General features: G+C 37.7%; 5 protein-coding genes across 11 annotated transcripts; 2 read left to right on the top strand and 3 right to left on the bottom strand.

Annotated features, from left to right (window-relative positions):
* Positions 1-5,460: 5,460 nt before the first annotated feature.
* Positions 5,461-23,779, bottom strand: smyd5 (SMYD family member 5). Its single transcript, XM_046859844.1, has 13 exons — positions 23,639-23,779; positions 23,190-23,298; positions 21,405-21,544; positions 18,299-18,420; positions 17,473-17,542; positions 17,165-17,269; positions 17,012-17,074; positions 15,452-15,522; positions 13,846-13,952; positions 13,547-13,603; positions 12,261-12,355; positions 8,492-8,562; positions 5,461-6,676 (listed from the first exon to the last, which is right to left on the bottom strand). The coding sequence occupies exons 1-13, from the start codon at positions 23,729-23,731 to the stop codon at positions 6,538-6,540; spliced, it is 1,242 nt and encodes a 413-aa protein (XP_046715800.1). The 5' UTR covers positions 23,732-23,779; the 3' UTR covers positions 5,461-6,537.
* Positions 23,780-24,016: 237 nt separating this feature from the next.
* si:ch211-107m4.1 (heterogeneous nuclear ribonucleoprotein U-like protein 2) lies at positions 24,017-33,039 on the top strand. The gene is made up of 14 exons (XM_046859876.1): positions 24,017-24,641; positions 26,470-26,596; positions 26,686-26,762; positions 27,045-27,184; positions 27,595-27,691; positions 27,839-27,951; positions 29,877-30,143; positions 30,265-30,387; positions 30,613-30,720; positions 30,970-31,138; positions 31,591-31,773; positions 31,954-32,015; positions 32,108-32,197; positions 32,677-33,039. The coding sequence occupies exons 1-14, from the start codon at positions 24,155-24,157 to the stop codon at positions 32,749-32,751; spliced, it is 2,118 nt and encodes a 705-aa protein (XP_046715832.1). The 5' UTR covers positions 24,017-24,154; the 3' UTR covers positions 32,752-33,039.
* A 6-nt stretch (positions 33,040-33,045) lies between these two features.
* Positions 33,046-37,280, bottom strand: nudt22 (nudix (nucleoside diphosphate linked moiety X)-type motif 22). 7 transcript variants are annotated; one of them, XM_046859879.1, is made up of 8 exons: positions 37,155-37,280; positions 36,881-36,997; positions 36,148-36,787; positions 35,398-35,511; positions 34,994-35,091; positions 33,946-34,039; positions 33,507-33,590; positions 33,046-33,346 (listed from the first exon to the last, which is right to left on the bottom strand). In XM_046859879.1, the coding sequence occupies exons 2-8, from the start codon at positions 36,964-36,966 to the stop codon at positions 33,308-33,310; spliced, it is 1,155 nt and encodes a 384-aa protein (XP_046715835.1). In that variant the 5' UTR covers positions 36,967-36,997; positions 37,155-37,280; the 3' UTR covers positions 33,046-33,307. The 7 variants fall into 7 exon arrangements, 6 of the variants coding, with proteins under 6 accessions (XP_046715835.1, XP_046715834.1, XP_046715833.1 ...); XM_046859878.1 differs by having other exon boundaries at positions 36,881-37,015; positions 37,155-37,266; XM_046859877.1 differs by lacking the exon at positions 37,155-37,280 and having other exon boundaries at positions 36,881-37,148.
* A 1,927-nt stretch (positions 37,281-39,207) lies between these two features.
* LOC124391905 (exosome complex component RRP40-like) lies at positions 39,208-43,972 on the top strand. Its single transcript, XM_046858581.1, has 4 exons — positions 39,208-39,522; positions 40,804-40,953; positions 41,055-41,206; positions 42,630-43,972. The coding sequence occupies exons 1-4, from the start codon at positions 39,292-39,294 to the stop codon at positions 42,835-42,837; spliced, it is 741 nt and encodes a 246-aa protein (XP_046714537.1). The 5' UTR covers positions 39,208-39,291; the 3' UTR covers positions 42,838-43,972.
* Positions 43,973-54,774: 10,802 nt separating this feature from the next.
* cdx1a (caudal type homeobox 1a) lies at positions 54,775-61,476 on the bottom strand. Its single transcript, XM_046858710.1, has 3 exons — positions 60,962-61,476; positions 56,231-56,379; positions 54,775-55,394 (listed from the first exon to the last, which is right to left on the bottom strand). The coding sequence occupies exons 1-3, from the start codon at positions 61,377-61,379 to the stop codon at positions 55,197-55,199; spliced, it is 765 nt and encodes a 254-aa protein (XP_046714666.1). The 5' UTR covers positions 61,380-61,476; the 3' UTR covers positions 54,775-55,196.
* Positions 61,477-62,071: the final 595 nt, after the last annotated feature.

The following is a 62,071-nucleotide window of genomic DNA, read 5'->3' as shown; positions in this document are numbered from 1 at the left end:
ATGGAATACCAATGTTCACAATCAGCTGGAGTCTGCATTCAACAGTGGTAGTGATTATGTTTTAGATCCAACATTTTTAGGCAAACAACACGATTAATAAGTTGTTCATTAGAGGGTGACATCTATTAAATTGGTCATTTGTGTCATTTCAGGCTGAGAGCTAAGCTGTGAAATGGCTGCTATGCATGGATGAAATCTCTGTTCTGTCACATTGTGGCATCATGTTCATTCGGCGGTATTCACAAAATATTTCTCAAATAACTTCTTCATGAATATGACCTTTTGTCTAAAGTGCAGCTATCAAAAAGTTCGCCCTCTGGATGTGAAACAACCTCTTGCGAATTGGGGGGGAAAAAATGCCTATCTTGGCAGAATATCTTGCCAGACATCTAAGCATTCTGACTGCCGGCATTGGTAAAACATAATTGCACATTGTTCCTTCTTTTGTCCTAGCCATTTTAAAATGCCAAGCTGGGGTGTAAGAACAGCTTCTTCTTCTTCCTAAAAATGGATGTGCAAAAAAGAATTAGAGAAGCAGATAAGCAAACAGAAGCCTGAATGACCGGTATGTTTCTGTCATCTTTATTTAAGATTCATGGTACAGGGCTACAGCTTTGGCCTGGTCTGCAGGGCTGCAATCACCTCTGTAGGCACATGCAGTTTTCTTCATAGAGCCGAGCGTGGCTTTATTTTGATTGTCTGAGCCTCAGAATTGGATAGGGTTGGCCAAGTTTAGCAAATGTCAACATATCCCAGTGGTCTTAAGGCATTTGTGAGTGGACAGAATAATTAGGAAGGAACTGAAAATCCATTTGGGATGCTGAAAACATGCAGTACAATTGCAGAAAACATGCAGTACAATTGCTACTGGAAACAAATAGCACATAGAACCGCACGTGTGGATTAGTTTGTTATATGTGCATTAAAAAAATTTAGATACATGTCTGGAATTGTAAAACAGGGTGAGAATCTTTGTGCAGAGGGAGCTCCAGAGATGCACATGGGTCTTTTTCTTGTAAGGACCAGTTTGACAAATGTCCACCATTTCACTTGCACTAAGGGAAATGGTTTGTTGAACTTTCCAGAAAATTAGACCGTTCCATCTGAACGTGAAACGGTGTTGCTGAACTGCAGGACATTTATACTGGAATTATAGCGTCGCAGACTTAGTGTTTATTTCGACTGGGTTCTGGGGAAAATGGAGCAAACGATCTCTCCATCAGGCCACCTGGGCAGGAGCAGTCCATCATACAGGTTTATAGCTTCAGCTCGAGGGCTTTCGAGCAACTCATCTGGATGGCTTAATGTTGACTGCTTCCACATGTTGTGCATTTCAACTCGAGAAAACTTTCCCAACGAACCAGGTCCCTCATTTGTTATACATACAAATGTGGCGACTGTGGTATACAAATAAAACAAATAAAGCTTACATCACTATGTGTCAGGAGGTTAAAACCACAGCGCGCTTACACTCCATTTATGCATTTAATTACAGAGCTCATGCTACTTGAAGTAATTTTAGGGCTTAGTGTTTCATAACAGAACTGAGGAGACCCATATTATCCTGCACTTTCTACCATATTTTCAAAAATGGCAGTTGGCTAAAACATGAACCCACTGACTTGGGTTTTTTTTGTTCATTTTCCATGAACTTTCATAGACAAATTTAGAGAAAACAAAACATTCCATAAAACAGGAAGGAATTTGGGAACATTTAGAATTTTCAAATCTTAATTGAAATAAAGGACTGACTTCCACTAATACTAATCTAATAAAAACCTGACGACCTGGGATTTGTAAAGTCATTAAAATGGTTATATCATTGCCATTATTTTTAATCTGTCTACCTGTTTTGGAAATAATGTGAATTCTATATAGCTGTTTATTGTCTTACACATTATACGGTATAAAAAGGTTCTGTCTATTTATCTTGTCAGCTAGCTTTAGAAAAAGGTCCTCCACGGGGGACTGCAGGATTTCATGAGGTATTATGACCTATTTTTGTCCAAGCAGGGTACACAAAAAAGAAGAATACAACAACAAAAAAATGGGAGAAAAAAATCATTTCAAAACAATGAAATGCCCTGAAGGAATGGTACGTCATGTCACGACAGAGAACAGCACACCGCTGAGCGAAGGAATTTTGCACTTGTCTTTATTGGTGTTGTTTCAGTGGAACATGGGCTGAATGACAGAAGTTAATGTAGTAATAAGTAATCGCAAAAAATGCAAACATGCTGTGTGCAAGTCAACTGGAGCGCTCAAATGAGAGCTATTAACATTGTGACAAACTGTAAACAACCAAACGTTAAACTAGAATTGCTTTCTGTTATAAATGCAGGCAAGTTTCACCTCTGAATGTCAAATATGCTTAAAAAAGATCCAACCATTATTTTTTTTTAAATCACAAGATGCAAATTGGACTCTCATCTCCCCTGTGTGAGTTTGCAATGATCCTAATGTGGCTTGCTTTCATTGCCCTTATTTTAAACTCAAAGCTCATTTACGAATGTAAATGCGGATTCCTTGTGGCCTTGATTTGGGGCAACTCTGTTGGCCTTCTTCCTCTCATGGCAGACACTTTGACCCCTCTCTTGCGGCCATGTGGCAATGTTGAAGGGACACAGTTGTATGGCTGGAATGACAGCATGCCATTTTGCCAGCACAATGCTGTTGGCCTGAGCTCAGAGGTTTTTTCTCTTAGACACGGCCCCAGGTGTCTATACTTCCTCCTTCATCTCTCATCGGATTTTGTCCACTTACAGGATGTTGGGCTCACATTACACCCCCATTCGCCAAAAATAACTATCAGTGGCTTTCGGCCAAGATGTTGTTTGAAAATGCAGCATGTCTAAACACATGGAGTTCCAAAACTTTTCCACATTTTGTAACAGTGACTTGGGGGTTTAAAGGTAAAAATCACTACACATACCAATGACCCACATTTATAAATTGTCATTTTCACAGTTTCTGTTCATTAACTGCTGATGACTGTGGAACTTGACCAATTAGACATATTTATCAATTATTCAAAAAACCTCCTGTAAAAGTTTGGGTAACCAAAATCAAGCCAAAAATAAATCTTTTATCTAAGCTTACATGACACATCTGCAAACCGGTCAAAACATCTAACATAAGCCTGTTAAAATATTCTGCTGGCTTGTTTCTACAGATAACAACTCCCACATCATTTCATTGCATTACAACAACATAGTTCCAAACCAAAGTCAGTCTAGAGGCTATCACACTTGACTTGTGCTACAGACTACTATCTATTGATTTTTCTTTTTTTAATAACTGAGAAATAAGCAGTAGCGAGTTGGCGACATACATTCTTGAATTCAACATGCGCTCTAGCAGCTTGTTTTCAGTGAATTTCTATGTACCTTCATTCAACTGTGTTGAATACAGCAGGTATGTTTCCTGTCATCATTAATCAGCCTTGCAATGTTTCAGAAATGTTCCTGCCCAGCTACATCTCAAAAGCCATACAAAATGTTTTTCTTTTTTCTTTCTCAGCTTTTAGATTGTAAAAAGGTAACTATTGTGCACAACCATTGTTTATGGACATTATCCACTTATTAATCCATCTTTCCTACCACCAAATTTTTACAACCTATCTTACATTATACAGCACTTTGGTCTGGTCCACTAATTTGGTCAAGTAGCATTCCAAAAGTCCTGTATTCCCTATAACCACAATGGGATGTTTCACTGTTTGCCAAAATATCACTTAAGTAAATCAGCACAGCCGGGATTGCAAATCACAGTCATGCTAATGTTCAGAATATGAACCATACTCTTGCCTGTGTAACATTGCTTTAATAGAAATGTATAACCGAGACACTGTGTGCAGGATTTTTTGCTGTATATATCTTGGCTACAACAGAACAATTTTATACTAATTCGGATTTTTAAACAAAAAACCTGCCAACAGTGTGGTACTCCCCTGTCCATTGTTCCTCCCTTACTGAAAATGTCCATAGACTGAGTATGGGGCAGAGTGATTTCTTCCCCAATGGGTGTTTCAGTGTTTGTTGTAGTTCTCAATCTTGACTACCAGGTGGAAAGCTTGACATCCCAAGATTGTAACGTCTTCAAAAGGCAAATAGGTAAGAAGTTATTTACTGTACTTCAAAGCGTATGGATTTACGACTTTAAGAGGATCAACATTTGTTTTATAACACATCCAATTAATCTTAGCACCCTAGTTTAACAAATTATGTCAACAACTAAACAACAGGCGGATGCCTTCTATAAGTGCAAGTTTGTTACTTGAAACTTATGTAGCTATGCAGCACAAATCTTTGTCCTTATGTTACCATCCTGAACTTCTTAGAGATTTGTGTCCATAGAAACAGTGTTCATTGTGCTAGCTAAAGCAAAACTTGATTGTAGTCCAGAACTCAGGCTCTGAGAAGTTATCTGCTCAAACCCTGATAGCAGAACAAATAGAAAGTGTGTGTGTGTGTGTGTGTGTGTGTGTGTGTATAAATATCAAGGAGGCGGATGTTGCACTAATGAATGCTAATCTACTCATTATTTGGTCTGTGGTTTCAGCAAGATAAAAAGCACCGACGCGCCGAAATTATTCAAGAAACGTTTCATTTCGTGTACCGATCACGCTTAAACTGTCACATGATTATTATTGCATTTCAGAGATATCCAGTTATGGTAATTCAGCATCTGCCGCCTTCGATGTTGAATTGTTCTGGCATGATGTTGATGAAACTGACAGGATTTGTCAAGAACACTATGCATGCAAGGAAAAAAGTGCGAATGTTCCAATGCGAGTTTCATAAACACACGATGACTCTATTAAGTGCTGGGGGATTATGACAAGTGGTGGAAAAAGCAATCGACTGCTTTTTCCTACCTCCTGCGACACCAGGGTGAGTCCTTGCTCAACATCAAAAACAGAATCCTGAGGCAAAATGCATCTGCATGGCAACTGATGTAGTGAAACTAATGCTGAACACCTGAAACATAACTTTAGATCAGCTAAGACCTGCTGTGAACTACAGACTCATCCAGAATATCAACCCTGGCAGACCTGCAGTTTGTTTACTGTGATGTCTAAATGATAAACTCCTTAATGTCTCAGCTTACTGTTCAGGTCTTCATCTTAATGTGTACTATTCACTTACATTTACGGCATTCAGCCGAAAATCTAGATAGTAAATTGTCATTCAAAAACTACCGTGAACGAACAGCAAATATGCAATGAGCTCCGTAATTATTGGCATCCCCTATTTAAAAAAAGCCTACAACGAATACATTAAAAAGCATGTACAATAAGTACATTAAAATAGTGCATTTATCTCTTTAAAACTTTGGTTGCGCACCCATACAATTAATATTCTGTGACTCCTGCCCTAAAGAGAATACCAACACTGAGTCGCTTCCTAACAAGCCTGCAAACACGGCGAGAATGACATTAGGAAGGGTTTTTTTTTTTTCCTCGCAACAGGAAACACTTTGAAATTGACAAGCACAAAAATAAATGAAGCTGTGCAATTCTGAAACTGTGATCTTCAGGCATTTTTCTCTTTGCTTCACCATCCTCATCAATTTGCGGAGAGACGATGCGTGCATGGGTCCAATTCCTGGATAATTCTAAACACTTTCAGACACTTTTTTGTATTGCTTTAATTCCACTCAATTGCATTTCCCAATTTTATGGGTTTTTTACAATTGTGTGTTCTTTGTGCAACACAGTATTTATACCCTAGGGAAACAATACATGGTTAAAGGCAACAGCAGAGTTCCTGGGGGAAATGAGGAAAGAGGAAAAATGAAGAAAAAAAAAAAAAATGAAGAATGCTAAATGGTTTGCATTTCTTACTGTCAGAAAAAAAGATAAATATTTCCATTTATTGTACAAATGGAAATTTTGAATTACTCTGTGCAAGGTTCTTTTTTTTTTTTTTAACTATTTCAGCTCATTTTTTATGAAGGGTGCCAATAATACTGGACTGGGCACTGTAGTTATGAGATATAGAAGGCTGGAGCAGCTGACAGATCTGGAAAGTTTAAGTGGTTAATAAAAGCCTACTTGTTCCAAGCAAATGTTTTAAGCAAACTAACATACTGGAGGACATCACATGGCTGGTTGTTGTGTCTACAGTCCAGCAAGGCTGATGAAACGTGAATTAGTTTGTCTTTGAAAGGTTTCATGCTGTCTCAGAGCATCCATAATGTATCAAAAAATGTCAGTGCATAGATGAAATATGTTCATATTTGATCCTTTTTTTTTTTTTTTTAAATCAAGGTGAAACAGATCAGTCTGAGAGAATGGAAATGGAAGCATTCTTGGCACCACTAATGTGATGGTAATTAAAGGTGTAAAAGTGAGACAAAACACTTTGCATAGCCCAGAGCGCACTCTCCTATTGCATGAACGGACCTGCAGGTTCGTTATAGTGACCCGAGTGTTTTTCTTTATGATGATATGAAAGTGTAAACGTTCACAAAAAAAAAAAAAATAGATGGGTATGAAATGGGTAGGAAATGATGAAACCGGAAACCAGAACATCATCACACGTCCGTCATCTCGTCCTCCATTTCGTCCCCTTCTGTCTCTCCTTCCGCTTCGTCCTCGTCCTCCGAGGTCACGTCAGCGTCATCTATCTGGGCCATGCACTTCTGACACGAGCACACGAACAGGTAGTTTTCTCTGAAAGAGTGACATGAGAAAAGACTAAACGTGTGGAATGTTCACGTGTTCTAGGTCCCCAAGTATGAAAAAGCTCTCCTAACAACGTAGACATAAGGAACTTTAGAATTCGTTGGAAAAATTACAAGCTTAATTAGAAGCTAAATTATCTAATATTAATTATCAGCATCAGTTGACTATTGCCCTGAAAACATTGGATTCATATTTGGCATTTTCTTTTTTTCTCCCAAATAATTTATGACCTCTTTTCCTATTTATGCAAAGTTGAGTGGCTAGGATTATTATTTCTATTTTCTTGTTCACCATTAGCTGAAAAAAAAAAAAAAAAAAAAAAGGCAAATTGTGTGTCCTCGTACTTTCTCTCTCTCTCACACACACTGACAATTTTTACAACCACCCTCTCCCCTTTGTATAATTGTTAGCCATTTTTAAACCAGTTTTCGTCATTGTGAATTCCTAACCACTAGCTAGTGCTTCTCTACTGTACGACAGCTACCCTACCAAGCAGGGTAAGGACTAGGACACTGTCACTGCAGCACTGTCTTCACATCATCTCAAACTGCTGGTCATGTACAGTCACAGCTCAGCCAACAACCCCCCCTCCATATACATGACAGAAGCCAACGATGACTCGTGTTACTCTAATTGACAAGAGGAAAAATAAATCGCTATTCCTCCCACAACAAAGAGCAGAGGCAGTCATATCACTAGCCTTGATAAAAACTAGATTTAAAAAAAAAAAAAAACTTCCTTTTTCAAGGACATGAGGGAAAACAGTAATGGATACATCAAATCAGTAGTCTGGGCACTTGTTCATTTTATAATTCATAGTTGCATGAAAAGAGAAAGAGGTTAAACCAAATTCCCGATTGACTTTCATAATAAACGTCTCATTTTGCACACAATGTGGCCAAAATGTATGTGGACACCTGACCATTACATCCTTATGTAGCTGGGACAGACAGCTGTTTAGAATATCTTTATATGCTGTAGCATTACAATGTCCCATCACTGGAACAAAGAGATGACATCCGCTCTTCTGGGAAGTCTAAGGCCGGAAGAAAATGTTTAAAAAGCACATCCGAGTGTGATGTAAGGTGCCCACAATCTAAAGCACTTTCTCAACTCAACTGCTGCACAAAACATGGCTTGTAGATGGTTGTAGATTTAAAGAAAATAAGAAATTGCAATATAACTCTGCTGCTGTAACTAACAGTCACCTCATAGTTAGACATCTCTCAAGAGAAAAGTATGAAGCTTGCCATACACTGATCTCTTTTATTAGAACAATACTAATGAATGTATGCCTTGTCGATCCCTAGAGACATTGGTTACACTCATTTAAAGCACTAAATGAGCTCATACTTAAGTGAAATGATGCTTTTAGTATCCAGTTCTACAGTTTGTTCGATTGAGAATCATCACACGAACAAGAATGCATTTCTAATTTAGTGCAACTTCAGACTTTCTGAAGGTCTCACCGAATCTGCAAACACACGAAGCATCAGTAATAAAGCAGGCAGCTTTCGCTCGAGCCCCACAGCTGGAGACGTCGACAACAGTGTTTGAAGTCGAAGTGAGACGGCGCGCAGGTGGGGAAAACTGAATGTGCCTTAAATAAAATGCCATTTCCGAGTGAACATGTTTTATTTCTTCCTAAATCACAAATCAGTAAATAGGTAGGCGATCAATATAAAGCAAAGGTCCAGCACTAATCCCCGTCCCTGTGCTCTCACTAGCATAAAGCCGTTGCGCTTGAATTGATCATTTTTGGAGGGACGTATAAATTCTTAAACAAGCTGAAGCATTCATTACCTCAGGATCTTGTGCCGGCTATGGCGACTCCTGTCTCGCTGGCAACAGTCCAAATAGCTGATGCAGATTTCCTACAGAGAGCGCCGAAAAGAAAGACTTTAATGAGAACAGAGTTACAGTCAATTAGCAACTAGCATCAGAAGTCAAAGTTAACTCAGGTGTTGAGTAGCTGTAAAGAGATTTCCACAGCCTTCCGCTTTCAGTTACAGCTCAGTTATAAGCCAAGAACACAGATGCATTTATTTGGCTCTGATCTGATCTGACTCGCACTGAATGAATGGTTTTAATCATGTAAGGTGGCGGATGCAACAAGGGGGAAAAATAAACATCACAGCACATCTGTGACATGCCACATCTATTCAGGACAAAAAAAAAATCAGTGTACAGTATTCCAAATTTAGAGACTGAAAAATGTAACGGTATACAAATACAGTGGAACCCGGTTATGTCGCCGGCCTAGGGGATGCCAAAAAGAGTTGAGATAACTGATGATCGAGATAAACGAAAACCAATATGGTGGCAATATAATAACGTGCTTAAAATTTCTTTATGTACATGATGTTAATAAATGAGAATGTGCATGACATGTTTTTAGAGGTTTTTTTACACAACAGCGTTGCCGCGATTTGTTTGATTTGTCATGCGGATCGAGATAACCTGTAATGCGGATAAGGAGGCGGAAGCCGAAGTAAACGCAAACAAAGTTTATTGAGAATACTCAGGAGATAATCCACCAATACTTGTAGCGAAGCAGTAATATCCAGTGGTGCGCTCCGGGAGCGCGGTCCACGAAGTTCTGTGAAAGCAGAGACAGTTCGTGTAGAGAATCCACGGATCCGCACTATGGAAAGCGCAGCGCTGGGCAGCAACGGATAAACGTGGTGCAGACAGCGTGAACATGGAAAACAGCAAGATCGGGGGGTAATCCGGGGGGCCGTTGAGAGAATGCAGAGTACGAGAAGAAGGGTACGTAGCGGGATACGTATACGCCATTACACAGACCGCCATATACCAACACATACGATCATGCACAAACAATAAGGGGCCGCGAGTGTATAGAGGTGAGGGCTTAACTAGAAGATGGGATGAGTGAGTGAATGAGAGTCAGGTGTGTGTGAGAAGAGAAGAAGCAGGGTGCTTGGGGAAATGCAGCAGCTGAAGGGGGCGTGGCAGGGGGATTCCTGATATAACCGACGTTAATTGGCAAATTTGCCCCCCTTGTGCTAGAGATATTAGGGTTCGGCGACATTAAAAAAAAAAAAAAAAAAAAAAGAAAAAAGACATAACCGAATAAAAAAAAATGCTAAGACAAAGCGAGAATTTGGTGGTTCCACTTCAAAAACGTCGACTTAATAGGGTTGGCGAGTTAACCAAAGTCGAGATAAGTGGGTTCGAATGTATTTAACAGCAAACATCTGCTTCCCTTAAGCATTTTTTGTAATACTACTTTTCACAGTAATAAAAACATTGCCCAATTATTTAACAAAACCTGATCCACCATTACCTTGTTACATAAGAATTTTAAATGCAATTAGACAAGCATTTGCCCAGCATGGGACTCATTTACAGGAAATATACAAACGTAAAATATTTAATGAATAATTCAGAGTAGAAAACTATAGAACTCATTGTACAGAACTGTAATATTTAATGGAATACAACATGTTTCAAAATATTGGCACCCCAGTAAAGAAATGCCAAACTCCAACCTTGAATCAACTTAAATTCAAAGAACAAACATTATTTATATTATCCATAAAAATACATTTATCATATACATACATGTATATTTTAGTGTTTTCTAACCTCAAGTGATATTTTTCCTATTTCTTTTCTGGCATTGGAAAATCATGATTTATAATGCTCGTGTTATTAGAGGGACCAAGTCAACTAGCATGTTTTGTATGAAGATTCTGACAAATCCTCATAAAGGTTCAGACAAATTCTGACTGTGTAGAACCCAGTCATAGCTTTAAAAATCTCAATATTATCACTTTTCACTATTGTGTCCATTCCAACAGCACTTAGTTTTAATGCCAAATGTTTTAATGCCACTATTTAATTTCTCAATGCAATTAAATTTGCTGCTGAAATTCTTCCCCTTATACACGTAATAAATGTCTCATTTCACATGACCTAATGCTTGCCTGAAGCATGACAACTCAACAGTAAAAAAAAAAAAAAAGGCTCTATGTTTAATACTATGTTTTAAATATACAATTCCCAACGTCTACACATATGATGACAAAATGTTGGAAATGAATGACTGGGTTGTGGAAGTCTAGCGTAGATCTCACTCAGAACATGATAACGCTTTACCCACAGTGGGCAATTATCAAGAACTTTATTTCACCCACAAGTGTCTAGGAATAAAAATAGAAACAATGACTCAATATTTAACCAGTCATTTATATTGATGGTTTCTGTGGCACTCCAATATGATTTCATATTAATATTAGGTTTTGCTCAGCTACTGTTTTACATATTTACAAGTAATTGGAAATGCAGGCGAATCATGTTTCATAAACTTTAACTAGGATAACAGCTACTTCAATAATGTGAGATTTGAATAAATACATAATGTTCCATATAAATCTTCAGTCAGAAGCATGAAAATAGAACATCTATAGATAGAAATATCCTTCTCATTACAGCTGGCACAACAAACACTGAAGTAAACCACATAGAACAACAACTCGAAGTGTTTTAAAATGAATACCACGCCCATTAGCATGCAGAATATTATATATAATTAACAAATAAATAAATAAATAAATAAATAACATTCCCCTTCTGACCTCACCGGGGCCGACATATCTCAAGACATTATTGTTGAAGAAGGAGGTCTCCACATGCCAGATGTAAAGTGAAGGATATTTCCATCTATAGAGGTCATATTTTTGTGCCTTTGACTCAAGGTTTATATGGACTATTCAAGGATCATTCGTGTGTGTATTAAGAGCTCACATTATTGTAGCTGGCTTTTTTCCCCCCTCATAGATGTATATAAATCATGACTTCTCTGCATATTGAATTACTAAATTACTGCTATTTATGTACGTCAGTAGCCAAACAAAACCTAATAGTGTTGTGTTTTTTATATAGATAATTTTTTTTATATATATATTTATATTAGGGCTGCAACAACTAACCTAAATTTATAATAATCGATAATGACATTCTTTGTCAACGAATGTTGGGCTGCTCAAGTTACAGGTTACCGTGACGCAAGAGAACACAGACATTTGCAAAATGGCAGAGAAAACAGAGTCAACTGGCAGCTGGAAAAAGTAAACACACTGGTGTCACCGATAAAGGTGAAACATCAGCACGGTAAGCAAAACTGTGAAAATGGCTATTGCAGTAGATCTGTTCTGTCGTGACTCGCGAGCATCAGGTAGTGCAGTCACCTCGCTCGTGACATAGTGATGGATTCAATTAAACTGGTGCAAACAAACTAAATCTAAAAGCAGCTAATAACAGCAGTGTTAAACAAAATCCCTCATGCAGTCCTCAACAAGCAGCCACTAAAAGCTTTAAAATGTCAAAAGTATAGAAAGTTAAACTCAATATCTGGCTTTTGCATTATCTAAATAGCTATAATACTCTGAATAATGTTATATATAGTTATAAGCTTTTTTTTTTATTTTATTTTATCCGATTAATCAATTATTCTTAAAAAAAAAAAAACCCAAAAAAACGGATTATTCAAAAATCATAATACTCATTAGTTGCAGTATATATATTAAAAAGCCAAACCCCATCTGACCTCGCCAGGTTTGATGTCACTCAGGGCGCTCAGGTGAAGCAGGAAGTTGTTGTCAGGGAAAGACGCCTCCGCGTTCGGTATGCAACTGTGGTTACCTTGACGACAAATATGATTTTGAGTGACCTTTCGATGAGTTTACATTACATTAACACTTTAGGGTAAAGTGTTATATATATATATATATATGTACACACACACACACACACACACACACACACACACACACACACACACACACACACACACATGCATCTCAATAAATTAGAATATCATTAAAAAGTGTATTTAATTTTTGTAGTTTAATACAAGAAGTGAAACTCGTATATTATATAGATTCATCACACACAGACTGATATTTTAAATGTTTATTTCTTTTAAATTGGATGATTTTGGCTCACATTTATCAAAAATCTATACCAATCTCAAAAAATTTGAATGCTTCATAAGACCAATCAAAAAAACCTTTTTAGCTAATTCTTGGACTTCTAGAAAGTATGTTCATTTACTATATATGTAGTCAATACAAGACGACTTTGGCCCATTGAGCAACAGTCCAGTGCTTTTTGTCCTTTGCGCAGGTAAGACACCTCTGACATTGTCTCTGTTTCAGGAGAGGCTCGACACAAGGAATGCGTCAGTTGTAGCCCATGGATGGTGGCTCTTAAAGCACTGACTCCAGCTGCAGTCCACTCTTTGTGAATCTCCCCAAATTCTTGAATGGGCTTCGTTTCATCTTTTTCTACCACATTATTTCCTTCCATTCAATTTTTCATTAATGTGCTTGGATACAGCACTCTGTGAACAGCAGCTTCTTTTGCGATGACCTATTGTGTCTTACCCTCCATGTGCAGGGTGTCAATGATCGTCTTCTGTACAACTGTCAAGTCAGCAGTCTTCCCCACACACATGATTGTGCAGCCTAAGCCAGACTGAGACACTGTTTAAAGGCTCAGGAAACCTTTGCAGGTGTTTGGATTTAATTAGCTGATTAGAGTGTGATGCCATGAATCTCCAATATTGGACTTAAATTTTCAGAGAGTTTTGGGTTTTTATTAGCTGTAAGCCATAATCATCAGTGTGTCCGTGTGTGATAAATCTATATAATATACAAGTTTCACTTTTATTACTGAATTATTAAAATAAATAAACTTTTTGATATTGATGATATTTTAATTTATTGAGATGCACCTGTGTGTGTGTGTGTGTGTGTGTGTATATATATATATATATATATATATATATATATTTTTTTTTTTTTTTTTTTCCCCCCTCTCCATTATTCTTACATGAGCTCTGAAGAAGGAAGAGACCGGATCCTTCACAGTTGAGGAAGTCGCCTGTTTCTGTAAGACGAGCAAAAAAGAAATTATAGTCTGTGAAAAAACCTTTCATCCATCAAACCTATTTCACATTTCACTACATTATTACATATATCTCAAAACGAAGTAGTAGTTGTAATAGTTTGGGAATGACAAGTAGTGAGTGCTTTAGTCCTCCAACATTTGCAGCACAGTAGTTAGTGTGTGTGTGTGTGTGTGTGTGTGTGTGTGTGTGTGTGTGTATTGCATTGGATGTAAAAACTGACCTTTATCGATGTCCTTGTATAACTGGTCAATAAAAGCATCCAGCTGCTCCCTCTGCTGGTGAGAAAGCTCCAGTGCATCACATGCATGAACCCATTGGCTGAGGGAACTGAATAAATAGCAACAATCAGGGATGTAAACTGGCCATCTCTCACATCAGATCATAGCAAAATAAATAAACAAATAAACAAACAAATAAAAAGATAAATAAATAAATAAATACAAAGAAATTATTAACCCTTCATATTTGAAGCTATGACTAAAATTAGTTTTAAATCCATAATGATTTTTATATTATCGCGAACGTTAAAATGTCATTTATTATCCATTATGCTAACCAAGAAGACATACTAGCAAAAAAATAAATAAAAATAAATAAATAAATAAAGTATAATAAATAATTAAACTTAAATAGAATATTAAATGTTATTATACAACAGCATAATTCTTGCTTCTGATTGTTCAGAGTGTTTCTGTAACAACAGGTCTGAACATATTTCACCTGCAATACAACCTGCAGATTTACTGTTCTGTCTAACTATTGATATTTAGAGTCTAAACTACTGCTTTGTAATAGAAGAAAATTAGACTGTAAATAAATCTGCAAAAAATTACAAAATGTTTTAGTTTCTTAAGAACTTGACAAACTGCTTTTTCAATAATTAGTAGACATTCGACATCAAACATAATGAGAAAATGAATTAAATAGACATTTGACAATAATAAATAGAAAATGTGCAAATAAACACATTCTTTTTTTTGGCCAAATATCTCTAGTAAAAGAAGGAGAGAAAAAAAAATATATATATTGAAAAAAATTATAATAAATCAACCTCAGGGTCTGGTCACTGATCATTTTCCTGCAACAGTGGGCTCCCAAAGTGTTCTATTCTGTTCCTAGTGTTTAACTTAGACCGAGTCAAAACAAGAAGTAATAGAGGTAATATAATTTTTTTCAGGATATTGGATATAATGAAATATTTGTGCATTTAATCAGCCTGCAGGGACTGTGTGCTGTCTTTTGATTTACTTTCATTTCTTAACAAGCTCCGAGGGAAAATGATATGAACAGAGAAAGTAATATAAACCTTGGCGAATGCAATGTGTTAATATTCTTCTCCTAGTGAAAACTGACATTGTCTGAATATCGATTTGTATGTAAAGGAAACAAGAAAAAACCCTTTATAATCTAGATACATCTTTAAGCTGGTACATCCAAGCATAAAGAGGGAAAAGGTAATCCTCATTGATTTCCTTTTCAATGTAAATTTAGGATGTGTTTTTACATGATGTCATAGTAATACCATGGTGATACGAACATACACTAACTATTTCACTCAACCTTATCTCAATATAAATCACACGGTTAAAGATTTGACAGGTGAAGATAAACATTTTACAATAGTCCCAGTTAAAGCTTTCAAAGAACTGGCATCCACTGTGTGCACGTGTGCACGTGTGTGTGTGTGTGTGTGTGTGTGTGTGTGTGTGTGTGTGTGTGTGTGTGTGTGTGTGTGTGTGTTTTTGGTACATAACCTAAAGAGAAGTTCAATTGCTTCTTAAAAGAGAATTATGGTGCAAAAGAAACATAATTAAAATGGCACGAACCTGGTGCCAATGCCCTGCCCGTTGGTCCCGATGAGTGCAAAGAAAGAGCGAAAGCCATCTGGAGTGAACCACTGCAAAAGCAGAGGACTGATTAAAATGTCCACACACTAATTATCAACACACACTTCATTATTCAGGTTATTACACTTACAACATTATATTCATTCCACTGGTACTTATGTTGGAACATTTTATAAATATTACACTGCTATTAAGGTTACACACTTTTATAATCATGACACTAATATTAACATTACATCCTTTTACAGTTCCAACATCATTAAAAGTTACTTGTTACAGTGTGACGGGCTTTCCTCGCGCTACACCGTTACTCTGACGGGCTTTCCTCGCGCTACGCCGTTACTGTGACGGCTTTCCTCGCGCTACGCCGTTACTGTGACGGCTTTCCTCGCGCTACGCCGTTACTGTGACGGGCTTTCCTCGCATTACACCGTTACTCTGACAGGCTTTCCTCGCATTACACCGTTACCCTATTGTGATTGTAGATATTACACTATTATTATTATTATTCCACCATAAAACTCTTTGTGCAGACCAAACCGTAAGACTTAGAGACTTAAAACTTGGCCAGAGGGTAGAGCTCAATTTGGGGAGAGGTTGACAAAGTATCGGCCCAATTGGCCAAAGGGGAGGGCTAGAGTAAAAAAAAATAATAAAAACTAATTCCACACATTGTTGGCCATAGCTTATACACTGTCGTTGACTCAAAAGTTTTATATCCTAATCCTTTTATATCCCTACTTTTGCAAACTAGTCCTAGACTTGTCACCCGATCAGAACCAAATCAGTGCAGAAATGTTCCCTGGGCAGTGAATATAAATAACTAATATTTTAGTTAATTTAGTTTTTTCAATTAAAAAAAAAAAAAAAAAGTTTAACTTTTTACTCATCATTGCAAAGGGCTGCCAAAACATTTGAAATAGGCGAGGCCACTTTTACTAAAATGGCTATAACTCCTGAAAGAAATGAGATACTATAACTTCACCACGTGTGCATGAGCTCAATATTTGGTCAAACTAAACAAGAGGGGAAAAAAGGATAAACGGCTATAACTGTGCAACCGTTTGGTTCGATGAACCTGAAACTTTCCATGCAGTGTCTCTGTCCAATGTGCCATAAGGGTCTAGGACTTTACATATCTAAAAAATATAACTGCTATCGGCCAATGAAGTTCGAGCACCTATTACACAAGGTTAGCACAGGCTACTGAAACTCTGTGGACATGTTCCTAATGTTTTTTCTTATGTGCTTCAATGCATTATGTGCTTCAATGCATTATGTGCTTGAACCTCAGTAATCGCTGCTTGCAGCTATAATTATTATTATTATCAGATCTTATCCACAGTACTTAATATATTTTTCCTTTATACATAGTCTACTTTTTCACTTTTCAATCCAAGGTCTTGTTTGCACTCAGAGAAAGCACTTTTTTTTTTTTGCGCTGTAAATAAGTTTATTACCTACTGAACAGGAGATTGTGTACACTTGTTTATAAGCTGAAGATCTATTCATATGAAAAACATTTTTGTGTTTACTGACCTGACTGAGGTGATCATCATAGAGTGCAGTTGTAAAAAGGTTACGCAGCAAAGCCAGTTGGCCCTGAAGGTTGAAGTGAATTGTGTCAAAGCCAGATATCCTAACATGTGTACAGTCACACTTGCATTAGGTTAAAAGCTTCTATAATTGTACCTGGAACTTCTCTCCTAGTAGTTTGTGTGCTATTTCCTCTTGCTCGTTGGCTGCACGGCTGCAAAAGTGGGAAAACAGCCTCTGCCAGCGCCTCTTGTCTTGAGCCTAAAAGGCAGGGAACATAAAACTCTTACCACAACAAACAAATCAAAAAGTTTAAAATTAGAAAGAAAATGGATCAACTATCTACCAAAGGCCATTCACAGCACTCGGACATAAAAACCCTTCACCAAGTCCTTCCACGGTCACAGATATAACTGAATTAGCTTTTAGAAAAGCAGTGAAGAAAAAACAAAACATGCAAAAACCTGCTTCACAACAGCAACCATTTTGGCCATTAGCATGATGCTGGAGGTTTCTGGAGGATAGTGTGCACTCCTGAAAACAACACGCACATCATATTAACACAAATAAATACATTCATTTATTAATTACATTTGTTTTGCTTTCACAAAAGTATGTGGTGTCATATAATCGACTGATAACAGCCTAAAATTGAGATTCCTTTTTTTAATTGTTTTAATCTTCACAGACTTTACTGACCATTATTTGATTATAATAAAGGCTAAGCCTGACTGACCTAAAAGTCACATGTCCTCCAAACTGGAAGGTCAACAGCATGTAAAAAGTGATTTAAATCAGAATTGAAATGTGCGCATCACTAGATTTGTTCAGACCCCAGAAAGAAATGCTGATTTCTGTTTGATCAAGATATGCCATGCTCAAACCTCTGTGCCATTTTCTTTATATGCAGTGTGTTTTTCTATATTTTTAAACACACTTTTTTTCCATGCTGTCACATCCTACATTTTTTGTTTTCAACATACATTTATTATAATATAATGCTAATCTTAAGTGGTCAAATTAAGTGAACTGATCTTGCATATTAAACAAAAATATTATTTAATACTTCTGAATACTAAACCCAATTTAATGTTAATAAAGAATGTAATGCACCAAGTCCATGTATTCATATATATTTATTTTATCAATTTTCTTATATTTTCCAAGGTTTAATCATTACCTCTTTTTTATTTTATTCAAAATTGCTTTGAGTAGATTTACAAAACAAGAAACACAACTAAACACTTTTCCCCTCACAAAATTATAACAAACAGTAAATCAGTGTCTCACCTCCAAGCATCCTGCAGCTTGTTGATTGGATGATCATGATCCTGATGTGAAGGGCCCAGACACAGGACCTGGTGATATTGATCCCAAGCAGCCTGCCTGCACTCACTGCTACAGTACATCACCTACAGGAGGCAGCAAGCACAGGGATAGTCTGTTAGGTGTTTGGGACATTTTTATAGACCTATTATTAACATAAATAGATTACACACAGTCAGCTGAAATAAAGAACCATGATGGGTAAAAACATGCACTATATTGCCAAAGGTTTGCAGACACCTGGTCAGATGTATGGTATGGGCTTTTTGAGCGTCGCTTTCCATATTAAGTCCCAATTCTAATTCTTCTAACTCCCTCCACCCTTCTTAGATTTTGGAGAGCGCTTATGGAGATTAATTTAGACGCAAGAGTGTTAGTAAAGTCAAGTACTGATGTACGTGAGTTCAGGAGGCCCGGAGTGGATTCAGAGATTCAATTCATCCCAAAGGTGTTCAGTACGGTTGAGATCAGCACTCTAAAGCAGGAGATCTTCACTCAAACACATGCAAAGCATATCTTCATGAAGTTTGCTTTGTGCACAAAGGCATTGTTATGCTAATTCAAGTGAAAGGGAAATTTCATGCTACTGCATTTAAAAAGACATTCTATACAACTGTGTGCTTTCAGCACAGAACAATTTGGGAAAGAACCAAATGGCTGGGGAAATTTGGTTTCAATACCAATTTTGTACATACAAAATTAAATTGGTTGATATTTTACACTTAACAAAAGTAGTGTAATTTAAATATATTGTTTTGTTTTATTTTATTATAATATATATATATATATATATATATATATATATATATATATAAATTAATCTATGTATGTACATACATACACACCATTTTTAATATACTAAAATATTTAAATTAATATGAATATTGTCTGGGTGTAGCAAAAATCTGTGAAAATTTGCTAAAGGTTTTCGCAAACTTTTGATCATTCCTCTGTACAGAACAGGTTCAGCTCTGAGATGTTGGTGGGTCCCCTCTAATAAGCTGCTTGCCTCATTAGACATTTCTAATGAAGGATAGCCAGGACTTTTATGTGGCCATTCTAAAACATTAACTTTATTCCATTTTCTTTATAATTACTTGTGTGCTTAAGTTTGTTATCTTGCTGACCCACTTTCATTGAGACATATTAGTCCTGTCAGTTCACAGACATATTTATTTTTGCTGAAACAATTCAGAATTTATCGATCCATCAGTGATGGCAAACCTTTCTAGCCGATATGCAGCAACACAGCAAAATCCATAAACTACCACCACCATGCACGGTTTCCTTTCTCCAAACATAACCATCTCTTTTAAACCAAATGGGTTAATTTGGGTATCCATTTTTCCTCCAGCAGCCTTCTGGCTAGGCCACCTGATCTTTGGCAAACCTTTTTCATGATACCCTGCCATGCACACCAAGGTTGTTCATTGTTTTCCTTACAGCGGAATCATGAAAAATTAACACCGGCCAATGTGGGAGAGGCCTTTAGTTGCTTAGAAGTTCCCCATTTCCTTTGTGACCCTGCAGACTATTATCCATTTTGCTCCTGGAGTGATTTTGTTAGTCAGTTCCTCCTGGGGAGGCTAACAATGGCCTTGAATTTCACTCATTTGTACACAGTCTGTTTAATGGTGGATTGGTGGAGTCCAAAGTCTTTAGAAATCGTTTTGCAACCTTTTCAGTCCTGAAGTGCATCAACAGCTCTCTCTCCTTTTATAGAAATCTCCTTTGTTTGTGCCATGATCCACTTCTGCTTCAAACTATCTGCTAATAGTCAAGTCAAGTTTATTTCTATAGCACTTTTTACAACAGACATTGCCTCAAAGCAGCTTTAAAGAATTTAACAGTTAAGGTAAACGATGTGTATTTATCCCTGATGAGCAGCCTGGGAGACTGTGGCAAGAAAAAACTACTAGTGGTACACATGAAGATAGATTTTATTAAATCATTTCCCAAACAAATATATGATTAGGAATGCTATTTTTGTTTAACTGTATTTTATTTGTCAACATTTAAGACTTGTATGAAAATCTTGACCTTGAAATATGACCAGAGACATTATCCACCAATACAGAACATTTAAGGGTTCACAAACATTCAAACATGACATATGGTAGCACTTCTGTTTTGCTGATGTGTTCAAACATCAATATTAAATCTAGATATTGTGACATAAACCAAGCCATTTTTTTTTTTTGCTGAGGTGGAACAGGTTATGTTAAAATGTAATGTTAATAATGTTAAACATATGAGACAACACATGCTTCTATATAGATATATTAAATAGTAATGGGAATTTCTGAGGAATTTCACGCTCTCACATGATGAAACAAAAGCACTTGTTTATTTAAATATCAAAAGTGAAACACTTCACAGAAACTCTAACCGAGATAAAGCGCTTCATCAAGATGCATGAACATGAAACTTCTCTGATCTTTATTAAAAATTGCTCCAAACTTAAAAACTCTCATTTAAACATAGCTAGATATACAATATAAAAGGAGTGGACTGGCGCACACACACAGATGAACAAACTAACTGCAAGCAGTTTTGTTTCGTTTCACTGTGTACTGTAGATGATTGAAATAAATTCTAATTCTAAATTAAATTTTGATTTGATTTGAAAATTACAGCCTACTTGAAGTGATCTTGTTAAAAACAATATTTAAATGGCAGGTTTGGCACACTACCTCCAACTAATGTAAATGTTTTGAGCTTTAGGGAGTTGTCCCTGTGTTTTCACTAATTTTGCTTCTTAGCTCTCATAGGTGGACTCATACGACGAGTACTACCACTAATATTTTTCTTATTATTATTATTTAGAAGATGATGAACACTCATGAGTATGTATTTGGTCTTAGCAAGTAAGAACTTTTTGAAACTAAAAGAATTTTGTAATAGGCCACATCTGATAAAAACTGAAACATCATATTATTAAAAGTCTCATTGAATTATATTGATAGATGTAGGTATCCTAAAGCACTGGAATAACTGAAAATCTTCACAGAGACTGTGAATGAGAACTAGTTGATGGCCCTTCGTGAAGTAAAGGTGAATCATACAGTACCTGGCAGTGAGGGCAGGCTTGGTGCAGCTCAGGTCGGACCTTACACAGCTCAGGATGAGGCAGGCTGAGGGCAGGTAGACCGCTGAGCCTGCGTGCATTTTCTTCTGCTGTCTCCAGAGCACGCAGGCAGTATTCACATGCTATAGGAAGCACAGACTGATTAAGAAAACAACTCCAGCCATAGTTGTCTTACTGGCAACAAAAAAAAGTGAGTACACGAACTGAACATGTCAAAACTGCATCCAAAGTGTCAATATTTTGTGTGAACACCACCATTATCCAGCACTGCCTTAACCCTCCTGGGCATGAAATTCACCAGAGCTGCACAGTTTGTTGCTGGGATCCTCTTTCACAACTACATAATGACATCACAGAGCTGCTGAATGTTAGGACACATGGTTCCTCTGCACCTTCTGCTTAAGGATGTCCCACATGTGATCAATAGGGCTCAGGTCTGGAGACATACTTGGCCACTCAATCACCTTCACCTTCCTCAGCAAGGCAGTTGTTATCTTGGCCCTGTGTTTGGGGTCATTTTTATGCTGCAAAACTGCCGTACGGCCCAGTTTCTGAAGGGAGAGCATCATGTTCTGATTTTGATTCAGAATGTCACAGTACATGTTGGAATCCATGTTTCCCTCAATGACCTGCTGCTCCTCAGGACCAGCAACACTCACGCAGCCCCAGACCATGATGCTACCACCACCATGCTTGATAGGCAAGACACAATTTTCTTGGTACTTCTCACCAGGCCATCACCACACATGCTGGTCAACATCTGAGCCAAACAAGTACATCTTAGTCTCATCAGACCACAAGACATTGTTCCAGTAATTCATGCTTGTGAACAAGTCGACTTCAGCAAACTGTTTTTCTGGCTTTCTTGTGAGCCAGCTTTAGAAGACGTTTCCTTCTGGGGTAAGGACAGCCATGCAAACAGACTTGTGTGTGGTGTATGGTCTAAACACTGACAAGCAGACCTTCTACAACCTCTAAAGCAATGCTGCAGCACTCATGTGTTTGTTTTTTTAAGCAGCTTCTGTATCTGATGCACAGGGACTCAACTTCTGTATGACCCTGATCACTGCACTGTAACTCAGTTTGAGGGTGTTACTGATCTTTTTATAGCCTCTGTGATATTTCTGGGGAGCAACCATTCTAATTTTGAAATCCTTAGAGCGTCTTTGCCATGACGTGCCATGTAGAACATCCACTGGTCAGTCTGAGAGAACTTTACTCAAAGCACCAAATTCTAACTGCTCTAATACAAGATACATAAATTTGTATGGTCCTTTCAAGTAGAAACATGAACAAAAACATGAACATAATGAATAGGACGAGTGGCTTTGCATGGTTACCAGTTATTTTGTCAATAATGGCTGTATGTTGAGTTATTTTCAGAGGACAGTAAATGCATACCGATACACAAGGTGCACATTTGCTACTCTAAAATATATCCAAGTTTCATTTCTATAATAATGTCTCTTGAGAAGATCTACTAAAATGGTTGCTGAAATGTGATCAGTGTACTCACTTTATTAAGATATTGCAGGTCTAACACTTCTAAAGGGATTACACATATCCAAGACACTACATAACACTGTTAATGAGATCAAAGATGATTTATAGAGTGTATACTGAATATTGTTTTCAGAACAAAATAACCGATGTTGTAATTAGGCACTGATGACTTAGAATACCACAGGGTCAAATCTGAATGTTTGTATGTATGCATGTAAAGGACTTCTTATACAACTAGATAATTTAAAACATAACACTCCTTACCTTTATACTTGTACAAGGCATTCCACAGGAACTGAGCCGACACAAGGGGACGCTCAATAAAGATAGCCTCGCCCTTTTTGAAAGGTCTCTTGGCGAATAGTCCTTTTCCCTTAATAAGTGACACAAAAAGAGTGTTCAGTGCCTCAGGCCTGCTTTGGGGAATCTCGACCAAGTGCCACGTTTTTATTAAGGGCAACCAGCAGCCTGTCAAAAGCTTCATTCACCAATCGAAGAACTATAAGACCAAAATTACTACATTAATACCTGCCAATCACCGTCATAGTCTCAAACGCCATATTGTGACTCAAAATGTAGCATTTAATTCAGAAAAGTAACTACAGATCTGCGGGATGAGATATCTAAGAGCTGGAAAATAATTGTCTAAAAATAAAACGCATAGCAAAAAAGTGACATGTTTTTATATAAGCAATTTGATTACAGATACACACCTTGACATTGTCGATAAAGCGGACTTCCACGCAGTTTGCTGTTTTACCGGGATCAGCGCATCGCGAAAACATGTCATCCAAGGGGGCCGCCATGTTGGAAACTGTGTCTCACCTTTGACCTCAGTGAAGTTATCCAATTGGACGGCTCCTTTTTCGATGTGCGCTGACGTCGCTCATGATTGTGGTTTATTTCATTTTATTGTGCATGAATAAATCACCAATAAATAAATGTAACTATGTTTTCTAAAACCCCTAAATCAAAATATTAAATTGCATTAATATTATTATTATTATTTTAATAAATTGTATTCACTGGAAATGTCACGGTGTTATCAGGGCGCTTTGAGTAGGCGGGGCATAGAGCTGACTGACCAATAAGCGGCCAGGATGCTTTCTTGAATTTTCCGGAGCAGCTGCTGCGTGTTGTGTTGTTTTGCAGGGTTTTGGGCAGCTGTGCAGCATCTTGAGTTTTTTGTAGATTATTATTAAAGTACAAGTTTGTTCCTCGTCATCGCGATGTTGTTGGAGGAAGTGAAGAAGCTGAAAGTGTCCGAGCTGCGGGCCGAGCTGCGGGATCGGGGTCTCGACCCAAAAGGGCTGAAGGCTGAACTCGTTGCTCGTCTTCTGTCAGCTATCGAGACTACAGAACCTGATCAAAGTCCAGATTTAAGACATTTGGACACGGAACCTGTTCAGACTGCAGAGGAATCCTCTGAACTAATATGTCAGACTAAAAGCACAACAGCCCTCTCTATATCTGCGACAGAAGAGCAGCAGCAAACTTTGGACCAGAATCAGTCAAGTCTTGGGGGAATCTGGAGGAAAACGGGGTCTTGTGTCGATCAGAGCACACAGACAGAAAATGACACAGCAGTCCAGATCTCCCAGACAGGGTGCTCTTGTTCTAACAGGAGAGAAGAAGATCATCTTGAACCCCAGTGTGTCCTCAGTAGCAGAGACAGCTCTGATGGACATCAGAAGGAAGTCCAGTCTGCAGCACTGTGTAAGTAAATCCTAATAGGAAATTAACAAGAAAACAAACGTGAAAAAATTCACCACCATAGATCATTTGTAGGGAAGTGGTGTCTCAACAAGGGTCTTGGACATTAGACGGTTGGTGGTTCAAGCACCAGCATTTGGGCCCTTCAGCAATGCTCTCATCCCTCTATGCTTCATCCCTCTCTCGTTCATTCCACTTTCCTTCACCTCTCTCTGCTTCATCCTGCTCTCCATCATTTCTCTCTGCTTTATCCCTCCCTCCTTTATCTCTCTCCTTCATTCCTCCTGTCTTCATTCCTCTCTTTTTCAGCCCTCTTCCCTTCATCACTCTCTGCTTCACCCCGCTCTGCTTCATCCCACTTTGCTTCAACCCTCTTATCTTCGTCCCTATCTGCTTTGGGTGGTAAAGGGTGAAAAGGAAAGCTCTCTAATTCAGTTTTCTGCTTCACTCCTCTCTGTTACAACCTTCCTTGCTTTCCGTCTTTCTCTTTACTCCTCTCTGCTTCACTCCTCTGTTACAACCTTCCCTGCTTTCCGTCTTTCTCCTTCACTCCTCTCTGCTTCAGGGCTGACTGTGCACTCTGACTCCAGCTTCAAAACAACCTGGGTAATGTGACGAACACATTTTAACTATTCTTCTTCTTCTTCTGTTTTTTTGCTTGGTGGAAAGTCACCACCACTGACCACATTATTATTTCTGAGGCTCATAAAATGTTTTGGATTGCAATGTGTGCTCTGCTGATATGAGTGTGCCAGGTCCAGCAGCCGGTTCCGGATTGTAGATCAGAACCCTGTAATATATTTAGTTACATGATATAATCTATAACATGACTGTGCAAAAAAAAAAAAACAGATTAGCCTATACAGAAATACAATCTGAAAACGATAACCCGAAACAAAATTTTCTTTCATCCTTTGGAGTAATAAGAACCTCAGATCAGGTCCTGAGTACATTTTCTGATCGTTAGCATGATTTGTATCAGTATCCAGCGGTCTTATAAGTTCTGGGTCACCCTGTGTTGTCCTCTTAGCAGTTTTTTTAACTAGTGCTATAAAGCATACTGAGGTCCTACTAAAGCTTTAGTGCAATGGCTGGAATGAGAAATAGTCGGAACAGCAAAGAATCCAGACAAGACCAGTTTTGTGATCAGGAACTAGCAATGCTTAAGGATGTTCAAGCAATTGTAATTGTGTACTGTAAAAACGACCATTGGACTCTAAATCTGCTCGTACATAGTGGACAAAAAAAGGAAGGTGTGTGTAAGATGAAGTGAGAATTAGGACTATGTGGAGCAGTTTGCATATGTTGCCATGTCCGTATCAAAGATTTTCGTGAGAATAGTCCACCACCCAACGATATCCAGTGACAGGTTGTTTCTTTTAATAAAAAGACAGGACAGACTGTTGCAGATAGGTCAAGTCAAGTATAGAATAGAATATATAGAATAGAATAGCTATTTCTATAATGCTTTCATAATGGACATTGTCACAAAGCAGCTTTACAGAATTTAACAGTTAAGGTGAACGATGTGCATTCATCCCTGATGAGCAGCCATGGCAACTGTGACAAGGAAAACTTTCTTAGATGTTATGAGGAATAAACCTTGAGAGGAACCAGACTCAAAAGGGGAACCCATCCTCATCTGGGTGAAATCAAGAGTGTGATTATAGGGGTCGGCATCTACTTTAAAGGTCCACAATATGTATTACTGATCACAGTTATGTACAACTTCACCTACAGACTGACCTGCATGTTAGATGGATCCGATGAGATGAAAAACCAAATAAGTAAAACTGATGGAAAAGACATTCTGTCCATCCATTTCCCACAGTGCCACACATGACCCCTGTTACAGCAGAGACCGGAACGGAAATGCAGGAGTCTCAGGACATCAGCATATCTCACGGCGAGAGGGGCCGGGATTATTACGAGTTTAAAGAGGAGATTCATTATATGAGGTATAATTTTTAGAACCTGGATTAATATTATAATGTGTAATTAACTGATAGCTACATGACTGAATTATTGTTTTTTTTTTTGTCATCAGAGCCAAAACACCAGAGCCTGGTCCTGCAAGCGAGGATGAGATGGACATTGATGATGATACAGTACGGCTAGATCCCTGTGAGATTCTGATTTTCCAGACTTGTGCTCGTTATTAAATAATACATTGACATACAGTGCAGATTTAGAACTACTGTATTATCATAATAATGTAATATAAAATATTTTATACATTTTTCGAGCTATTTAATTGTGGTGTCCAATCAGCCTCATCTCTAATTATAATAAAAGCACATAATTTTATATTACAGTGTTTACAGATTCTTTGTTAGCCCAGTGTCTATTTGGATCCATGACCCATCTGGGTGACTCATCTTCATGTCCTCTAAAAATGTTTTACAGATAACAGCGACCTGCATTTTGAAGTGGGTGCAGACGGGAGCAGCGGTCAGCCTTTACTCTGGGAAAAGTTTCCTCTGCTGCATTCAGGATGTCGACTGACCCACGGCTTCACTCACGGAAAAGTGGGGTTCGAAGTGAAGGTAGGATTTTATTATTATTTGCTGATAATTTGTTTATTATTGAGTTGCTGATTATTAACACATTGTTATGTTGTACATTGAGAGAAGGACTGGACAATAATGACATTATCACATGGATATTGTGTAAATTTGACATTATGATTATATATTAAATCTAACATAGGTATTGGTAACCAATGGCGTATTAGATGTTAAATTTGGTGTTTGTTAGTAACTAATATTTTCCAAAGATATAATCGAATAGCATTTTTTACATTTTACTTGTGTCACTGCTGTTTTGCTAACATACTCTTTAACAAATCTGGATATCATGATGTATATTGTGTATTTAGAAAATGTATTGATATATCTGATTGTATTTTTCACTTTTAAAGTTGTGAGTATTGTTCATTTTCTCTTTTATATTGGAGTATGTGAAGAGCTTGTCAACAACCACAGTTACAAGTGTCAACCTTGAGCATGTCCTCAGAGTGGGCTGGTCTGTGGATGGCTCCAGCCTTCAGCTAGGTAAAAAAAAAAAAACACTTTCATTTGTGGGCATTTTTTGTGTAACAAGGTTTTCTGTTAACTGTAAGAGGGCACTTTTAGGCACATATGTTACAAAAGTCTGTATTCCTAAATGTACATTTTATACATCTTTGTCTGGTGTATCAGGAGAAGAAGAGTTGTCGTATGGATTTGATGGCGCAGGCACAACAGTGACTGGTGGAAAGATGGAGGAATTTGGCGAGCCATTTTCAGAGGGTGATGTCATCGGATGCTATGCGGTATGGTCTAAAGCAGTGGTCCCCTACCCCCGGGCTGCGGACCGGCACCGGTCCGTAGGTCAATTTGTACCAGGCCGCACAAATAGAATACAAAACGTACATTATTGCCGTTTTATTTATTATCTGATTCTGAGCGATGTTTTATGTTGTAAAATTACCAGATTCTCTCCACCACATCTGTCTAAGACTCACTTTCCATACATGTCATGATGCCTCGGCACGTCTTACCTCCATCCGCTACCTACTTAAAGGAGCTGCTGTTTTTATGCTGGTCGTATTATTTTATTTTGTTGCATTTATCTGCCACACCTTAAAGGCCGGTCCGTGAAAATATTGTCCGACATTAAACCGGTCCGTGGCGCAAAATAGGTTGGGGACCGCTGCTCTAAAGAATAACGTAAAACTGATCCAATGCAGGAAAATGTGAAACTCAGCGCAATTCTGGCCAATAGCATTTTATATATTTCCAAAAAAGTTGGGACACTGAACAAATTGTAAATAAAAACCAGAATGTAATGATGTGGAAGGTTTAAATTTCAATATTTTATTCAGAATACAACATAGATGACATATCAAATGTTTAAACTGTGAAAATGTAAAATTTTAACGGAAAAATAAGTTGATTTAAAATTTCATGGCATCAACACATCTCAAAAAAGTTGGGACAAGGCCATGTTTACCACTGTGTGGCAGCCCCTCTTCTTTTTATAAGAGTCTGCAAATGTCTGGGGACTGAGGAGACAAGTTGCTCAAGTTTAGGAATAGGAATGTTGTCCAATTCTTGTCTAATACAGGCTTCTAGTTGCTCAACTGTCTTAGGTCTTCTTTGTCGCATCTTCCTCTTTATGATGCGCCAATTGTTTTCTATGGGTGAAAGATCTGGACTGCAGGCTGGCTATTTCAGTACCCGGATCCTTCTTCTACGCAGCCATGATGTTGTAATTGATGCAGTATGTGGTCTGGCATTATGTTGGAAAATGCAAGGTCTTCCCTGAATGAGACGACGTCTGGATGGGAGCATATGTTGTTCTAGAACTTGGATATACCTTTCAGCATTGATTGTGTGTTTCCAGATGTGTAAGCTGCCCATGCCACACGCACTCGTGCAACCCCATACCATCAGAGATGCAGGCTTCTGAACTGAACTTGGGTTATCCTTGACCTCTTTAGTCCGGATGAAATGGCGTCCCAGTTTTTCAAAAAGAACTTCACATTTTGATTCGTCTGACCACAGAACAGTTTTCCACTTTGTCACAGTCCATTTTAAATGAGCCTTGGCCCAGAGAAAACGCCTGTGCTTCTGGATCATGTTTAGATATGGCTTCTTTTATGACCTATAGAGTTTTATGCGGCGAATGGCACGGTGGATTGTGTTCACCGACAATGTTTTCTGGAAGTATTTCTGAGCCCATGTTGTGATTTCCATTACAGTAGCATTCCTGTATGTGATGCAATGCCGTCCAAGGACCCGAAGATCACAGGCATCCAGTATGGTTTTCCCGCCTTGACCCTTACGCACAGAGATTATTCTTATATGTACATTTAACTTTTCCGGCCTCTTATTGCTACCTGTCCCAACTTTTTTGGAATGTATAGCACTCATGAAATCCAAAATGAGCCAATATTCTATTGTGAATAAAATATAATTTTATGAGATTGGTAAATTATTGCATTCCTTTTTTATTCACAATTTAAACGGTGTCCCAACTTTTTTAGAATCGTGTGTGTGTGTGTGTGTGTGTGTGTGTGTGTGTGTGTGTGTGTGTGTGTGTGTGTGTGTGTGTGTGTATGTATATATATATATATATATATATATATATATATATATATATAAATACAGTGTTAGGACTGAAATCACATACACTGATTATTCCAAAGTGGTCAGTGGACATTTACTAATTCCAATCTCTTCTTTCTCCTTTCAGTTCATCAGCGATAGTGGAGAAACGGAATTATCGTTTTCTAAAAACGGCCACTTTCTCGGGGTGGCGTTTCGACTCGCTGACTTCACTCTGGCAGGTCGTGCGCTCTTCCCACACGTCCTGTGCAAAAACTGTTCCATCTCCCTTAACCTGGACTCTCAGGATGTGCCATGGTATCCTAGTCCTCCTGGGTACTGCTCTTTAGCTGTGCTTTCACCTGCAAATCGGATTCAAGCTGCGCTTCCTCCATTACACAGGAAAGACTGCGAGGTACCTCCTGCGATTCTATTTAAAAAGGCTTTAGCTGTCGAAATAAACACTATTAAAAAAATAATAGTAAAAAGTAAGCCATTGGTGTTTTTCATTTATATTTCACCTTTCTCTTTTTCAGGTGCTGCTGATGGTGGGCATGCCCGGTTCGGGAAAGAGCCATTGGGCTGAAAGCCACATGGCCAAGAACCCAGAAAAGCATTATAATGTGCTAAGCACAAACACCATCCTTCACTGCATGAGGGTGAGCACAAAAGAAAAAAATACTTTAACATTAAAGGATACATTTACATAAGGATAGAAAGTGTATAAAACATTATTGTCTTATTTTTATATTAATATTAAATCTTTTTTTTCTAATATTACAGGATTATTTTTTAGCATGAACTGAGATTTGTGGACACTTGAAATCTATACATGAGCATACAAAGACGATATTAAATATTTATATCTGTTTTTTTGTGTTTAGCTGCCAAACCCAGAACACAAGGATTTAATGCTGCAGCAGGCCACACAGTGTCTCACACACCTCATCAAAATAGCAGCAACCAAGAGGAGGAACTTCATCCTGGACCAGGTTTATTTCATTTTTGGTCAATTTAAATGTAATTTGGTCAAATATATATAATATATATAAATATTATATATTTTTTTATTTATTCTATGTTTTATAAGGTCTCTTATGCCTCTTTTCTCTTTTCTTTTTTTTTTTATATAAGAATGATTACAGTCCCAATGTGCATGTGTCCATAACTATTGTATATGCCATATACACAGACGCGTTGTGTACAATCCTGCCCTTCTCTTTTATTTCCTCATTACCTAGGCGAACATTTACCCGTCTGCTCAGAGGCACAAGCTGCTGAGTTTTTCCGGTTATCAGAGGAAGGCGGTGGTGCTCGTCCCCTCGGATGAGGAGTGGAAAAGACGTCTGCAGCAGAAAGAGCAGAACGAGGGTGCAGTGCTGCTTGAAATATCACTGCTAAAAAGCAAAGGTCAGATCATACTAACCCTTTACCATTTCAACTTATTTCCATCTAACTCTAGAAGGCCTCACTCTCGATTATTACTTTTGGTATTAAATTAATTTGGGCAAAGTTTGCCATGCTTCAGATTACCAGGATTGAGAAGTACTACGAAATTCTGCTCTTATTTTAACGCTCTTTGTTAGTTTAGCGTTAAAATAAACTAGCGTCGCCCTGCATTTAATCAGAATTTCTGTAGATTTCGCTTTCGATTTATTCAGATGGGTATAAAATGCTGTCATGCAACAAAGCTGTCAAAAATAAAATAGAAGTAAGATTAAAACAAAAATATTTTCGACAATAAGTACATAATAAAAGTGTATATAAAAATGTTATATGATACATGTTTTGTAGTTAAAGCAATGACTTGGATTATTTTTTTTCTTTTATATATAATGTATGTTTTGTTTCTGGTCCGGCAGCGAGCTTCACCCTCCCAGAGAAAGGTGATCTCCTAGAGGACATCCTGTTTGCCGAGCTCTGCTGTGAAGATGCAGAGAAACTCCTCACAAGCTATAAAGAGGAAGCCACACGTCTCCTACCTACACCCCCTAAACGCAAGCCGCACAAAAAGCGCCCCCATAAACGTCACATCCAAGCACACGGTGAGGAAAACAGAACAGAGTATGGGACCGGACGATAATCATAACGATAAGGATGGAAACAGGAATAATTGTTGTAGTTAAATAACACAGATGGTCAAAAATTACATCTGCTTTCCTATAATTAGATACTGGCACTTTTGTTACAAATGTTGTGTTTAATTTTGCTTTCCCATCTGCCAGGAATGACCCAAATTCGCAGTCAGTATGCGCAGCAGTCACAGTGGGGATGCCATAAACAAAATGTAAGTATTATTATTATTTTTTTTTTTTTTTTTGCATTAAAGTAATGTCTTGTGCAGTTTAGACCTACATGCAGTAACTTTCTTGTCTTCAGGGATGGAACTTTTCTGCTTTTGCTCAACCTTACGGCTGTAACAGTGATCCACAGCGGTACAGAGATTACTATCAGCCCTGCACCGAACAGGTATCTAACCGCATTAGTGACACTATTTACACATTGCATGGAGTTGCTAAGTGGAAGACATCAGCATATTGGTATTTGTTTTTGTACTTTTGTTTTATACTCTGTGTAGGTCAAATGACTAAAATACTAAATCAGTGTTCTAAGAAAACACCTCTCTTTCTATTACTTTATTTTATTTCCATATTTAAAGTGATTCTAACTGTAGCTTTACAACAATTTTTAATAAAAAGATTACATTTTGGGTCCTGTGTCGGTCTTCAAATATTTATTTTGTCTCAGTATGCCTAATTAAGTGTGTTCGATATAGGCCAGTTAGCTTATTTTAATTATCCCTTCAAATATTTATTAATTTTTAAACGTTTGTTAGTGAATAATAGGCGAATGCAGCGAACACACACATTTGTCTTAAATTTCTTCTTTGTAATTCGAAATAATGAAAATATAGATTCTTGTTATAACATTTTTTCTTTCTCTTGCAGTGGAACCTGAGTAACCAAAATCAGAGTTACTATGGCAGCCAAAGCTATTATTTTGGCAACCAAGCTTTTTGGTGAATCAGAACAGCAACCCAATTAGATCTCTTTTATTCAGTTGGCATTGGACTTTATCTTGGAAAACTACATTCCAAGTTGTTTTCCTCAGAGAACTGAAGCAGCAGGAATGCTCTAATGCTGACATTTTAAATTTTAATCCTTTGTGCATTCTGTACAAAGAAATGACCAGATTCTGGTTTTACTACAGTATTCTCAAAAAGCTTTTCCTTTTTAATCAAAGTTCTCTTTTTATATTGTCTGAACACTGAAGACATAATATTTAAAAGAAATAAAAAATATTTGCACAAACTTGGCTCGTTCATGTAGAATGTTTTATTGATTTTCATGATGGTACACGTGAAACTGACATAAAAAATTGGTCACATTTCAGATGTTTAAATAAATTCAGAAACCGTTTATGTAAAATATATTAAGCTCTAAAATACAATAAAAAAGTATACATTATATAGAGTCCAGAACCTTTACAGTTATAAAAAAATAATAATGTTAAAACCCTATTTAACCTTAAAGGCGAATAAAAATTGGTGTAAAAAATATCAAGCTTCTTTACTCTCCCTCAACCAGCTCCACCTGCTCCACTTGGACTTGGACTGGCCTTTATTTTCAGAAAGAAAAAAAAGCTCCAGTTTCATAGTATGGCAATGTTATGAAATACAGTTTTCAAAGATATATTTGAAATCATTAATGATTTATTTGAGACCTGGAAATCTTTTAAACCAAACATTTGTTGTACTTTAAGACTAATCAGGTCTCACTAGTTGGTACAGCAGCACGGCTCCTTTAGCTGAAGGGCACAATTCTGACCACAAGGGTGACTTCACATCCAACTGCAGCATCTCCTATAATATAATCATCACAGTGATTTCAGCATTAGTGTGTATCTTTTTACACTTGTGATACAATGTGAAAGGAGTAAGTGTAACGAAAAACGTTTTCAAAAACAATTGAAACTGTGTGGACTGAGTAAACAATGACACTTTTCAGTCATGTGACATTGCCGAGAAGTTTTAGAGCCGGAAATTCAATAAAGGACGCGATTTCACACGTTTCAGTGTGGATGAGCAACTTATAATAAATAAATAAATAAAAAAAACGACTGAAAGCGACAGTGTGGACACGTAGCGTTTTTAGATGAAATGCCGTTTTCAAATGTATTCGGATTAGTGTAGATGTTGCCTTAGTAAATGGCCTTACTGATTTACTCAGGAACACTATATCTGTAGACTCATGAGCTTCAGGACCTCCGCGCCAATAAAACTCCTTCACTTCCTCCTCCGTCAGAGAACACCTGCCCACAAACAAATGGAAACTATTAGCAATTCATATAATTCTATATATTTTCACATATGTACAGTAAGTGATCAGTTATATCGTATTGGGTGTTTTTTTCATTTATTGATTTTCCTTTTGTTTAGTAATTGCAAATAATGAAATACTATTTCTCCCAAAATCTATCAATGCATGTCATAAATTTAATTTATTTATTTCAAATGTCTTTAAGCTTTATGACATTGTATAAAATACGGATTACACTTAAAGTGAACTGTGACGATCTACTTATCTTAAAAAACCCTCCTGAACAGTTTCACCTTCAAACTCAAAAAGAAAACTGCATGGGGGGGGCCTCAAAATATCCACCCCATTATGATCTACACAATTTGAACAAAAATCTGTTGACACCTGAGCCTAAGATTTGTATGTGCTTTCTATAATTAGTCCCCATTTGCTGTAATAATAACCTTTACTCTTCTGGGAAGATGTTCCACCAGAGTGTAGTTGTGGAGATTTGTGCTCATTCCGATACAAGAGTGTTAAGTAAAGTCAAGGAAGTGATGTAGGTGAGGAGGCCTGGGGTGCAGTCAGTGTTCCAATTCATCACAGAGGTGTTCAATAGGCCACTCAAGATCTTTCACTTCAAACTATGTAAAGCATATCTTTACGGAGTTTGCTTTGTGCACGGGGGCATTGTAATGCCGGAATGTTCATGTGAATGGGAAATGTTCTGCTACTGTAGCCAATTTTGTGGTAACAGGTGTTGGGGAACAACCACATATGGCTGGAAATGTCAGGTGTCCCAATACTTTCTGTGATATTTATAGTATGTTTATAGATTATACTAATACCGGAACAATACTACACGCGTTTTGTAAACCTGATTTCCACCAAGTGGAAGAATTGCATTAATCCAAATCCCCTTTTAATGACCCGTACAAGACATCATGTTCTTTGTGTTTTGTTTTACCTGATGAAAAACTCTGCACTGGGCCGTCCTGCACTGGTGTGGTTCAGTGCTATTCCCATCAAAACAGGTGCGCTGAGAAAATCCAGTGGAACATTTACCTGCAGTGAGGCGATATTCAAAAGTTCAACATCTCAACCACTGAGCTACCACTTTCAATTTCCTTGTCTTGGTGGGCTTTAAAAAAAAAGGCAGGACAGCAAATAATTGTACTGTTTGCATCGTCTTGTTCATAGTTTACTAAACAGAATCCATTAGAAACGATTGCAAGTGGGATGCAGACAGAAAAACCGAAGCAGCAAACCCTGGATCGCTCACAAATGCGCACACTTCCAAACCCTCTCAGACGTCCCAATCGTTCTCGAACACTATGTTGTCAATACTTCTGTCGTTTAAACTGCACACACCTCGTCCCTGACCTCCGCACAGATCGAGGAGAAGATCTCTGCCACGACAGCTTTCTCACAACCCTGTAGGAGTTCGATGCTGATACCCTCCTCACTCATCCCCTGACACACAGCCTGAGGAAATAAACAAACATGTGACGTGCATGTTTATTTGGAAACTATTTGCAAACTGTAATCTCGCTGAAGTGTCAAAGACTCTGCTAGAACAATGCTGTCGAATTCCAGCTTGGTTTTGGAGGTGCAGCTCGGACAATGTCTGGTTTTGAAACAAATCGGATTTATATGAATGTATTGTAATACATGAGTGTTTCTAGTGTAACAAATTCAAGCAAGCTTTTGCATGGAAGTGTTGAGAAAATGACATTTATGGGAAGAAGTCTCCAATCTCAGTGCATTGTGACAGTCAAGGCCGTTCCTTGTGTTTTTTTTTCTTTTCTAGAGGTGAGGACTTGCTATTTTCTCCATAATCTAAAATTTTATCTTCAGGAGAGCACAGAAAGCGATCAAAACCTGGTGATCTCGTCGGTGAAAACCAATCAACAACCTTCTTTATGCTGACTACATACAGCAAAATAAACGTATTGCCCCATTTAACTTCTATCAGCGCGTTGCCTTCGTGCAACATTGAATGCAATTACTGTCCAATCGGAGATGAAAGAAATAGAGTCCATATGAAGCAACATACATGAAAGACCTGTTCATTGTTCTATTGCTTGCATCTATTTCTTTATTACACCCCTTACACATCACCTTAGGCTCAGGATGCCCACCAGGTATGTCTAAAAGCCCTGCTGCCTCTGCGACTCTCTGACTCCTTCTCAGCATCACCACCTGTTCATCTGAGGTAAGAAGGACCGCACCGACACCAAGAGGCTGTGCCAGAAGAGCCTGAGGATCTCCCAGCTCCAGCTGTCCACGCTTCTGCAAGTTCACAGCCTCCTGTGACCAGTTGGTTCCTAGGAAGTCTTTATAACACGTCAAACCCAGCTGCAATCTGACCATCACCGCAGAGGTTCCTTCATCCTCAGGTTCTCCTTCACCTTCTCTACAGCTGCTGCTCTTCTCAATTATTGCATTAACTGACAAACCATGCATTTCTCTCTGAGAGGCATGCTCTCCTTCACCAACGCAATGCAAGGTAATATGATTTCGAGCCGGATAATTCCCAGGCTTATCATAGATCTCGGCTGTTTCACAGTGAACAGTTTGCGAGGCAGGAGCTTCAGCCGTAGTGCAGAAGTGCGTATGGGCCTGAGGAGGTTTCGTGGAGAGCTCTGCCAAGTGCAGTCTGAATTTAGCCCCGTTGAAAAGCCACGGTTCTTTGGTCACACGCTCGTTCCACACCGCCTCGATATGTTCCTCGATCTCAGGAACACTACTGCGGTTGAACCTGCACAGATTTATACACAAGAAGGTTCAGAGGAGCAACCCACACCCCACACCCATAAGGCATTTTTAACTTATCACAAGGTAACATGTGTACCTGCTGGATATCTCTGCTTCTACTTGGTGCTCTTCAAAGCCCTGAGCTGGAGCACAGTGCAGCATCACAGACACCTCATGGTCCATTTTGCTGGGGTTTGTGTTCTCTGAGGAACTTCTTTTTCAAAACAGGAAACTGTCAGAAAGCAGAAGCATGGCTGCAGCTAGCCAGCTAACTTTCATTCCTCATCACAATTAATATTTACAAAGCGATACAAAACATTTCATTTATGAATATGACTATGAGCTAATCCTCACAAGTTCATAAAGCTCACCTGCTGCCCAACCTCCTATCGTCCAAACTAACTGGATTTTCGTCACTTCCGGTTACGTACCTTACTGCAATCCAAGAGTAATATTTCTATAAATAATATTCCTCCCTTCAACTAATTAATTAAGATAAAATCGATACTACTTGTTTAGCAACGCAAAACCAAATATTTTATATAAAAATTATGTTTAAAACCATTGACAATATAAACAGGAAATGACGTCTTTTATCATCCTTCAAAATACAACCGCAAGTGTTGCAATTGATCAATAAACCAAAACGATTTATTTGCACTCTTAATTAATATATAACACATTTACTGAATATATTACACTCCTACTTAATATATTACACTTTTACTGCATATATAACACCTTTAATATATAAAACTCTCATCATATACAGTACCAGTACAAATGTGGACATTCTTATTTAGTGGTTTTCCTTTATTTCTATTATTTTCAACATTATATATTAATACTGAAGAGACTGAAATTATAAAAGAACAAATATGGAATTATGTAGTCAACAAAAATGTGTTAAATAACCCAGAATGTTTTATATTTTCAGAGAAAATATTCTCTGTTATTCAAAGAATATTGTTTTGATGACAGCTTTGCACACTTTGCCATTTCTCAGCCTAATGAGGTAGTCACCTAGAATGGTTTTCCAGCGATCTTGAGGAGTTCCCAGAGTTGTTGAGTGCTTGTTGGCCGATTTTCTTCACTCTCCGGTCCAGCTCATCCCAGCCATCCCAGCTGGATTTAGATCAGGGAATTGTGGGGGCCAGGTCATCTGATGCAGCACTCCATCACGCTCCTTCTTGGACAAATAGTTCTTACATAACCTAAAGGTGTGTTTGGGGTCATTGTCCTGTTGACAAACAAATGATGGTCACACGATGCTGGCCCCATGCTGGTTAAGTGTGAACTCAACTAAATCACAAACAGTGTCACCAGCAAAGCACCCCCACACTATCACACCTCCTCCTCCATGCTTCACTGTGGGAACTACACATTTATCTGTTCACCCTCTGTACATTTAACAATGGCATGACAGTAAGAACCAAAAATCTCACATTTGGACTCATTGCACTTGGTGTCTTGATGTCACCCAGATGAGGATGGGTTCCCCTTTTGAGTCTGGTTCCTCTCAATGTTTCTTCCTCATAACATCTAAGGGAGATTTTCTTTGCCACAGTCACCACGGCTGCTCATCAGGGATAAACACACACCATTCATCTTAACTGTTGATTTCTGTAAAGCTGCTTTGAGACAATGTCTGTTGTGAAAAGCGCTATAGAAATAAACTTGACTTGACTTAGTGGATACACTTAAAGTTCTTGAGATTGGCTTACCTTAATTTAAAAAATGAATGATGGAATGTCTTTTCTATTTACTTGCTATAATTATAGATTTGTATAGTAGTTGTAGTAGCACTAATATGACTATTGAGTCACCCTTTCCTCTCCACAAGATATCTGATGGACTAAAGCACATTAAGAAGGCAAGAAATATCACAATGAATATTTGACAAGGCAACCCTGTGAACAGAAAACTATTCCGGGTGTCTACCTTATAAAGATGTGTCTAAAGTTTTTACTTGATTTTTTTTTTTTACTTTTAATTAAAACAATATTTTGTCAAAGTTGTTGTCATTGATGAAATAGACATGTTGTTGCGGTTAATTATATTGTAAGAAATCACAGCCCATTCTTATCACATTTTATTATGCCTGCTTAGACGTAACTAGGTTTTTGTTAATTTGTTTGTTTACAGAAGAATTACAGATACAAACACTTCAGATACAAGCAATCATTTACCCACTCAACATCCTGTGTTACTATAAAACATATTAAAATGTACACAAAATGGGGAAAAAAAAGCCTTGTGAAAATCTGCAATCTGTATTAATTTTTTTTATTTAATAAAGGTGGCCCCTGGCTGTAAAACGTTTAAGAACCCAAAGCAGAATGAGTGTATAAATGAATAAATGAATCGATAAATAAATCCGAGCTCTAGCCAGCCAGCTAGTACCGTTATTTTGAAAGGTTGCTCCAATACCCGGAAGTTTACCCGCACACTACCCGTTCTTCACGTGGGTATAGTTAAAGTGTACACTGTAGGGTCTCATATCTCAGCATGGACATCATCCACTCTTGTTTCAAAGCTCAGATAGGTGAGGTGGTTTTACCAGGAGATGTCTTCCGGTTTGATGTGTCCTCTGTGGAGGAGGACAGCAGAGTTAAAGCTGAAAAGATTATATGCGGACCGGGACTGCGCCGAAACGGAGACGAGATCCTGGTGTATAAAAGCGGCGTCCTCCGGTATAAGCAGCCCAATCTGTACTGGATAGAGTCCCAGCAGAAACGCGTAAGGAACTATAGGCACAGGTTTCCTCTTACTCCATATGCAGCCATTGACATGTGGTCAGTTTTCATTTCCCTCAATGCAGTTGCCTACTGATGGTCTACTTCACCAAAGCAGTGCAGCAGCGCTTTAATGTTTGAGTCTGCACAGAAATCTACTCTCTTTATCTTTATCACTCTGTTTATCCAGATACTATTCCAGATCTACTACACTAAAAAAATAATTGTTAAGCTTACATAAATAAAAGCAGAGTTCCATGATAGTATGTTGAGTTTCTACAATAAACAAACTATCAAATTTTACACAAAGTTATGTTACATGTATGGACGTTCAATGTGTAAGGTGAACACGTTTATTTTATTGATTTTATTTACTATAACTATTATTTACTATAACTATTAGGTTCAGGGAAGAGGTCAGACAGGGTGAAGAGGTCCTGGATGATTGGGCAACTACTGCAGAAGTGATAAGGGAGACAGATAGAAAAGTATTTGGTGTGACATCTGGAAATAGAAAGGAAGACAAAGAGACATGGTGGTGGAATGAGGAAGTGCAGGACAGTATAAGAAGAAAGAAAAATAGAATTGGGATTGACAGAGTGATGAGAAAAGTAGGCAGGAGTAGAAGGAGATGCTGCAGCAGGGCAGGGATGTGGCGAAAGCCAAGGAAAAGGCATTTGAGGAGCTGTATTAAAAGTTGGACTCTAAGGAAGGAGAAAAGGATGTGTACCGATTGGCCAGGCAGAGGGACCGATCTGGGAAGGATGTGCTGCAAGTTAGAGCAGTAAAGGATGGAGCATGTTCTAGAAGCAGCATCATGAATAATAACCATAACAAATTATGTTATTATCCGCGATTCTGTGATAATGCCGCTTCTAGAACAAGCTCTTATGCCAAAATACACAGAAACAGTTAAGTACTGATCATAAGGAATGGATAATAATGGCAAAACAACTTTCGATATGTCGAAAATATTATAATGCATGTACTCGTAGGACTTCCGTATGCTGATAACTCAGTGAACACCATTATTTTTTTTTTTTGTTCCACCGGACAGCTCCCTTAAATAGCTGTAATGAAATTTCTTTTGTCCTACTTCCTATAAAATGGTTTCCCCATGTAGCGTTTTTTTTTTTTTAAGTTCAGCAGTAAGCTGAATAGTAGTTACTCAGATAATAACTTGTAACTAAGGTACCTTCTGTAGTTTCTCAAGCATCTGCAATCTCTACAGCTGCATACTTCCAGTCTGGATATTCAAATTTACTTTGAGCACATTTCTTTCCAGTATGTTCCGATTAAAGGCGAGAGCGTGATCGGCATAGTGACGGCGAAGTCCGGGGACATCTTTAAAGTGGACGTCGGGGGCAGCGAGCAAGCCTCATTATCTTACTTAGCCTTCGAAGGGGCGACTAAAAGGAACCGTCCCAATGTGCAGGTATGATTCCGACACTGTCTGCTCGTATTGCGTGTGATTTTTGTGTGCACTGAAATGAAATGTGAGTTTTGTTTAATTGTTATTATTTTACCACTGTACAGGTTGGGGATTTGGTGTACTCCCAGTTCATCATCGCAAACAAAGACATGGAGCCAGAGCTGGTTTGTATTGACAGCTGTGGCCGGGCGAACGGGATGGGAGTGTTCGGAGCAGACGGGCTTCTCTTCAAGGTGTCTTTGGGATTAGTGCGCAGGTATGCAGAGATCCATTACTGGCACCACGATTAATATTAATACACTGGGGTCCAAAATTCAGGTGAAAATTCATTCTTTGCGCAAGTTAACACACCTTTGATTACAAGTGATATCAGCAATAACTCAAGCACAATCTGAAATATCTTTCCATGTTTTTCGGAGTTTCTATTATGTCCTCTTTTTGCTTTAGTGGCAGTGTGCACTCAAGCTGAGTTTGAGATTTACCCTCATGTCGTCTAGACACACCTGTTCTGATGGAATGGGATTAGACTCTGAAAATCTGACCTTTTGTACAAAGAAGTTAACAATAACAAACATATAAATATTGCAAATTTGCTTGAATATAAAATCACTATGATTTTGTGCATCCTTTTGTTGTTCTAAAATTTTTCTCATTCTAAAATGTGTTTATTTTTTTGAATCATTTCAGAATTTCTGCCCCTAGTGTACCACCTGGGCTGAAAAAATAAAAAATACATTTTAAATATGCATTCTAGACGTGTTCACTATTCTCATCTTTTTTGCACACAAGATATCTTTAACTGTTTAGTAGGAAATTGCTGGACATTACTACATTGCACAATCACATCTAAAATGCACACATTGTCTTTTTTTTTTACAGTGCTCTTGAATATGGATTTAAAATATTTATTTGGAATTCCTTGAAATGAAGTTGATGACAAGGAGTGATGCCTAGTTATCGGCCAGATAATTTAACTATTTACATACGTATTCAACTGTGAATTAGATTTTATTAAATAAATCGTAGGTTTTAAAGCATTTTGTTCAGGGTTACACATGACAATATAAACACATTACCTCTCAAGGTAACTTTTTTTAATATAAATTCTGGTGTGTGTGTGTGCGTGTGTGTGTGGGAATAAAATATGGACCAAATGTGGCCCATGTGACTGAACATTGGACATAAAAACTCCTGCAAAATTATTCAATAATTTGTAGATGCTGAATTTTTTTTATTTGCTGAGTATAAAACGAGGAGTTTGAGGGTTTTTATAAACTAATGGATGGAGGAGTATCGGGAAGACATTTTAAGGACAGTTCCAAGCAGCAGAAATGCGGCTGCAATGAAACATTTTGCAGTATTATATTTTTGATTATTTTAGAAGTAACATTGTGTTTAAATGTTCTGTTATTGAACAGGTTTTTTGCTTATGCCTTGTTGGGCACACTCAATAAAACACTTGCCGAAGATAAAATAAACCATTGTGTGTTTTCTTCAGCTTACGACATTCAAAACAACACATTGTCTCTTGACTGTATCCTCTTTTTTACATTATAAATTTTTTTTTTTGCTGTAATATTGAGCCATTGTTTTACATTTTGCCTTGTTCCCCATGCAACCTTTACAATTGCATTCTAACAGATGGTTAGAAATTAATTCTGCTCTTTTTTTCCGCTCAGGCTCCTCACACCTCAGAGCGAGATAGTGAAAGATCTTGAGAAGATCTTCCCCTTCGAGATGGTGGTGGGTTTAAACGGCAGGGTGTGGGTGAAGGCTAAGTCCGTTCAGCAGACCCTGATCGTGGCCAATCTTCTGGAGAGCTGTGAGAACATGACGGCGCAGCAGAGACGCGCTCTGTTCAAGAAAGTAGCAGAGGGCGCCCTCTAGGGCATGTGCCAAGCGGTGTTTTTTTAAAGCGATGGCTCATGGACTCATCAGCACGGGCCAAATGTAGCTCACAGGAGTGCACGTGAATCATGACTGTTCCATGGATTGAAACTGAACTCTAGATGGACTGCAGTTGTGTAATGTTTATGATTTGAGCAGTGGTTTGGGATCTCATAATCTTTACTTCTGTTTTAAAATATTTTTTTTCTTCTACTAGTATATGGATTTGAATTTTAATATGAATAAATATTTTTTTGTCTGAAGTAAGTTTTATCAGCTAGACATATGATATGATATTCTTTTGACATTTCAATTCACATGCCGATTCGTATGAAGCACTACAAAGGTTAAAGGTGAAATTGTTGTTTCTTATCTTGCACAAAAATGGATCAAATCTGAAACATAAGAACCTGATAAACTAACAATCTTTTATTTACATTTGTATGTGGCTGGAAAAGCCGTTAAAAATGAACCAGATTTCATGTTTAGAGAGCCAATGCACTGGTTTAGCACCTTAATCATCTTTAACACCATGCAGTTAACAATGTTCATACTATAGCTTACATGCTAATGAGACCAAAACAGGATTTACACCTGCTATGTCCTAAACATTCTTAAAAATGTTTATGAGAAAAAAAAATGTTTATATACATATTTTGTCTTTTGTCTAACAGCTGAATGGCTATGAATTCTTTAAACACAGGTTATGACAGTCCTTGTAATAATAATTGTGGTTGAACAATGTGTGCCACTATAATCTTGAACAACTTTACTAGTGCACCTTTAGGTTACGGCTCAAAGCAGTGTCAGTGTTCTGTTCACACAGTATTGACATGTGAAACTTTTCCTCGTAAACACAATTATTCATTCAGCTTATTTTTATATAAACGTATATATTTATTTATTTATTTATTTAAAAAAATATATTAATTATTTTATTAATCATCTTATTTTATATTTAGTTCCAGTGTCTTGGACAATCCAGCACCTAAGAAGGAATACAGCCTGAATGTAATGCCTGTTTATTTACACGGCATCATTGCCCCCGATTCTGCCTACTATGATATTTTACTAAGTTGGTTGAAATGTATGGAAATTTTAAACAGAAAGAAAATAAAACCACACAGACATTGAACCAAGCTCAGGACTAATTAGGGGATTATGGTGCTGTTTGGCTGCAGTGATGCTAAACACAAATGTTTATTATACAGTTTTGTACTATTATACAAATGTATATGATTTTTTCTGAACACTTGTCAATCTAAATTTTGTCAAACACATTTCTAGATTTATTTTGAATAGAATGTGTAAAACTATGGCGCTTCTTTTTCTAAAGTCTGAAGGAACTGTAATGGTTCACTTTTTTATTTTTTTGGAGAAAAAGTTGAACAATTTGAGTTAATATAAATATTTCTTGAATAACCATGTCTACGAATGTAGGTCCATGTCTTGAAATTCTCATGAAAGCATCTTATGTAAGGCATCGTGTGACTATATAATCATTGAATATGTTTTTCCATAAACGTGTCTATCATCACTATTCAAAAAAACACCTCAACTATGTACATTGAGCTGTGACATATTTAAGTCCCTTGGTTAAACCTATTTACAATCTATATGCAATTTCTGTGCATGTTCTTTTTGTGTCTGCATGGGTTTTTTTCTTCAGCTTCCCTGATGTCTTCCCATCTACACAAAACATTCACTGTGATTTGTGAATGTGTGTATGTAATGCCCTATTATGGCCTGAAGTGCATTCCTACCTTACAGTCCATGTTCTTGGAAATTCTTCAAATCATCCTTTACTAGGATAAAACACTGATGCTGAATGAACGAAAGAATGTGCTTCTAATTCTTTGAATAGCTGAAAATGAATGTGGTGTATGTCATAATTATAAAGCAACTGTAATCTCTTTAGAATTACTAATTAGACTTTATTAGTTAAAAGAACATGATTAGAAGTCCAAGGATTTGTTTATTTGTATTATATCATTCGAATTTTTGAGTCATTATTAGTGTCTATAAAAATGATAAGGAATCATTGACAGCTTTAGTTTTAAAAGCAGAGTTATAATGATTTATAAAAATTATAAAAAGGTGGGCTTCATAGAAATATCTCTCAAATAAATATGCCACCTTTGTGATATTCTAAAAGAAATTTAAGATTTGGCACTTTTGGCATTTGGTTTTTATGTTAATAATAATAATATAAACATCTCACAGGTATTCCTTCCAAATTGCTGAATAAACTTCAGATGGTTCAGAATTCCGCAGCCCGTGTTCTCTCTAGAACACCTTATACGGCTCACATCTCTCCGGTTCTTCAGCAATTACACTGGCTTCCAGTAAAGTATAGAGTAGAATTTAAAATCTATAAGGCACTTCATAATCTTGCACCACAATATCTTACTCAACTTCTTCATGTTTACACTCCTTCACGTGCACTTAGATCTTCATCTTCAATTTCTCTTGTGGCACCTCGGATTCGACTGACTACCATGGGTGCCAGATCTTTTAGTAATGCTGCCCCCCGCCTATGGAACTCTCTTCGCCTTGATGTTCGCAATAGCGGGTGCTTGTTGACTTTTAAAAAGCGTCTTAAGACATATCTTTTTATACAGGCCTTTTTATGAAATGTTTTATTGAGATTTAAATGAATTTTACATGCATATGCTGTTTCTCTGTTGTGTGTTCTGTTTTATGCAATGACCTGTATATTGTCTGTAAGGTGACCTTGGGTGTTTTGAAAGGCGCCATGAAATAAAATGCATTATTATTATTATTATTATTATTATTATTAATATTAATTGTGTGGTGGTTTATTTTCTTACAGTTTGTAATGAGCTACAATAAGCGGATGAAACCAAATTTGTGAGACTAGATTGCTTTATAAGATACACCTTATGGACAGTGGTAATACTTTTATTACACCCCTACAGTATGTGTTGCTTCACCAAGCTGTTGCCACAAACTTAGAAGCAGTTGAAAAAGATATCCTTGAAAGGTGTAGAATATGATTTTGTCTTCACTGGAACTAAGGGTACAGTATTTCCATGCTCCAGTGCAAATAAATAATCTAGCTTTGTCATATTCTAAAAGAAATCGAAGCTTTGGTGCTCTGTAAATTTCCATGAAAAGAGTTTGTGATTAGTTTGTTTCTGCAACCTAACAAAGAGTTTACAGCCCGATGTGGTGAATATTCGTGTTTCCGGGTTTAAATGCCAACAAACAAAACATAGGGCAACACAGGATGAACATGAATCAGGGATTTTATTACTGATAGCAAACCACGTAGCAGATAATGACCAAGGCTGAGCTTGATTTTGGGACGGTACTGTAAACTACGGTCATGGAGGACAGAGAGCGAGTTAACACGTTACGATCGTTATAACATGAAGCATACAGAGCTGTTTATGTCCCAACTCAAAAATAAGCCATGTGTAAGTAGAAGTTGTAGTAATTGTAAATCTATTTCATTCAAAAGTGTATTCAAGACCGTCTCCTCTGATGGAATACTACATAACAAAAATAGCTTTCATGCACACCAAAAAAACTGATCAAATGTTTTAAAGAAAATGAATGTTTTGTCTTTTTAAGGTTTCTTCAAATTTTACATTTTCTTTCATTCTTTAAAGTGACCGACAGGCTTAGAAAGGAGGGTCAAAGGTCAAAAGTATCAGAATGAAGAGGGACATTATCTTTACAGCCCATTATCACCTCATCCAGAGGAGCTCTTTACTGCTTCCGCATGGTTAATGTTTGATACATTACCAAACCACAAGCTAAGCCTTTTTGTTTTCAACATCATTCCTGTAAACAGCCCTTTTATATCAGGTGAGGAAAAAGAAAGCAGAAATTGTGCAATGAGTAGTGTGAAGGTGCTCACACCTCAGTGCACCTGAACTGCAATGCTTCACCAGGATATTCCCAGAAATGTGAACAATGCCAGAAAAGGTATTCATGAAAACATTTACATATGGAAACAAGAGCTAATGCAGAACTGGTCTATTGTCTGGTGCCACTTACCACAACAAACAAACATGAGCAATCATCAATCAACTTTTTTTTACGTTAAAATTGTGTATTATTTGGAGGCTTAACAGTAAATTCCTTCAGTTTGTAACAAGCTACAATATTCTTGTGAAACTGAATTTGTAAGACTACTGTGCCCTATAAGTTATACACTTTATAGACAACTTAGAAGCACACAACTGTATAAGTTATGTGTAGAAATATGATTTCTTCTTTACTAGAACTAAGATACAGGACCCAAGGTTCCATCATCGCAATGTTCCTGTGCACAAACCCACAATGTTCGTGAAAACATAGTTTGCCAAACTTATAGTTAAAAAACTCGAGAACGCTGAGCTCAACCCTATTAATCATCTTTGGGCTGAACTCTCTCCAGACCTCAACTAACACAGGTGCCTGACCTCACAAATGCTCTTGTAGCAGAATGATCATGAATACTCACAGCCAAACACCAAAATCTAGAAGAAGCCTTTTTAGAAGAGTGTAGATTATTATAACCTCAAAAATGGGATTACATGTAGAATCAGATTGTCAACAAACACATATAATTGTAATTGTCAGGTGTTCACAAACTTTTCACTATATAGTGTAGCCTAAAGTTATAATAGATAGCTATGACAATTTTAGCTTAGGTAGAAAACAAACAACATTGTGCTCAGATGTGTGTCTTTTATGCCTGAAGAAATTCCGATTCAGGCCTTACTCAGGGGTATTGTCACATTATGGCACTTAATTTTATGGATGTGGGTTCTCCAACTTCCCAACAGACAGACCACATCTGTATGGGTGGGCAAACACACCTCATCCACTGCTGTACATACTGTACACACATGACTGTGTGGCCACTTCCAACTCCACCACCATCATCAAGTTTGCTGACGACACTGTTGTGGTGGGCCTGATCTCAAATTACGACGAGATGGCCTACCTACAGGAGACTAAAAACCTGAAGAGATGGTGCCAGAAGAACAATCTTCTCCTGAATGTCATCAAGACTAAGGAGTTGATAGTGAACTGCAGCACGAAGCAGAAGCGACCATACCAACCGCTAAACATCAACGGGACCACAGTGAAGAGATTGGACAGTTTCCGGAACCTAGGTGTTCACATCACACAGGACCTGTCTTGGTCCTGTCACATCAACACCCTGGTGAAAAAGGCCCAGCAGCATCTGTACTCTCTGAGACACTTTAGGGACTTTAAACTACTCGCTCAGGCGAACACCACTGAGAGCGTCTTGACGGGTAGCATCACTTCCTGGTTCGGGAAAAGCACCATGCAAGACAGGCGAGCCCTCCAGAGGGTGGTGCACTTAGCTGAACATACCATCCACCTCGAGGCTCCAGACCAGGGCCAGCAATGGACTCTTTTCTCTTTTACGTTCAGAGAAGCACTTCCGCTTCTTGAAAGCAAACACAGAGAGAATGAGGAGGAGCTTCTTCTCACAGGCCAATCGAAGTTTAAACCAGGAAACACCCAGGATCTAGTACTGGACCTCCCTCTCCGTCTTCATTTATTTCAATTTTTTGCACTATTACTGTATACTCCTTTATTTTTTTATCCTTATATTCTATTTTTTTTTTCATGCTTCATGCATACTCTGTATGTATGTGTATGTGACAAATAAAATTTAAATTTGAATAAATAAAAATTAAATAAATAAAAAAAAATTTAACTAGGGGTCACCACAGCGGATTATCCGTCTCCATACTCCCCTGTCCTCTACATCTGCCCATTTCAAACCATCTACCTGCATGTCTTCCCTCACCACATCCATTAACCTCCTCCTTGGCCTTTCTCTTTTCCTCCTTTCTGGCAGCCCCATCCTCAGCATTTTTCTACCAATATACCCCATGTCCCTCTTCTGCACATCTCGCCTCCCTCACCTTGTCTCCAAAACGACCTACATGTGCTGTTCCTCTAATAAACTAGTTTCTAATCCTTCTAATCTTTATTAGAAATCCACCTCCTGTCTTTTAGTTGATGCCACTGTCTCTAAACCATACAGCATAGCAGGTCTCACTACAGTCCTATAAACGTTTCCTTTCACTCTTGCAGATACACTTCTATCACAAATCACTCCTGCCACTCTTCTCCACCCACTCCACCATGCCTGCACTCTTTTCTTCACTTCTTTAAAATACTCTCCATTACTTTGCATTGCTGGCCCCAGGTACCTGAACTCCTCCACCTTCTCCACCTCTTCTCCCTGCAACCACACCACTCCACTGCCCTCCCTCTCATTCACACACACATGTACTCTGTCTTACTCCTACTGACTTTTATTCCCCTTCTCTCCAGCACGTACCTCCACCTCTCCAGGCTCTTCTCCACCTGCTTCCTACTCTCACCACAAATCACAATATCATCCGCAAACATCATAGTCCATGGAGACTCCTGTCTGACCTTATCCGTCAACCTGTCCATCACCACCGCAAACAGGAAAGGGCTCAGAGACGATCTTTGATGCTGTCCAACCTCCACCTTGAACCAGTCTGTTGATCCTACTGCACACTCCACTGCTGTTACACTGTCCTCATACATGCATGTCCTGCACCACTCTCACATATTTCTCTGACACGCCTGACTTCCTCATACAATACCGCAAGAGGCTTCCCGGTCTCTCAGCCTGGCTTCCACTACTCTTTCCCATAACTTTATGCTGTGACCGATCAACTTTTTTCCTCTGTAGTTACTGCAGGTCTGCACATCTCCCTTATTCTTAAAAATTGGTACCAGCACACTCCTTCTCCATTCCTCAGGCATCCTCTCACCTTCTAAAATCTTGTTAACAATCTGGTTAAAAACTCCACTGCTTTCTTTCCCAAACATCTCCACGGTCCTACTAGCATGTTATCTGGTCCTACCAACTTTCCACTCTTCATCCGCTTAATTGCTGCACTCACTTCCTCCTTACTAATTTTATCCACTTAATGAATCATCATCTCCACACCACCTAACCTTCTCTTTCTCTCATTTTCCTCATTCATCAGCTGCTCAAAATACTCCCTTCACCTTCTCAACACACTCTTCTCTCTAGTCAACACATTTCCATCTCCATCCTTTATTGCTATAACCTGTAGCACATCCTTCCCAGCTTTGTCCCGCTGCCTGGCCAATCTGTATAAATCCTTTTCTCTTTCCTTAGTATCCAACTTCTCATACAGCTCCTCATATGCCATTTCCTTGGCTTTCGCCACATGCCTCTTTACCTGTTGCCGCATCTCCTTGTACACCTGTTTACTTTTCTCATCTTTCTGCTGATCCCAATTCTGTTTTGCCAACCTCTTTCTCCTTCTGCTTTCCCCTTCTCTCCAGCATGTACCTCCACCTCTCCAGGCTCTTCTCCACCTGCTCCCCACTCTCACCACAAATCACAATATCATCCGCAAACATCATAGTCCATGGAGATTCCTGTCTGACCTCATCCGTCATACGCTATTTCCTTGGCTTTCGCCACATCCCTCTTTACTTGTTGCCGCATCACCTTGTACACTTGCTTACTTTTCTCATCTCTCTACTGATCCCAATTCTGTTTTGCCAACCTCTTTCTCCTTCTCCTTTTGCTGCACTTCCTCATTCCACCTTCACGTCTCTTTTTCTTCCTTTCTATTTCCAGATGTCACACCTAGTATCTTTTTAGCTGTCTCCCTTATCACTTTTGCAGTGGTTGCCCAATCATGAAGAGTCCAGCACTTCTTCTATACCAGCGATCCCCTGTCTGATCTCACACTACAGTATTCCTCCTTCAGTTTTCACCATCTTATTTTTCTTTCAGTCCTCACCCTCCTCCTCTTCTTCTTAACCTCCGAAATAATCTCTCAGACCCGTTCAGTCATGGCCAAAAATATCAGCACCTTTGCAATTCTGTCAGAAAATGCAACACTCTTCTCAGAAAATTGTTCCAATTGCAAATGTTTTGGTATTCACGTGCTTATTGTTTTTGTTTGCACTGCAACAACACAAAAAACAGAGAAGAAAAGTCAAACTTGATTTCACACAGAACTCAAAATTTGACTGGACAAAATGATTGGCACATTGTTAAAATTGTAAGAAATAATTGCTTTTCAAGCCTGTAGTTTGTACTTAGACAACCCTGTGGCAAGTAACAGGTGTGGGCAATATAGTAATCACACTTGCAACCAGTTAAAATGGAGAAAAGTTGACTCAACCTTTGTGTTGTGAGAAAAAATTGTTAACAATATTTACAGTTTTACAGCCCATGGCACTGTAGCGAACCTCCCTGGACGTGGACAGAAGTGCACAATTAATGAAAAATCACAATGAAGGATTGGTTAAATGGTGATCAACTTCCAAACAAATTCAAGCTGATCTGCAGACACAGGGTACAATAATGTCAGCTTGCACTATCCATCACAATCTGAATAAAAAAGGGACGCTATGGTAGGAGACCAAGGAGGACACCACTGCTGACACAAAGGCATAACAATGCAAGACTGGAGTTTGAAAACTTATGTTACAAAACCACAATCCTTCTGGGAGAACGTACTGTGGACAGATGAGAAAAAAGTAGAGCTTTTTGGTAAAGGACATCATGGCACTGTTTACAGAAAAAAAATGAGGCCTTCAAAGAAAAGAACACAGCCCCTACAGTCAAACATGGTGGAGGTTCAAAGATGAGGTTGCTTTCCCTGCTTCTGCCACTGGCGTCCTTGAACGGTATCATGAAATCTTTTTATTACCAAAATATTATGGGGCTCAACTTAATGGCCAGTGTCAGAAAGCTGCGTCTCCACCAGAGGTCATAGGTCTTCCAGCAGGACAATGACCCAAAACACACTTCAAAAAAAAGCACTCAGTAATGGTTACAAATAAAACGCTGGAGAGTTCTGAAATGGCCAGCAATGAGTCCACATCTGAATCCCATAGAACACCTGTGGAGAGATCTCAAAGAGTTTGGCGCTATTTTGTATTCTGTGTTTTGTGTATCTGTCCCACACTGTCTTGTGTTGTCTGTCTGAACTTTTTTTGTCTGCACTGATTACACTCGGTTGCACACGATGCACGTTATGTGGTGAGGACACTTACTTTAGTTCGCTCTGTGTTCTGTTATGTAGCTCTATGTTATGTGCTGTAGCTCTATGTTGTTTAATGTAGTACCAGGGTTCTGGAGGAATGTCGCCTTATTTCACTGTGTACTGCGGCAGCTTTATATGGTAGAGATTACAATAAAAGCTTCTTAATTTGACTTCACTTCACAAAACAGCAGTCTGGAGAAGGCATCCTTCAAATCTGAATGACCTGGAGCAGTTTGCAAAAGAAGAATGCAAACCAAAAAATAAACATGATTAACAAAACTCTTGTTGCATTAACAAAAGGTTGCATTTTTTGACAGAATTGCAGGGGTGCCAATTTTTTGGGCCATGACTGTATATATGTACTGCTTATAAATAAAAAGGCTGTAGAAGTGAAAAATGTGCAGACACAGATGCAGACACAGACGCTGTGAAAGTACAACAGGTAAATAGTTATAAGACTATGGCAGTGATAAATATGCAGAGTCTTGAAAAGTACAAGTAAATATTTATAAAGGGAAAGGCAGTGAATAAATGTGCAAAAGTATATATACATATATATGTGAAATATTAGTGCAGATCTATGTAAGGCACACTATGTGTAGGGAATGAGGGGTATATACATTTACAATTTGCAATATACACATTATATGTACAACTGTACAAAAGTTATACACAGTGTTTATACAGTGTGCTAACGGTGTAGTGTAGAGTTCAGTAGGGTGATAGTGGATGGAAAAAATCCGAACCTGAACCTGCTGATCCTGGTGCGTATGTTCCTACAGTATATCACCTTCTTGAGGCTGAGGGTGAGTGGGAGGTAAAGAGTCCTTGATGATGTTGTGAGCTCTGCGCAGACATCTGCTGTGGTGTAGGTGCTCAATGGCAGGTAGTTGGGTGTGAGTGGGGCGATTTTGACCACCCTCTGCACGGTTTGACTTTCACACACAGTGGAGATTCCGTACCATACAGTGATGGGGTTGGTCAGGATGCTTTCGATGATGCAATGGTAAAAGCTTGTTAAAATCCTTGGGGACAGATGAGCTTTCTTGAGACTCCTCAAGAAGTGCAGGTGCTGTTGTGCCTTTTTAACCAGAGCTGAAGTGTTCTAGTGCCAGGACAGATCCTGACAAATGTGAACTCCCAAGAACTTCAAGCTGGGGACCCTTTCTACTTCAGTTTCATAGATGTAGACTGGGGAGTGTCTCCTGCTGTTAGATTTCTGAAAGTCCACAATGAGCTCTTTAGTCTTCATGACCTTGAGGGTCAGGTTGTTGGTGGCACACCACTCTGTCAGGCTTCGCATCTCTTCCCTGTAGGATCATTCATTGCCGTTGCTGATCTGCATACTTGATGAAGATGTTGGAGTTATGCAGATGAGCACAGTCATGGGTGAAAAGGGAGTACAGTAGTGGGCTCAGAACACAGCCCTGTGAAATGTTCAGAATGAGGATTTAGGATACCTGTTTGCCCTGAGATCTGAGGTCTGTTGGAAAGAAAGTCCAGAATCCATCTGCATGTGGAGGTGCAGATACCCAGGTCACTGAGCTTAGAGAGGAGTGTATTGAATGCAGAACTAAAGTCAGTGAACAGCATTCTGATGTAAGTTTTGTTTTTATCTTGGTGGGTGAGGGCTGAATGAAGACCCATGGAAGCTGCATCCTTTGTCAACCTGTTCGGACATGCATAATACCACCCCCTCCCTGGCCACATGTGCTTTAGTGAAATGTCAGTGAAGTTCATGTGTTTTTTCTCTAACGGCATACTGTATTGGATAACCTACATAACACACATTATAAGCTGTGATATATCTCAAGGTAGGTCAGCCTTCATGCTATTTATTGATTATTTTGCTTAGTGATAAAGTAGAACATCTTCCGAAGCAAGTCTTGAGGTGTTGATCCACAACTGACCTTTTATCAACAACCATTGATTACCCCATTTTATACTTTTTTATTTACACTTTTCCCTTTAGGTCAAGCAGTGTTTATTATGACCTATTATGACCCATGTTTTATCTGACATGAGATCACTCCTCCCAAAGGCTGGTGATCACCCTTACGTCAAGCGTTTTTTATGCAAGAGTGAAGGGTTTTTTAAGGCCATGTCAGGGCTTTGTTAATAGTGTATGTACATATTTTATGCCTGATGCCTAAATTAATTCGTTCTTGTCTTAAAGTTCCTTCTGGACTAACATTCATTTATCCAACGACAAAAAGAATATTTATCGAGTATAAGCTATTCATTTCTTTATTGGTTTTCATATAATCTTTCAGTAAAATTGCTTGAATGAACAAATGTTATTTGCTTATTCTTTCTATTGATAGCTTTTGTTCACTGTTGGATATAATTTTTTTAAACAATATTTTCAGATGAACTGTATAATATCATTAATTTTACCTACATTGATCTACCCTAAAACAAAATACACAACTTGGTCTAGGGTGAACCTTATGTGTAGTTTTTATAATCCAATACACAGAGCACTTTGGGGTTTGTCACAGAGGGTTTGTCATTAAAAAAAGTTCTGAATTTCCCATGAAAAGGTTTATTTTGTTGACGTGGTATCGCATGGGGCCAAATGTGGAAAAACTATCCTGTATCTTTGTATCTATAATTAAGATAAATCATCTGACTATGAAGTGATGTGAGCAACTTTGGCCATGCCACACCCAGCACTTAACGATCAACAGGTCAAAGTAACTCCTTTTGCTGAAGGGACATTCCTCCATAACTTTCTTATCCGCACGACAGGTGTTCACCAGCCAAGTTTTTTCACATGACAACTGTGCATTTATTTACCATGGACACCACCAAATGAGACCACTTACAGCTATAAAACACAACACAGGTGCACTCCTACAAATTCTAAAATTTTACACATTTTATTTTTTTTATTATGCATACAAAGATTAATGTATCATATTTATAGTTTATTTACTTATTCAAAATAGTTAATAATCTTATTGGTTTAGAACACAGTACAAAACATTTCACACATACAGTTCAAGCAACATTTCAAGTGTAGACTAAAAAGTTACATAATCAATAATTAGTGAGAGCTTTAAAACAGCTGCATATCCTGGAAGCATGTGCTTCTCCTTAATCATGATGACAATTTCTGTTATAACTAAAAAGCAATTAAAATACTGTGCTTCATTTGCTATTCCTTTTGTAGTAAAATTTCATGTGTTTTTTTGTGACTTTGCTGAGAGTATAGTGATGTAAACGTTTGGTTTCTGTAGTTTAACGTCCACATTGCATGTTCCACCTCTGCTATCAGCATGCTTTTTAGTATTCTTCTTTAATAGCCGTAGATAACGTGTCTGTCAACAAGCTGCCGCTGGTGCTCGCAACTATAGCAGTGTTCACATGGATATCAACGGCTGGTGGAGTGGCTGTAGTGGTGGAGGCCTGCTGTGACTGCTGGATCTTCTTTCTGTTCAGCTTCCTCTCTTTGGCACGTCTGTTCTGAAACCAGATCTTTACCTATTCAGCATACAAAAATCAAGAGGAACAGAAATGAGTAGTTTGCAGACATAGAAAGGTACAAGGTGATAAATTAGTATAAATGTTCTATCACTAAGAACTAGTCAATATATATTTGCCAGTACTTTAATTAATACATATTTCAGATAAACTCATTAAATATTATTAACAATATATTATTATGTAAAATAAAAAAACGACATCTCTGGGTTTGTGTCTATAATCACATTAAAAATCACATACATCACATATATGTTCCTACAATCACATAACAAAAAAAAAGTCATGACATAATTAATATAAAAGGAAGGCATGGCTCAGAACTCCTAGTTAAAATCAATCAAACCGAAAAGGCCAGATATAATAGTGAATTTTTTTTAATTGTAAAATATTAATGATAAATTCATTCTGAATTTGTTACAATAAAATTTCTAAAAGTGAAAGGAAAACCAAAATAATTAATAAACTAAGATATAAAAAATAAGATATAAAGAAAAGATGGGCCTGTTTAAACCCCCAAATTAATATACAATAAAAATTGTAAAATTATAAATAAAACATTTTTAATTGTGATAGTTCATTTCATGTTAGCTAAATTAGATTCAGCTCAAAACAAATCAGCCTCAGATAACCAGCATTAAAATATTATTTTCTTAATCAAACTTAATTTGCTGTAAACATTTTAAGATTACCGAAACATATATTTAGTTCTGCAGCAAACCTGTCTACCAGTTTGAATGTTAGGAAATACATTGTTACAGCTACAATTTAGTTAATTATTCAATTAAATTCTTTTCCTCAAAAAACATTTTTTTACTTGCATATATCTTTTTTACCTGGCGTTCGGAAAGATTGAGAGTAACGGCAAGCTCAGCCTTCCGCCTGATTGTGATGTAGCGGCTGAAATGGAATTCCTTCTCGAGCTCCAGGCGCTGGTGGTCACTGTATACCACCCTGTACTTGTCCTTTGTCCTCGTTTTCCCTCCTGCATTAGGAGAATAAACATAACAGTAAGAGGAATATCACACTTTTTAAGTATTTGAATAGGTTCTGATGAGTACGTTTCTGTCAGTTATTTTTTATATTTTGGAGGGTAAGAGTGCATGAGTGTATGCTACATGCCTACACATATAATATTTTTATTTTAAACGACTGCACTATTTATTCAGCATTATATAATCAGATTCCAGGGCTGATCTAGAGATGAGCAATGACACCTAAATGTATTAGAGATGAGGCCTAATACTAATAAATACAAAATTCTATTTCTATTCTATGAAAGATTTTTTTTTCTTATCATGCTAGCTAATGTTCAATTTAAGGAATAAAGCTTGAGGAATGAAGCTTTTATTAATTTATCACTCAATAACCAAAATATGTGTACGATTGGTGATGTATAAACATTTGTATATACATTTGTTTATACATTTTACTTCAATTTAATTGAATCTAATGCAACATTTACCAGAGTATTTATTAAGATGAGTATTTTAAATAAATATTGCAAGTAATTTTGCTTGTATTTGACCAATTTAGGTACTTTTAAACATTTTGATGTGAAAAATATTTACTTGGTAAATAACACAACCTAAGTTCTAGAAATAAACGACTAAAAACGCATGTAACTACTTTACATGCCTTGATGTATCAGTTTTCCATCATGGACATCACATTGTGCATTAATATTTGCTTATGACACAGAGTTATAACACAGCACACAAAAACGTCTCTGTGTGTCCCTGGAAGAACAAGGCTCTGTGCAACAATTATTAACTACCTCATTTTGATTAAAAATTAATCAAACACTGAGAGTCCTATGTATTTTAATGTGTAAATAAAGTTCAAATTGATTTGTCATATTGTATTTATAAATGACTGTACCAGAAGACAATAGCTTGCTTTTTGTCTTTAGCCATGGGTCCAAATTAAATCATTTATCTTTATGAACTGGATGTTATTTTGTGACAAATAAAGCATTTAGGGCAAACAATGCTCAATATGATATAATAATTGAATGTAACCCAATGTCACATGTCACTGGAATTCAATTTATTTGGACTGAAGTTGAAATTATTAAACATTTTGTTGTTTAATAATAAAACATATTAATAATAACAACCCCCCCAAGTGTTCTGCCCTTTCAAAGTCTACCAAAAAGTTTATTTTTGAATGTAATATCTCAATGTATATAATGCATACCCTACATATACGTTGTATTATAAATCTTTTACAGGGTCCACAAACACCAGGCTAGATTTTGTGGTAAATCTTATCAAATCTTGTTTGCACTGTGGCAAAAACAGGCCAAAAACAAATATATACACCCAGTTCTTAAGCTGCTTTAGTCACTAATGGAATTGATCTTGAATGTGTGGTGACGAGACACTGAGCTGATGATATATTGATATACGTCTAACCTGTTAGATAAGACATGCTATTACCGGCATGTTAACCCTGGCACCTTAGCACATTGAGCAAGCAAACGTGTACTATACGCACGCTTCGACACTTGTATAAGTATTATATAAACACATCTGTAGTGTAAGTGATAGTTATTCTTAGACATATTGAGACAACTATAAACGGCTTGGATGAATTCAATTTTGCCAAAAAAAGAATGATTGTTTGTTCTGTTTGTGACTAAGCATTCAAAAATTCCAGATCAGAAATATTAATTTTAACTTTATCTGAATGTGGATTGCATAATTATTTTACTTGTTTCCTAATGTAGTCTAAGTTTCCACTTTCATGCTCCCAGGTAGTTGACTGTAGTTATGTTCGGGATCTCTCTTTCTTTTACTTTTTCTCTCACACACACACACACACACACACACACACACACACACACACACACACACACACACACAGAGTTTAACTATTTCTCTCTCTTGGGCACACGCACACACCTACACACATGCACCCCTGTCCGTGTTATCAGTGTTCATGGGTTCCTCCTGAAGTGGACACAGCAGGGTGCGGCCTGCATGTCATCAGACAGCCTGGCTTCTGCTGTTAGCTTTTCGGAAAATCTTTCACTAGGAGACAGGCTGCTGCGTTCAAGGACGCCTTGCGCTTTGACCCAGTGATGGATAATACACTAATGTTGGGCAACACTGCACCACCTTTGGACATGAAACTTCACTGTAGTGTGAATTCATCTTTCGCCATACACTATGAGGAAACACTGACTCACTGTCCCTCAGTAACTGAATCCAACTGATCATATATATTATATATACATAATATCATATAAGCACATAGTATGTATAAATAAATTATATTTCTTGCTAATTATTATTATGAATATCATTATTATTATTATTATTATTATTATTATTATTATTACTATATAAAGGTCTCAAGCGGATGGTGGAACTGCGACCCAGTACAATAGATGTAATGATTTTTGAGAATACATATTAATGTGTACAAGTCATGTGTTTTTTTTTTATGATTCCTTTCAACACTCCAGCACTGTTTCTGATTCTTTAATATACAGAATTGTAGAAACCCCAAATCACATCTGTTTTAAAGCTCACTAACTTTTACTTGCGCTTGAGCAGTTAACATAGTGTAATTGTACTTCTTATCAACCCAATATTGTAATATTGTAATATTGTAATATTGTAATATTGTAATATTGCATGAAGGTTACAGCAACGAATCTGGGATGGCAGTATGTTTCTCCTAGCAAGTGTAGTACTTTCTGACTACCAACTGCAAACAGTCATTAGTTAAAAAAGGAGCTTGGTGGAGATACACACTGAAATGAGGCTTAGCAATGGACTGATATGTAGTAAAACTAGGAAGTGTTCTATTTGGTAAGCACACATATCTGATGTGTTTTAGATACATCAGCTACGAACTGTAAATCAAAAGTGTATTCCTATTTTACACAGTTACAGACTTTATAAAACAGCTTTGCTCATGTTGTTGGGATTCACTTAGGATGAACTTAATAGTTCTCAGGAATTCAGGTTCTTGTTAACAACAGAATACCTATCTGTTTTTCCTAATATACAGCCCTCCACAATAAATGTGAATTTAGATTATGAATAAAGCATGCTCAGGGTGGTGGAATAGTGGGAGTTCAAACAAGTTGGAAGTCCAAAGCTTCAGTGGAGCTCATGGAACACTGCATTCAGGTCATATGAGGTAAAGTAAGAAGTTGGGTATAAATTTTTTTCTCAGGATATTTCACCTCCACCAGGAATTTTGGAGATGAGAAATCACATAGTTGAGAACTGAGAGCAATTAATTATTCATAACTAATATGTTACAATGCACCTAACCCATATATATATATATATATATATATATATATATATATAAATATGGCTAGATTCACAGTATGCAATTAGAATGCATATGTAAAAAACTTTAGTAAACACTGCTTGTTACCCTCTTTCAATCTTCAGAAATCTTTAACTATTATTTTGCAGGTAGCCTAATGGCTCATTAACACAATCTGTGGCTCATGGATAGAGTAAAATAGTGCATGTCAATAAAATGATAAAATACAGTAGTAAAGCTTCTAGTTGTGAGGTTAATTGGTAACACTTGCTATATGAGGTCTCAAACCTCATATACTACTCAAAAGATAACCCCATAACAGGCGTTATAAAATAGTCTATATGGACACTTAAGGTCATAGAGACACACTCCAGTAGCCTCTAATAAATAAATAAATTCATAAACAAAGTAATTAGGTTAAATAAACACAAATGTAAATACTACACTTTAATGACAATTTTTAAAAAATTGTATAGTAATTAAATTAGCCATGTCCGAATGTGCAAAGTCGCAAAGGAAATGAGTCATTAATGGCACGAATCAGGATTTTTTTTAGCTGTTTCACAAATAAGGAGTTTTTAAGGGTTCTGGTGAAAATGTACATGAAATGAGAGGACCGTTTTCTTATTACCTCATAAACTCTGAGCCCGTATTCCACGCTGATATGGTTGTAGAAAGCCTCTAATAATGTGTAAATTATGTGCTACATGAAACCTGAAGATACAAATTATTACCTGTGTTTTACATATTCTTCTGTTGAACTTAACTTTTCTCATTATTTTTCATTATAGTGGAAAAGAAAAATGAATGTGAGCGTCCTCACAACCGCAAAAAAAAAGTTTTTAGAACATTTCCTTTTATAACAAATACAATTTACTAGGAACTTTTATGAAATATAAATAGCTTCTAAATAGCCTTAATCAAATAAGGAAAAAAAACTCAAAGGCTGTTCCTAGATGAATCTTAGGTTTCTTATTTATTTATTCATTTATTTTTGCAATAAGTGCAAAATTGTTGCAATATGATAATCAAGTGTAATTTTGCTTTTATCCTTTGTCCCGTCTTAAGAAGCCCAAAATATTAGTGTGAGGAGGTCAATGGAAATTGGAATCTGCTTGAAATAAATCTATTATGTATGTGTGTGTGTGTGTGTGTGTGTGTGTGTGTGTGTGTGTGTGTGTGTGTGTTATTAAAATGTTTTTGCAAATGAACTTAAAATTGTTTTAAAGTTTCATAAATATTTCTAACAATTTTACAGCGCGTGGAGAACTCGCCTGTGCTTGGAACCGTCCCTGTGCGTCTCGCCCACTCGGTCTGGTCCCTCTCGGACACAGGGGACAGCTGAGGGGGACCGGGGACACCCTGTACGCTGCGCTGCTCCTGCGGCGCCACCAGGCCGCTGACGTTCCCCGCGTTCACCTGCCCGAGGCTCGTAAAGGGCGCGTGAGTGGCGCCGTGCGCGTACAGTGGCCACTCGTCGTGCGCAGGCGCGTAAACAGGATTCCACGCGCCGCCGCTCTGGGCTCCGTGATGGTGCTCGTTCCCCACGGCCGAGACGTGATGGTAGCCGGCATAGTCCGAGTAGGGCGGCGACGGGTACACGTTCTGGTGGCCGTAGCCGAGGTTGACGTGACGCGTGGGGTTGCTGTACATTGCGCCGCCGTCCCTGTCCAACAGGTAGCTCACGGACATCCTGGCGAGCTGACTGTCTGGTGCATAATGGCCCCGGAGCCTGCTGTCAGCCGCCGCGGGGCAAAGGCGAGTTTTACTTTAACTAAACCCTCACCTTCCTGGTAATGCTCACCTGTCGGCCACACGGCGGATGACGTAGTGTTTGCTAAGTACCTGGAGGGTGGGGTGGGGGTGCTTAGTGTGCCTTATACTACAGTAGCGTATGATTTTACAGCCCTAGCACAGGGACCGACACCTCCGTCCACATGAGAGGGGGTTTTATTGGTGGGTGGTGCTCGACAGGACAATGACCAAAGATCACATAGATCTTCTTTCAGGAGTAGATTTTCCTGTTGATTATTCTTTCCGTAGAAATATAGACATAAAAAAAGAACTTGTTTATAAAGTGGATGCACACTTTCAGTCAACAACTTCAGTTCTATTACCCCAAGATAAACTAATAGAATAGAATAGAATAGAATAGAGTAGAATAGAATAGAATGTTCCTAACATTTTATCATACAGGTTTTTGCTCAATGAACAATTAAATTTAATTCAACTCTTTTGTTATCTATTCTTTTTTTTTCAACAATAAGAACAACAATAAAAAAAATAATAATAATACTTATTATTATTATTATTATTATTATTATTATTATTATTATTATTATTAAAGTAATAATAATAATAAGCAGAAGAAGAAAAAGACCATT

Source organism: Silurus meridionalis, chromosome 10 (genome assembly GCF_014805685.1).
Source record: "Silurus meridionalis isolate SWU-2019-XX chromosome 10, ASM1480568v1, whole genome shotgun sequence".
Classification (NCBI taxonomy): Eukaryota; Metazoa; Chordata; class Actinopteri; order Siluriformes; family Siluridae; genus Silurus; species Silurus meridionalis.
Note: the sequence above shows the minus strand (reverse complement) of the source record. Positions and strands in the feature narration are given on the sequence as shown.

Coding starts and splice junctions, on each gene's coding strand:
- nudt22 (XM_046859879.1), bottom strand. CDS start 36,966: ATGGACCATGAGGTGTCTGTGATGCTGCACTGTGCTCCAGCTCAGGGC. Junction 35,092..35,397: donor GTGCGGAGGTCAGGGACGAG/GTGTGTGCAGTT, acceptor GCCTCACTGCAG/GTAAATGTTCCACTGGATTT. Junction 34,040..34,993: donor AGTGCAGAGTTTTTCATCAG/GTAAAACAAAAC, acceptor GTTTGTGGGCAG/GTGTTCTCTGACGGAGGAGG.
- cdx1a (XM_046858710.1), bottom strand. CDS start 61,379: ATGTCCGTGAGCTACCTGTTGGACAGGGACGGCGGCGCAATGTACAGC. Junction 56,380..60,961: donor AGGGACGGTTCCAAGCACAG/GCGAGTTCTCCA, acceptor CTCCTAATGCAG/GAGGGAAAACGAGGACAAAG. Junction 55,395..56,230: donor TCAATCTTTCCGAACGCCAG/GTAAAAAAGATA, acceptor TATGCTGAATAG/GTAAAGATCTGGTTTCAGAA.
- si:ch211-107m4.1 (XM_046859876.1), top strand. CDS start 24,155: ATGTTGTTGGAGGAAGTGAAGAAGCTGAAAGTGTCCGAGCTGCGGGCC. Junction 31,139..31,590: donor ATCACTGCTAAAAAGCAAAG/GTCAGATCATAC, acceptor CTGGTCCGGCAG/CGAGCTTCACCCTCCCAGAG. Junction 31,774..31,953: donor ACGTCACATCCAAGCACACG/GTGAGGAAAACA, acceptor CCCATCTGCCAG/GAATGACCCAAATTCGCAGT.
- LOC124391905 (XM_046858581.1), top strand. CDS start 39,292: ATGGACATCATCCACTCTTGTTTCAAAGCTCAGATAGGTGAGGTGGTT. Junction 40,954..41,054: donor GGAACCGTCCCAATGTGCAG/GTATGATTCCGA, acceptor ACCACTGTACAG/GTTGGGGATTTGGTGTACTC. Junction 41,207..42,629: donor TCTTTGGGATTAGTGCGCAG/GTATGCAGAGAT, acceptor TTTTCCGCTCAG/GCTCCTCACACCTCAGAGCG.
- smyd5 (XM_046859844.1), bottom strand. CDS start 23,731: ATGGCGGCCCCCTTGGATGACATGTTTTCGCGATGCGCTGATCCCGGT. Junction 17,543..18,298: donor AAGCTGCAGGATGCTTGGAG/GTGAGACACTGA, acceptor TGTTGTTTTCAG/GAGTGCACACTATCCTCCAG. Junction 8,563..12,260: donor GTGACATCAAACCTGGCGAG/GTCAGATGGGGT, acceptor CGCTCTCTGTAG/GAAATCTGCATCAGCTATTT.